This window comes from Wolffia australiana, chromosome 5, assembly GCF_029677425.1.
Source record: "Wolffia australiana isolate 7733 chromosome 5, ASM2967742v1".
Lineage (NCBI taxonomy): Eukaryota > Viridiplantae > Streptophyta > Magnoliopsida > Alismatales > Araceae > Wolffia > Wolffia australiana.
The window spans coordinates 9,876,399-9,946,592 of record NC_135839.1 but is presented as its reverse complement, the minus strand read 5'-3'; the positions used below and the strand labels follow the sequence as shown (position 1 = coordinate 9,946,592).

The 70,194-nt window shown below is 41.5% G+C and overlaps 7 protein-coding genes and 1 non-coding gene across 9 annotated transcripts; 4 read left to right on the top strand and 4 right to left on the bottom strand.

Moving 5' to 3' along the window:
• The first annotated feature begins 9,241 nt into the window (after nt 1-9,241).
• Nucleotides 9,242-10,602, top strand: LOC144703067 (protein VERNALIZATION 3-like). Its single transcript, XM_078575150.1, has 4 exons — nt 9,242-9,599; nt 9,696-9,757; nt 10,132-10,172; nt 10,236-10,602. Exons 1-4 carry the CDS (start codon nt 9,399-9,401, stop codon nt 10,460-10,462), a joined length of 531 nt encoding a protein of 176 aa, XP_078431276.1. The 5' UTR covers nt 9,242-9,398; the 3' UTR covers nt 10,463-10,602.
• Nucleotides 10,603-13,442: 2,840 nt separating this feature from the next.
• LOC144703167 (ABC transporter G family member 48-like) lies at nt 13,443-16,038 on the top strand. 2 transcript variants are annotated; one of them, XM_078575275.1, is made up of 3 exons: nt 13,443-14,199; nt 14,302-14,385; nt 14,492-16,035. In XM_078575275.1, exons 1-3 carry the CDS (start codon nt 13,948-13,950, stop codon nt 14,543-14,545), a joined length of 390 nt encoding a protein of 129 aa, XP_078431401.1. In that variant the 5' UTR covers nt 13,443-13,947; the 3' UTR covers nt 14,546-16,035. The 2 variants fall into 2 exon arrangements, with proteins under 2 accessions (XP_078431401.1, XP_078431400.1); XM_078575274.1 differs by having other exon boundaries at nt 14,302-16,038.
• A 26,031-nt stretch (nt 16,039-42,069) lies between these two features.
• EMB1473 (Ribosomal protein L13 family protein) lies at nt 42,070-43,695 on the bottom strand. Its single transcript, XM_078575106.1, has 4 exons — nt 43,392-43,695; nt 42,830-43,015; nt 42,494-42,664; nt 42,070-42,321 (listed from the first exon to the last, which is right to left on the bottom strand). The coding sequence occupies exons 1-4, from the start codon at nt 43,629-43,631 to the stop codon at nt 42,205-42,207; spliced, it is 714 nt and encodes a 237-aa protein (XP_078431232.1). The 5' UTR covers nt 43,632-43,695; the 3' UTR covers nt 42,070-42,204.
• Nucleotides 42,374-42,473, top strand: LOC144704001 (U6 spliceosomal RNA). The gene has a single exon (XR_013581697.1). It is a non-coding gene; the product is annotated as a U6 spliceosomal RNA (small nuclear RNA).
• Nucleotides 43,696-43,773: 78 nt separating the features above from the next.
• COQ3 (coenzyme Q 3) lies at nt 43,774-46,200 on the bottom strand. The gene is made up of 9 exons (XM_078575105.1): nt 45,813-46,200; nt 45,636-45,725; nt 45,457-45,535; nt 44,871-44,948; nt 44,735-44,783; nt 44,605-44,654; nt 44,379-44,528; nt 44,096-44,176; nt 43,774-43,949 (listed from the first exon to the last, which is right to left on the bottom strand). The coding sequence occupies exons 1-9, from the start codon at nt 46,043-46,045 to the stop codon at nt 43,842-43,844; spliced, it is 918 nt and encodes a 305-aa protein (XP_078431231.1). The 5' UTR covers nt 46,046-46,200; the 3' UTR covers nt 43,774-43,841.
• Nucleotides 46,201-46,227: 27 nt separating this feature from the next.
• RLP29 (receptor like protein 29) lies at nt 46,228-47,725 on the bottom strand. The gene has a single exon (XM_078575103.1). The coding sequence runs from the start codon at nt 47,681-47,683 to the stop codon at nt 46,328-46,330; it is 1,356 nt and encodes a 451-aa protein (XP_078431229.1). The 5' UTR covers nt 47,684-47,725; the 3' UTR covers nt 46,228-46,327.
• A 268-nt stretch (nt 47,726-47,993) lies between these two features.
• Nucleotides 47,994-51,012, bottom strand: LOC144703030 (integral membrane protein (Protein of unknown function DUF92, transmembrane)). The gene is made up of 5 exons (XM_078575104.1): nt 50,568-51,012; nt 49,462-49,715; nt 48,469-48,592; nt 48,262-48,366; nt 47,994-48,183 (listed from the first exon to the last, which is right to left on the bottom strand). The coding sequence occupies exons 1-5, from the start codon at nt 50,952-50,954 to the stop codon at nt 48,097-48,099; spliced, it is 957 nt and encodes a 318-aa protein (XP_078431230.1). The 5' UTR covers nt 50,955-51,012; the 3' UTR covers nt 47,994-48,096.
• A 1,951-nt stretch (nt 51,013-52,963) lies between these two features.
• LOC144703472 (oil body-associated protein 2B-like) lies at nt 52,964-55,447 on the top strand. The gene is made up of 2 exons (XM_078575642.1): nt 52,964-53,293; nt 54,846-55,447. Exons 1-2 carry the CDS (start codon nt 53,005-53,007, stop codon nt 55,298-55,300), a joined length of 744 nt encoding a protein of 247 aa, XP_078431768.1. The 5' UTR covers nt 52,964-53,004; the 3' UTR covers nt 55,301-55,447.
• Nucleotides 55,448-70,194: the final 14,747 nt, after the last annotated feature.

Sequence of the window (70,194 nt, the reverse complement as noted above, 5' to 3'; positions counted from 1 at the left end):
AATAAATATTTATGGGTCAAAATATTTATTACATTATTTTTTTAATAAACATTTAGAATATAAGTAGTAAGTGGTGAAGGAAACATATTTATAAATCTATGATAAAGGAAGAGGTTAAATAGCTAGTAGGAGAATTACTTTTATGCTTTAATTATAAGGCAAGAGAAAATATTTTATTTAATATATTTAGCATAAAGACACTGTACTTAGGAGACAAAATTTTAGGAATTATTATTTCTTTTAAGCGATACATAGGTTGTATGTAGGGCAAGATAGATAGATGTTATAGTGAAGCAATGTTGATTTTGTAGGTAGGTTGTGAACATATAATTTTAGTTTAGTAGGATATAAGATGAAGAAGAAAATAGGATGGATAAGGGGAAGATTAATAAGGCAAATAAACTTAAAAATATGATGAGATTTTTAAGTTTTAGAATATTCTAATTAATTAGATAGAGAGCGAGTAAATAAGAGAAGAGAGATGATGGGTAGGAGTGATTTAGAATTAGTTATTTGTATCAATATATATTTAGGTAATAGCATATAGAAGCATAATATGGTATTTATATTTAATGGATATTTATTTATTTATTCAATAGAAATGGGATAAATATATGAGAAGTTTGTGTACAATACTCGATGCATCGTTGGTGCTTGTAAAAATTCCTCAAAGACCCTGCTAGATTGACTTCTGATTAAATCTGACGCTAACTTCAAATTGAAGCAAAATTTGTGTAAATTAAAATTTTTTCTAAACTATTTTTCGACCAGATTGAATCTGATAGATACCAGATCAGCCCTAATTTGAAAAGTAGGGGATGGGGATGCCAATGGCTGCCCATAACCTCATTCTAGCACTTCTTCTCTTCTCCTTTTTTTCTGGCACAAAAGAGAAGATGGTAGAGATAGGAATTATATACATGTTTTTAAGACCTGGGAAGGACCTCCCATGGCCATAGATAGCGTGCACCAATCCTGGGAGTCCTCCCAGGCAAACCGATTCCATGAGGGGTTCTCCCTCTGCCAGAAACCAGTGTCGGACTAGAAAAGGATGAGGCGCATCTGTCCCTGCCCATTGGATATTGCTATAGGAGGGTTTATGGATGCAATTAACTGACAGCTGCCGACCTCTTTAAACATCTGTTTGGACCACTTTCCACATCATCTCCCTGTCATCTGCTTTGTTAGCCCCTTCTTCCTTTCTGATTCATATTGCATTATAATGAGTTTGCTATTTTATCTAGAACTGCATAAGTTTTGTTATTTGTATAGGCATGTAGTATTATATTTTCATAATATTCATCAGTACGAGTCGTATTTTAAGCAAGTGGGCAGTTTTATTTGAGTTACACATACAAAAATACATCCTATGTATGATTTTTTAAATATTTATTTCTGAATTGTGTGAGTAATTAGGTGTCATGTTGTACATATGTTCTCTGAGGCTGTACATGAAAATTTTATTATTGTAATTGAGAAGGCCGTATGGATTATTCAATCATCTTTCTGAACGAGACCGATAGATTTTGATTCTTCTTTTATTGTTTCTTGTTGGACAAAATTATGTTGTTTATGGGACCTCGCCGGCAGTACTCTCATCCCCTCCAGCTATCCGTGACCACCAAGCAAAGGGATCATTAAACTACAAGTGATATTTGTGGTTTGAACCATCCCCACTCATCCACGCCTACAAATAGGGAACTATTTGAAACCCTGCAATAGTACATGTTAACAAAGCGAGATTTGTAGCATGTTAACGTGAAATAATATGCATTGATATAGTGATACCCATTTCTCGGTTCCACGCCTACTGGTAAGAGGTAGAGAGGGCATCTACATCACATTGAATTATATCCACATTATGGGTATGCGGTGTTGATGATACTTTATGCTAGTGATGCTTTACTTGCCCCTCCATGTTATGCACATGCTTTTTGCCAATATTTGTGGACACCGGGGACGAGGTTTCGAGTACATGGACAGTCATCGCGCCAAGTTTTTCAAGGCCGTGTCAACTAAACAATTCTTTAGAAAGATCATGCAAAGATGTAAAGAGCCGATTAGTTTAAGAACTGCTAGTTGGATCTCAAAAGTGGGCTTACACACATTGTACTGTATTTCCATGGTAATTATTGATGTTGTTTATCCCATTTGATGTGGTTTTATAAAGTTGGGGAATAAGGCATCATTCATATTGATATGGTTGCATATGTGTAGAAACCGGATCAGTTACATGACCATAATGAGTGGTTTTGTTATCTGACATGCCCATGAAGGCCTATAAAAGAATTGATGTGGCCCCTGAATTAAGCAGAATGTGAGACCCTCCAGCCCCCATTTGCATTAGAGGCATCACTCTCCAAAGCTGTGATCCAAAAGACTCACTCCAAGCCATCAAAAAAAATATGGTCTCTAGTACGCTTATCTTGACGATAACTTCTATCACTGCTTACATGGATGGTGAGCAAGATATGTGTTTCTATGTCTCTGAAATTATCCATTAACCCCTATGTTGGTCAGTATATCTCAATCCCTGTGTTGATTTCATGTTATCTGCTAATTGTATATCTTTACCTGTTCCTCGGCCCGCTGTTTTTTCTTCCCTCTATTTCTAGAGGATGGCAGTTTTCAGGTGCCGGTTAAGAGGAATATCTTTGAATACACTGGTTAATGTATTCGACTGCATTGATTTCATGTGCGTTTATTATTAAAAACAAGAGAATCCAGCGCAGTATGAAAAAATTCATTGATACTGTTGAGGATCTTATCTTAATGGAGCCTTAAGTATGTATCCAAGTAACTCAAGCATTCACCAAGAATATAGGGATGAGAGTAAACAAAACCCACACACAGATTTGGAGCAAATAACCTTCTTGAACAGGATGATAAGTGTTCACTACAGTGGTCCAAAATAGCAAGTACAAAAGGAGAAAAGAAAACAAGTTCTCCAAAGGGACTAACCAATAAGAAGATACGCCAATGGTGTCACCTTCTTCCAAAAGCCTCTTTGCAAGATGCTTTGTCCTTAACTCTTCTCCAACTCTCCAATTAGATAAGGTTGAATCCACCAAGGATGATCACAGGATGCTCTCAAGAATTCCTTCAGAATCCCCCCATGATGAGGAAGACACCTCCTTTTATAGAGCTCCTTGGAAGCTTCTAGAAACCTCCCTCTCTAGAAGGTTTCCACATCTTTCTAGAACACCTAGAAAGACCCACAAGCTTCTAGAAAGATCCATTAGCTTCTAGGATGGACTAGAGGACTCGATAAGATTCTAGAAGCATCTAGAAGGTTCTAGAAGGTCTTGATGGTTCTAGAAGCATCTAGAATATTCTATAAGAGTCCAGAGAATTCTAGATCATTCTGAAAGCTTCTTGAACATGAGTGTTGAACAAGTCAACTCTCACGAATCTCCACCTTTGGCTTGGTCAACACAGCTTGAAAAATGCTGAATCTTTGAGCTCCAATAATATCCAAGCATTTCTCAAACTTTGCCGTCGAAAGAGTATTGGTCAACATGTCAGCTGGGTTATCCTCGGTACTGATCTTATTCAACATAATGTCACCTTGTGCCACAATGTCTCTAACAAAGTGATACCAGACATCGATATGCTTAGTCCTCTCATGATGCATAGGATCTTTTGTCAAATGTATGGCACTTTGACTATCACAGTGAACAGTAGTTGTTTCCTGACATGAGTGCAGTTTACCAACCAATCCTCTTAGCCATATTGCTTCCTTGATTGCCTCAGTAAGTGCCATATATTCTGCCTCGGTGGTAGATAATGCAACTGTTGGCTGTAAAGTAGCCTTCCAACTAACAGCCCCACCTCCCATGGTAAACAAGTAGCCGGTAAGAGACCTTCTCTTATCAAGGTCTCCAGCATAATCTGAATCAACATAACCACAAAGAGCATCTCCACATCTCCCAAACTCTAAAAAAGTATCAACGGTACCTCGTAGATATCGAAAGATCTATTTCACTACATGCCAATGAGCCCTCCCTGGTTTTGCCATATATCTGCTCACAACACTAACCGCGTGTGAAATGTCTGGACGAGTGCAAACCATTGCATACATCAAGCTACCGACTGCACTAGAGTATGGGACCTTTTCCATATAGCTCTCTTCTTCGGCTATTTTTGGTGACAATGAGCTTGAAAGCTTAAAATGAGCAGCAAGAGGTGTGGTCACTGGCTTAGAATCCCACATATCATAGCGTTTCAAAACCTTTTAAATGTACTTAGATTGGGATAGATAAAGCTTACGTGCTTCTCTATTCCTTAGAATTTCCATTCCAAGGATCTGCTTTGCTGCTCCCAAATCTTTCATTTCAAATTCCTTGCACAGATTCTCTTTCAGCTTGTTGACTTCAGATATCTCTTTTGCTGAAATAAGTATATCATCAACATAAAGCAGCAGATAAACAAAAGAGTTGCTCGACAACCTCATAATATAAACACAATTGTCAAATATACTCTTTGTAAATCTGGCTCTTGTCATAAAAGCATCAAATCTCTTATACCATTGTCTTGGAGACTGCTTTAGCCCATATAAAGATTTCTTTAGCAAACACACATGGTCCTCCTTACCTTTGACTTCAAAGCCTTCTCGCTGCTTCAAGTAAATTTCTTCATCTAGATCACCATGAAGAAAGGCAGTTTTCACATCCATTTGCTCTAACTCCAAGTCATGAGATGCGACAAGAGACAACAAAACACGAATGGAGGTATGTTTTACCATAGGGGAAAACACATCAGTATAGTCAACCCCCTCCACTTGGCTATAACCTTTTGCAACCAAACTTGCCTTGTATTTTTCTCCTTCAACACTTGAAATTTCACCTTTCTTCTTAAAGACCTATTTGCAACCAACAATTTTCTTATCTCTAGGAGGCTTCACGAGATCCCATGTGTGATTCTTGTGAATAGATTTCATTTCTTCCTTCATGGCCAGCAACCATTTATCAGCTTCACTAGAGGTAATGGCTTCTGCAAAACTTCTTCGCTCCTCATAAATAGTATCCTGAGCAACGGAAAGTACATAAGCAACCATGTTTTCATATCCATACCTCAATGGTGGTCTTACCTCTCTTCTTTCACGATCTTGTGCAAGAGAATAATCATCATTCAACGGACTCCCCTGTGAATCAGGAATAGAAATTCATTCTTGCATTTCCAAGGGTCGATGAATACCAATATCTTCAAACTCCACCTTCTTCAATGTATCTTCTTGAATGTTAACGTTATCCTTTTTATGCAAAAGAGCAGATTCGTTAAAAGTGACATTCCTCTCAATCAAAAGCTTTGGAGATTTTGGATCAAGAGACCACAACCGATACCCCTTAACTCCAGAAGCATAACCAAGGAAGATGCACTTCTTTGCTCTTGGCTCTAGCTTTCCTTGATCAACATGGACATATGCAGGACAACCAAATACTTTTGAGTTAGAATAATCCAGAGGATTACCTGACCATTACCTCCTCTGGAGTTTTGAAGTCGATGGCAGATGCCAGTGACCGATTCACAAGGTAGCAAGCAGTTGAGACGGCTTCAGCCCAAAAATCTTTACTAAGGCCAGCATGAGATAACATGCAACAGGCTCTCTCAAGCAAGGTTCTATTCATTCTTTCAGCCACACCATTCTGTTGTGGCGTGTGACGAACTGTACGATGCCTTGCAATACCCTCATCTTTGCACAATTTATCAAACTCAGATGAACAAAACTCCATACCATTGTCAGTACGCAGCCTCTTGATTTTCTTGCCAGTTTGATTTTCAACGAGTGCCTTCCATTGTTTAAAAACCTTGAATACCTCTCTTTTGTGCTTCAACATATATACCCACACCTTCCGTGAGAAATCATCAATGAAGGTGACAAAGTAATTGGCACCACCTTTAGAAGAAACTCGAGAAGGACCCCACACATCGGAGTGGATATAGTCGAGCGTACCTTGGGTTCTATGAACTGATGTGCTGAAGGTAATTCTCTTTTGCTTCCCAAAAATACAATGTTCACAAAACTCCATCTTGCTAACACCTTGACCACATAGCAAGCCTCTCTTACTCAACACTTCCAATCCTTTTTGGCTCATGTGCCCAAGTCGCATATGCCATAACCTTGTGATGTCCTCCTCTATCATAGGTGTATTTGCTGCTGCAGCTTCACCAATGCTTGTAGTGCCATAAGAGTATATATGCCACGAGATAATTGTCCTTTCAATATAACAATCGTACCTTTGGAGACTTTCAAGACTCCACCTTCACCTGAGTATCGATAGCCCTTCGCATCAAGTGTGCTCAAGGAGATGAGGTTCTTCTTCAAGTCAGGAACATGCCTGACATCAGTCAATGTTCTCACAACACCATCATACATCTTGATTTTTACTGACCCAATACCAACAATCTTGCATGGGGCATCATTCCCCATCAAGAGAATTCCTCCATCAATTGTTTCATAATTGGAGAACAATTCTGTATTGGGTGTCATGTGATACGTACATGCCGAATCCAAAATCTAATCATCTTTGGATCTAATGGTGCTAACAGAAAGAACCATCTCACTTACCTCCTCCATGGCCACATTTGCCTCTGTAACATTTTCAGACTTCTTTGGAGAATTTCTTTCTTGGCTTTGTTGCTTCTTTTGAAGCTTCCAACAATCAGCCTTGATGTGCTCTTTCTTTTTACAATAATTTCAGGATTTATCCTTGTTTCTTGATTTTGATCTTGATCTATCTCCCGCATCATGGCCCCTTCCTTTGGGTCATCCTCTAGACACAAAAGCTTCAGAATCTTGCCCTTCACCACTTCCACCTGTAAGCCCTTTATCCAAGATATCCTTCGACAATAATGCAGCTTTCACATCTTTAAGAGTGACTGAATCTCTTCCATACAGCAAAGTTTCACGAAAATTCTTGTAAGAAAGTGGCAACGAACAAAGTAGTTGAAGAGCTTGATCTTCATCATTTATCTTTACATCAACATTCTCCAAGTCTGTAACAATGGTGTTGAACTCCTCAATATGAGCTTTGATAGAAGCTCCTTCAGCCATTCTCAACATAATAAATTTCTGCTTCAAATATAACTTTCCTGTAAGTGTTTTAGTCATATACAACGGCTCCAACTTGGACCATAATCCTGCTGAAGTTTTCTCCTTGGAGACCTCTCTCAACACTCCATTAGATAGACACAATTGGATGACTGAAAGTGCCTTTTGATCCAAGTCTTGTCTTTCCTCCAAAGATAGTGTTTTGGGCATATTCTCAATCCCTGATAGTCCCTTTTGAAGTCCTTGATGAGTCAAAATAGCCCTCATCTTAATTTACCAAAGGCTAAAATTCATGCTCCCATCAAGCTTCTCAATATCAAACTTAGTAGTCATCTTGGGCTAGATGAATACCTCAGAAATAGACTCCAAGCCTTTGAACAAGCTTCAACCTTGCACTGATACCAGTTTGTTGAGGATCTTATCTTAATGGAGCCTTAAGTATGTATCCAAGTAACTCAAGAATCCAAATCAGTGTGTGGGTTTTGTTTACTCTCATCCCTATATTCTTGGTGGATTCTTGAGTTACTTGGATACATACTTAAGGCTCCATTAAGATAAGATCCTCAACAAACACAAATTTCAGATAAATTATTTTATATTCAACAAATATCATGAGATGGAGAAAATGCCTATACATAGAATATTAACAAGAAATTTACACGTTTGAATGAACTACAGAAAATATTTTTCGTCAGTTTGAGGATTTATGGAATATATATTTGATATTTTTCGTGCACTGATGAATCCATATTTTGTGGACAATGTTTTGAATGAATCAAATTAGTTGGTGTTAAAGTGGGGCATATTTTTTGAGTGAATTTAACATAACTGGGTTTTACAATAAAGAACAGGACTGTGCCTACTTAGTTCCTGGACAAAAAAGCGACAGTAGAATCGTTATCTATGGTCTGTATCGCAGATGAATTCCTCGTAATCATATCTGTAGGTACAATATGAAAATGGACATTGACGCTTGATAAAATGTCAGAAAATCAAACTGAGCTCGAATGATGAAGAAATTATTAAGAGATTACTGGGCATTTTCCACTCAGAAATAAGAAGCATTCTTATACTATTGACAAATAATGCCATCATAAGATCTTGTTTCTTTACTTCAACATAAGGGATATCCCATGCATTCTCTTGCTTGTTGTATTGTCATCCCTTATCGGTTTTCCTTCCAGTTTGCTTCCTTGCGTAGGTAGAATAGTTGACCGGTGCGGCTCACCAAGTAGGTTACTGTCCACTCTGTCCCAATGGAGCATCGCCAAGTAGGTTGCGCATGTAAAAGTCGATATCGCAAGTTTACCACCGGTTTAACAGAATTATCCGACCATATAGAAAAAAAATGGACATAATATTAGTCCATAACGCTCCTCTCCGTTTTACTGAAAATTCAGAGATCGCCCAGACTTCGTATTTATTGGGTTTAACAGATGTCGCGCGTCGAAAACCGAAAGAGAGTTCACGCTAAATGGCCCTTTTTTCGCCGTATGGAACAAACTCGAGCAATGGAATTATTTTTATGAGTATTCCAGATTATCCGATGACTAAGAGTGAGAGGAAACTACATATTTCAATGCGCCGTCCCACAAAAGGCAGCCAGGTGATTCGGATGATCGGATTATTCGGAGAAAACTTTGTCCTCGGTTTCCTCGATAGTATATTCTTCCCCTTCAGCAGAATTGTCGCCAGGACAACATAGGCTTAGTTGTCACACTATTGCAGTCTTATGTGTAGGAGACCAGACCGCTCTTGATGGAGACAGCCATGCAGCTTTCTCCAAGGAGTTGTCGACAGACAATAAAAATATGTGCTTCCATTCCGTTCACTGTGCAGCTAAATCCACTCAATCCGGCAAGAAATCTTTCACCTGGTGAAAGTTGGGGATACGGATCCTGGATTAAGAAATGTGTTGATAGTTATGTCTGGAGTTGATTTGGTGTGGAGATGATTCGCAATCTCCACAGGAACTTGCCTTGTGTTTTATATCGATAATCATGTAAGGATAAATTATTGGGGCACGGGAGAATATTAAGAGGATTTATTTTAAATTTTAATACTTGAGGCAAGTGAGGGAGGAATTCTAAAATAAATACAGGCCGTAGAAAAGCTGCAGGAACTCTTGGAGGATCCATGTGGAATCAAATATTTGAGAAGATCACGGTCTGCAGGCTAGGGATCAGCGAATCCGCACGCCTGTGGGCTCTGTCGATGGTACACATCAAAGAATCACCTGTAATCTCTGCTCACGCAGACAGCCTGAAGAAACCCATTACACCTATTTATAGTCTTGTAAGATCCAAGAACTTGGGAACGGAGTAGAGTAAGGAGACGTTACAAGAAAATGTCGTCGAGAGACCGAGATCCGATGGTTATTGGTCGTGTTGTTGGCGATGTCTTGGACCCTTTCACGAGGAGCGTGCCTCTTAAGATCCAATACAACAATCGTGAGGTCTCCAATGGCTGCGAGCTGAAGCCATCTGCGGTCGTCAACCCACCGCGTGTTGACGTTGGGGGCAGGGACATGAGGAGCTTGTACACTTTGGTAAGTAGACGTCATGGCCATGTTGCTCTCGGCCTCAATGCGCAACGTCTTATTCTCACATCGTACATATTGCTTTTCAACTGGATTTCATTAAAGGTAATGATCGATCCCGACGCACCGAGCCCTAGCGACCCGACCTCCAGAGAATACTTGCATTGGTGAGCTATTGATCTATGAGACAATGACTTCTAGACTTCACTGAAGATAGATCTACTAAACTACTTTAGTTGACTAATTTTGTGGTTATCACTCACACTAGGGAAGTGGGTATATTCTGACTAACAGAGGATGTGAAATGAATATTCATTTAATGTTAATTTCTAGTATCACTTTACCTCTTTATCTTTAATATTTTCGAGACCATCAATATTCGTCAACCTATTTTTCTCGTATGATTTTTTTATAGTTTTTAATGAAACATAAATTATGATAATGAGACAGAATCATCTCTTGATTTATATGGAATATGCGATACTTCTTTATACACCCCATATTCTAACGACGGTCCTTCATAAACTGGTTGGTAATCCAGGTTGGTGACGGATATACCAGCGGCAACCAACGCGACCTATGGTGAGTTCATTACAACGTATTCATCTAAGCCGTTCACCTTGCTAATTGACGGAAATGGCGCAGGCAATGAAGTTGTGGCATACGAGAGTCCACGTCCTACAGTTGGCATCCATCGCTTTGTGTTTGTTCTTTTTCGGCAGTTAGAGCGGCAAGCTGTGTACGCGCCAGGCTGGAGACAGGAATTCAACACAAGAGACTTTGCAGAGGTATACGAGCTTGGGCCACCAGTCGCAGCTCTATACTTCAACTGCCAAAGGGAGACTGGCTCGGGAGGAAGAAGGTTTAGATGACTAGTTATTCTGTCTGCGTCGAAGCACGGTTGCACGAAATATAAAATATTGGTGCACAGCCCTGAACCTCGATGTCTCAATGATGATTAGAAAGAAACTGGATTTGATCTTGGGTAAATTGGATATGTTGGTGTATTAAACTTCCAAATGTTCATACATGTCCATTAAGGTCAAGATATTTATGGATGACATGGTGAAGCACCCTCTGAAAAATAATTGATGTTTTTTCATCTCTGAAAGTAAAAAAACCGCTGTTCGAGAAAAATGAGGAATCTTGTACTGTCCTACAGGAGCGCGAAAGTTCGAAACTTCTGGCTACTGTGCCAGTCAAAAACAAATCACTATTCCATTTTCTAGGAATAGAGACGTAGAAAGATACTCGTCTTGATGTCTAGCGGACAAACTGACCTGGTGGACGCGATATTTGAACAGGTAATACCCGTTCAAATCTTCAAATTTTCTGTCTGTGTCAGCGAGTAAAACGTCGGAGCGCCCCATACAGCTCCCGTAAACCAGACTATGCGTTTGAAGGCACCCTTCTAGTACAAATAGAATTTACCGATAAACGAAGCCGAAGCTGTCCACTAAACATTCAGCTTGCGAAAGATTTTGTATTCCGACGCAGCTATTGAGGAACGCAGTAAAACGCGTAAGCTTTCCCGACGCCCACTTAAGGGAAGTAGAACTTCACCTTGGCCAATATTTGACAGTGGTTGGTTTCGTTTTGCGCAGCCTAAAATTATGTATCTTATAGACTCTACCTTATACGCATGAAGTATCGGGTCAGTAGTACAACCGCTGCGGGTAACCTGCGTCTCCGATTCTAATGACTAAGCGAAAAACTAGAGTTCAGTTTTAAAGAGCACCAACTATAGTGCTGTATGGAGATTTGGCTTAAGGTAAACATTGATGGGTATTCACTTCTGAAGGTGTCGGTATTCCCCACAGTATGGCCCTACAAGGGTTGGAAACATGTCCGCTTTTATCTATGAATGTTCTTCTTCGGGAGGTTCGATTCTATTTGTGTATCACTGATTAGCGGCCCCGTAAGACAAATATTGCCAGCTCTCCCTCTACTTCGAGCAAGTAAGGCGTCATGTCTCTACAGGAAAGCTTATACCCAGTTAACGTGAGTTGCGTCTCTTGTTCTCTCCCTTCCACTCTAGTCTGCAGATACCTCCGTTCACCAAATGGGCCGTAATATTATCTTTATCGGCGGGATCTAGTAGGGAATCAACCTGTACGTAACGCAGCGGTTGGCGTAATCGGAAGTAATTCCCGTGTGCTTTTCTCCCTCTTCCCTGTGACCAACCATTTCTAAATTATAATCATGTCCGTAGGACGTAGTCGTTATAACGGATGTCAATAAGTGGCAGAAGCTCTCGTCCATTATCCGTAGCAAGGCATTATAACCCAGGGACAACGTTGAATTTTTTCATATCTTTATATATATCCGTGTCGCTCTGGCAATAATCTGGTTCCAGCGGCAAAGAGCTTAGTCTGCTTCCCCAAACGCTTGCATTCTTTGGGGTGAAAGGTCGCGTACGGAGGGGGACTTCACCGGTACTACTGCTGGAATGACGAAGTCTCCAGAAGCGTGGGAAAATAGTTGCCCTATGAAGTTCAAGTCCACAGGAAGCTGTTGAGATAGAGACAGTACGAAAGGAAGCTGTTCAAGTCGACAGACGCTGTCGGTCATGCTGGAAGCAATGACGGTAAAGACCGGAGATCGAATCGAATCGAATCGAATCGAATAGATCAAATTTCGATAGAAAGATTCGATCTATGAAAATTTAATTCGATCCGATCTGATTTGATTGATAGAACGATGAGTTGGATCTAGATCGACTCGAACAGCTCCAAAAAAAATCAGTAAATTTACGACAACCGAAAAATCCGACAGCGTGGCGGGTAAGTGAAAGAGGTAGCCATCGAGAGAGGTCTCCGGCTTTTCATATTTCAAAAATGAAAAAGGCAAAATAAAATCAGGGTAGGGGGGTACGTGGACGAAGGCGGTGCAGTGGGTGCCGCCCATGCAGAGGTAATGGTTGCTGAAGGCCAAGATCGCGTAGTGGGTGCGGTGGCCGTTGTCCCCGGCTGAGGAGCGTGTCACCTAGGATGAGAGGTCGAAGTCGCGGACAGGGAAATCTACGAAAGTCTCCAGCTTATCATTGGTTCGGCGGCTGTAAGAGAATCTCGTCAGGTGGATTATCAAAAACTCCCGCCAGCCGCCATAGATCCAGCTTCTTGCTCGCCTGCCTGTGCTCCTTGCACCCCGGTCAGAACCTGCAGGACAAAGCTCGCCCTCTTTAAAAAGGACAGAGGAAAAAACTATGAAACTCAGATTCAACAATTATACCCGCCAGAAGTTGTCGGGCCTGAGGGCCTTACCTCGATCTTGAGCCAACATACCTCGAACGAGCACCAGATCTCAGAAGGTAAAGATCCTACTTCTCCCAGCAATCACGACGCAGAACGCGGGACGCAGAACGCAAGTATACATATTTTGTTGATGAGAATCTGTGCAATTATACATGCGACTTAATTTACTATACTTATTTATTTAGTCCATTTATTCTAACCATTCTAATCGAACAGCCTGTGGCTAATCGATTTGAACATTGGGTAGGGATGGGAAGTTCGTGTTTCGTCGTCGAACGAACACCGTTCGACGACAAATGAACTTATGAAAAACTCGGTTCGTGTTCGTGTTTGGTTCGTTCGTGTTCGAACACTAACGCTACGCTTTTTTAAAATGGTTATGGTTGGGAAGAAAAATTTTGTTCGTTCGCGAACATGCCAACGAACGAACACGAACACGAACATGAAAATTCGGACAGAAACGTGTTCGCGAACGGTTCGCGAACACACGAACCGTTGCTGAACAGGTGGCATTCCCGAGGTAATGTGATATAAATAACTAGGGCAAATACTATGAAAGAGCCCCAACTTTCACTTTTGTAAAGAAAGTAGCCCGAACTTTCAAATTTGTAAAAAAAATAGGCCGGACGAATGAGACGTCGCCACTTGGCGTCCAAATTTTTTTTTCCCCACCGCCGGTCAAAGGGTGATGGCCGCCGTCAACGCCCACACCGCCGCCCGACTCCTTCTCCCGCCGCCGGCCGAATTCGTCCCCCGCCGCCGCCCGCTTCTGGCCGCCGCTGCCCGCATCCGGCCGCCGCCGCCCGCATCCGGCCGCCGCCGCCGCGCGTTTCCGGCCGCCGCCGACGCCGCCCGCCGGCGTTCGCCGTCGACGCCACCCGTCTGCCGCCGTCGATGCCGCCCGTCTGCCGCCGCCGATGCCGCCCCTCTTCCGCCGCCGTCAACGCCGCCTCTTTTCCCCCGCCGTCGACGCCGCCCCTCTCCGTCCGCCGTCGACGCCGCCTCTCTTCCTCCGCCGTTGACGCCGCCCCTCTCCGCATCCTCTCTTCTCTTCTCTTTTATTCTCGTCTTCTCTTCTCTTCTCTTCTCTTCCCCAGCTGGACATGCTGAGGGATGCCCTCGTGGGCCTTCCCGGAGTTAACGGCCTCTCGACTGAGCAAAGGAAGCGGTTCACCGTAGCCGTTAAGCTAGTCGCCAACCCATCCATTATCTTCATGGACGAGCCGACCCCAGGCCTCGATGCTCGATCGGCCGCCATCGTCATGCGGACTGTGAGGAACACCGTGAACACCGGAAGAACCGTCGTCTGCACGATCCATCAGCCCAGCATTGACATATTCGAATCTTTTGACGAGGTTAGCCTCTTCCGCTTCCGTTTATGCCTCTCTTTCCGTCGATACATCAATAATCATCTCTTCCTGTTATGAGCTTTTCACACCGTTCATCAATCTGCACAGCTGCTGTTGATGAAGTTGGGGGGCCAAGTCATCTACGCAGGCCAGCTCGGGCGGAGCTCCCACAACCTTGTAGACTACTTTGAAGTAAGTTCGTTGGCGGAATATCAAAGTTTTACTCCGATAAGACCATCTGCTTATCGATGCACGGTGCGTTCTCGTTGATCTGGTCTAACGGACGGTGGGGTTGCAGGCTCACCAGATGTGGATGAACGGGTATGTGGATCCTCTCTCGTGGCGGGTATAAATAGCATGAGAATATCACATCAAACCCTATTCGCGCCGTTATTCTCTCTCCTCAACGCCGCATCACCTTTCTCTCGTTGGAAGAAGAAGAAGAGGAGAAGAAGAAGAAGAAGAAGAAGAAGAAGCGGAAGAGGAAGAAGAAGAAGAAGAAGAAGAAGAAGAAGAAGAGAAAGAAGAAGAGGAAGAGGAAGAGGAAGAAGAAGAGGAAGAGGAAGCGGAAGAAGCGACTAACATTTTGAATCCATTTTTTGAAATTGAATCTATTTTATCTACTTTCTGCTGAAAATGGATCAACAACAGATTCTGTTGACTTCTGCAGCTATTTTCTGAGATTTTGAATCTACTTTCTGAAAATGTATTTTAATGAAAAATAGATATATTTTATTGAAGAAGATTAAGTGTGAGAGAGATTTTGATAGAAGATAGTATGAGAGAGTTAGAAAGCGAGAGAGAGATTGTGTGAGCTAGAGGTAGAGAGAGAAAGAGAGAAATAAAGATAGAGATAGGTCAAACCAACCTGGGCACCTCCATGGCCGTCGTAAACTCCAAAGAAATGGGCAGGAGAGGGGCCACTCTGCATTTTCGCCACTGACCCGTGAGAAGAATGGGGCGGCAGAGAAAGCGCCTTCCATCTCTGCTCTCCTTCTGCAAACAGAAGCGTAGCCCCATAAAGGTGGCCGAGACAACATCAGATTACAGAGATTCCCTTCTCCTCCCATGCTCGAATCTTATGTAATGGCGTTGATCTTTTCACACTCCATGGAAGAGCAGACCACATTAATCGCCTCTAGCTCCTGCTTTCATCCGTAAAATCCTCTGGCAGGCTGCTACTGCAGTCGCTAACGCCCCTGCTTTTATTTCTGCAACTCATCTCTTTTGTTCTTATGATCTCAGTTTCAAGTACTTGGCTGCTTGAAAACGTATTTGAATCGAGCACTAATCTTTCATTACTTACACAAACATCGACCTCTTCTGTTCTTATGATCTTGCTCTGATGAACCTGGCTGCCGGAAGTTGTGTTTTAATCAAGCATTAATCTTTCATTATTAACACAAACATCGATCTCTTCTGTTCTTATGGTCTTGGTTTGATGAACTTGGCTGCCAGAAGTTGTGTTTGAATCTAGCAGTAATCTTTCATTACTTTCATAAACCTTGATCTTTTCTATTCATATGGTCTTATCATCATGAACTTGGCTGCCGTCCCTGGCAAAAAATTTCCAGCCCAAACTTGAGTTTGAAGCAGGCCGCAATCTTTGATTGCTAACATCAATCGCGATCTCTTCTGTTATTAGGATCTCCGATTTCCCACCTAAACTTGAGTTTGAAGCGGAGAACAATCTTCCTGTATCAGTTATCAGCTTCATCTGAGTGATTTCCAAGGCGTTATCGCAGGGGTTGCTGCCCATCCTGAGCGTCAAAATGACAGCAGCTCGCAAATCTTCCATGAATTCACCAATTCACTTGATTTCTGCAGATGGGGAAGACGAAGATCTTGTTAGTCATGGAGCCTGATTCAAGCAGCCCGACAATCTCATCGCGGATCCAAATCCCCTTTCGCTCTATAGAAAGCCCCTGAAATCACAAGCAAGATGTATTTCTGTTGGAATTCCTCCATTAAAGTGGGCTACAACCGTTGTTTTTAACGGTTGCAACCTTTGGTATACCGGCGGTTGCAAGCCCTTGATGGAGGGGCTTGCAACTGCCACCCTTTCGAATCCCGTTGGGATTCTTTTTAAGGGGTTTCGGGTCCCCATGGTCCACCATCGAGAGGAGTCCCCAAGGTGCCATCGTCCTCGAGGAAGAAGCTCCTCGGTGAAGGATCAAGAAGGACCCTCCATCCTCAGGAGAAAGAAGAAGAGATCCAAATGGAAGGTATGTTTGTTTGTTTTTTGATCTATCAATTTCTTCAAATCAAAACTCTGCTTATGCGTGTCTACCTCTCTCTTGCGTATAATCCGTGAATCCTAACAGATATTCAGCGTACGAAGAGAGGAGAGACATGTATCATAACCAACCGATCTAGGATAACATCTTTCAAAGAAAAAGGGCTAAATTTCACAAAAAGATAAATCTATAAACTTCCATCTTCAAGGAGAGGCCCAAATTTGGGAAATTCATAAAAAATAATCTAGTTAATTGCATCAAGAAAATTTTAAAAATCCAGAGAAGAATGATCTCGCTGAGACGAATTTCACTCACCATGCGGTGAATGATGCGCCATTGCTAATAAGAACTTTTTACGTATCACAAAATCAGGTCGCTGGTGAAGGCGCGTAGTCGTACGTCGTCAACATTCCGCCAGTGGAGACTTGTTTTTTTGCAGACACTATCGTCCGTTGCAATCTCCAGTCTTTGGCTCAGGTCACCACGAACCTTGCCCGGAGAGGAAGATCCTCTTCCCCTCCCTGATGTCGTTCGCTGGATTAGTCATGAGAGAGAGAGAAGTCATGAGAATGCCTCCACTGCCGGGCTCCTTCCAGACTTGGAGTTCCTGCAAAGTGTTATTGTTTCCTTGTTTTGGGCCGACTTTGGGGAAGCACTGTAGGGACTCCGGCCAACTGGCTGAAGAAATGAACGCGGAGAAGTCGCTATGGAATCCCAAGACGTTGAGAATTTTTGACCGCGGCGAGGCGGGCAAGAGTGCAGTTTGGTCTACGCTGGGCGTCAAGCAAGACCCAGTCGAGAACATGAAGAAACACACGATCTTTGAGGGCCTTCATTTAGAGAGAGAACGTGCGCTGCAGTTGAACCCCTCTGCTCTCTCTCCCTCCCAGACTTTCCGAGAAAGCACGTAGTTCCAATTAATGACTGCTTTCTGATGAACGTGCTTTCCAGTTGACCCCGATGCCCTCCGCTTCTGTAACTGTGTAAAACAGTTTTCTATAATCGGCTGCTGCTTCTCTCTCTCTCTCGCCTCTCTCTCATTCTCTCTCTTCTCTCTTACTCTTTTGCCAGACAAACAGAGGCCAGAAGTGCACATGTATTCCTATGATAGTAGTATAGATTATTTTTACACTAAAATAGGGAGAAAGAGAGAAAGAGAACGGGGATCTCCCTCTCTCTCTCCCCCCGCCCTCCTCTCCCTCCCTCTCTCCCTCACTCACTTACTCTCCTCGCTCCCTCTCCCCTGCCCCCCCCCTCCCTCCCTCCCCTAACCCCCTCTTTCCCTGTGGCCTCCCCCCTCTCTCTCCTCCCCCCCCTCTCCCGTGCAGCCATGCCTCCCTCTCTCTCTTCCTGCCTCTCTCTCTCTCTCTCTCTCTCTCCCTCCAACCTCCCCCTCTCTCTCTCTCTCCCTCCGACTTCCACCTCTCTCTCTCTCTCCGACCTCCACCTCTCTGTCTCTCCCCCTCCGACCTCCACCTCTCTCTCTCTCTCTCTCTCTCCGACCTCCACCTCTCTCTCTCCCCCTCCGACCACCTCTCTCTCTCTCTCCACCATCCACCTCTCTCTCTCTCCCTCCCACCCCCCCCTCTCTCTCTCTCCCCCCCTCTAACATCCACCTTTCTCTCTGTTTCTCTCTCTCCCCCTCCAACATCCACCTCTCTCTCTCTCCACTGGCCCCCCTCTGACCTCCACCTCTCTCTCTCTCCCCCTCCAACATCCACCTCTCTCTCTCTCTCCCCCTCCCCCACCCCCCTCTCTCTCTCTCTCTCTCTCCGCTGCCCCCCCTCCGACCTCTCTCCCTCTATATTTCTCTCTCTCTCTCTCTCCGCTGCCCCCCCTCCGCCCTCTCTCTCTCTATTTCTCTCTCTCCCTCTCTCTCTCTCTCTCTCTCTCTCTCTCTCTCTCTCTCTCTCTCCCTCTTTTTCTCTCTCTTTCTCTCTCTCTCCCTCTTTCTCTCTCTCTCTCTCTCTCTCTCTCTCTCTCTCTCTTTCGCTCTCTCTCTCTCTCTCTCTCTCTCCGCTGCCCCCTCCGACCTCTCTCACCGGCTCTCTCTCTATGTCTATATCTTTCCATCATCCTCTGGCTCTCTAATTCTATATCTTTCCCTCTTATTCTCGCTCTTTATCCCCTTCTCGTTTTCACTCTCTCCCTCTCTCAATTGCCATCTCTCTATTTCCCTTTCATTCTTTATCTCAATACATTTGTGTCTCTCTCTCCACCTCTTTATCTTTCCCTCATACTCTTGACCTCTAGCTCCATATTTTTCCCTCAACTCTTTTCCTCTATCCACCTTTCTCATCCACTCACAATCTCTCCCTCCCTCCCATCACAAATCTTATAGCCAGTTGTTTGAAGAAATCCCAATATGCTATGGTAAAATGAATATAACAACCCATACAAGATCAATATGACAATGTATCGAGATAGATAATAATAATCTCTGTATGTCACTAGCATGACCGTGCAAGGCTCTTTGTGTTATGTGTAGGCTTGTTGTATACTGCAGTAGAGGAGTTCCACATTGAACTCCTAAGACAAGGGAGTAATCACCACAGGATAGTGAAGACAATAAACCAAGGGAGAATGAGGGAAGAGACAAGAAGAATGAACAAGAAACCTCTTGGCGGCTGTGAAAGCATATTATTGTTCAGGGGGGTGAAACCCTTTTAATAAGGACCAAATGGGCCCTGAATGGGCCTTTCCTCATAAAATGACTAGAGAGAGAGGTATGCACTTCAATTTTCATGCGCCCCCTCTCATTGAGGGTGGTTTGACCACTTAAGATGCCTTCTCTCAAATTCCCACGGTGGGGGAGCTGACATGCCCTTGACAAAGTCCACATTAGCAGACCACTTAGTCGCTCAAGGTATTCTTGTTACTTCCCTGCGCCGTAAGTGCCCAACCTCCATCAAGATACCTTCAATGTGCAACAAGTCCAATCAATGTTTGAACTTCTCCATCGTGACAACCTTCATCAAGATATCAGTGGCATTCTCCTCTGTGTGCACCTTCTGAAGAATAATCTTAGAATTCAACAACTCCTGGATCTTGAGGTGCTGCACACCAATGTGCTTCGCTCGTGCGTCCTGTTTCTTTGCCGAGCAAGTAGCATTCTGATTTTTTTATAACAGAGGAACTCCGCTTTGAGAAATACTAAGTTCTTTGAATAAATACTTCAACCACCATGCCTCCTTAGCTGCTTTAGTTGCTGCCATGTAGTCCGTCTCTATTGTAGACAATGGAATAGTCAGTTGAAGTGTCGACTTTTAGCTTATAGGTCCACCAGCCACAATAAATACATTACTATTTGTGGATCTTCGATTGTCAATGTTCACTTGTAAAATCACCATGAGCATAACCACATATTGAAAGTGAACATCCTTTGTCAAACAGTAGTCACATGTCAATTGTGCCCTTGAAATATCAAAGAATCCATTTCACATCGCTCTAATGTTATTTCCCTCTGCTTGTAAAGCTACTCATTGGTCAAATTACGTGAGTGATATCTAGTCTTGTGCAAACCATAACATACATGAGAGAACCAACAACACTAGCATACGGAATCAACTTTACTTCCATGATGTTTTCAACAGCTTCGGGTCTCTTAGAAATAGACAACCTGAAATGGATAGGTAGAGGAGTGTTAACTACTTTAGAATTGCTCATACCAAACGGGTCAACAATCTTCTCAGAATAACTCCTTTGAGTCAATCACATATGACCTATCACAGGGTCTCTATAAATCTCCATTCCAAAGATCTTGTTTTCAGAACTAAGATCCTTCATTTTAAACTCCCTTCTCAACAATGCCTTTAATTTTGTGCAATCTCATGTAAATTCTTTGAAGCATGGAGCACGAAACATCAAATAAATAGGAGAGCCATCATCACACATCTTCATGTAGATGCATTAATCAAACTCGTATCTAGAATAGTCAATGTGCGTCATGTATGAATCAAACTTCTTGTACCACTACCTCGAAGAACTGCTTCACCCGATACAAGGACTTCCTCAATCTAAACATAAGGTTCTTTGACCCTAGTGAAACAAAGCCTTTTGGTAGACCAACTCCAAGTCCTCATGTGCAACAATGGCTAACACCATATGAATAGATGTGTGTTTCAGAACAAGTGAGAAGATTTCAACATAATCCACTCCCTCTTTCTAAGGAAAGCTCTTTGCTACAAAATGGACATTCTATGATGGTTGTTGTACATCAGAAAGTGGCACCTTCTTCTTAAATACCTACTTGTATCCAATGCCTTGCTTCCCAATTGTGAGCTCTACCAACTCCAATGTTTGGTTATTGTCCAAGCATGTGTGCTCCTTGGATATTGCCTGTGGCCATTTCTCCTTCTCGAGGCAATTCAATTTCTCCTTGAAAGATAATGGTTTTCCATCTTCTGTAAACAAAACAATAGTCACATAGTCATCAAGACACACATGCGTCCTCATCTCATGCATTGTCCACCTATCAGCAATGCTCTCACAAATCTCTATGGCTTCTTCAATTGATACTCCACCATCAATTGAACTGGGTGGAGTATGCACATTCTCCACCACCACCCGTCCTATTGTGGACATTGACTCCACTAGAATTCTGACCCCATGTTCATCAGAATGATTCACCATGTATTTTCATCAAAAACTATATTTCTGTTGAACACAATCTTTTGTGCCTTATGGATCCCAAAGCCAATAGCCCTTCACTCCATTGCTATACCACAAGAAGATGCACTTCGTAGACTTTGTATCAAGCTCTGATCTCTCATTAGAAAATTTTAGGACATAACCTAGGCATCTAAATACATGTACTATGGAATAGACCACAGGTTTTCCAATCCATACCTCCTCAACCACCTTCACATCAAGAGCGGAAGTTGGTGACCTATTAACCAAATACACCGCCATCAGAAATATGCCTCCGTGGGCATATTTGCATTCAACTGAAAACACCTTGCTCTCTCTTCAATGGTGCGGTTCATGCCTTCTTTAATGCCATTGTGTTGAGGGGTCTTCTTCATGCTCTGCACAAAATCCAATGCTCTACACAGAAATTATCAAATTTAGAAATTTTAAATTTTGTGAGATTTTTAGTTTTCAATGTCTTGATCTTTCTTTCCATTTGGTTTTTGAAATTAAGAAATTTCAAGATCTTGATCTTTCTCTTACGCACCAAGTATTGATTTGTGAGATGACCTCCGACTTGTGCTTTGAGTAATAAACCAAAAAGTTTCTAGAAAATCATTAACAAAGGTCAGAAAATACTTACCTCCTTGGCTCATCACATCAACAGGTCCCCACACATTAGCATGAATATAATCCATAACACCTCTTGCGTCACACTTTGCCACCTTGAATGTCACCATGCATTGTGTCACCATGCATTGTTTGCCCTTGACACAATATATGCAAAAATCCAAGTAGTAAGCTTGCACACCAGGTAGTTCCACAAGAGTGTATCATGTTACTCTAACTCCTATGGCCTAAATACAAGTACCACAAGAGTGTATCATGTTTCATTGGCTCAGTGGTGTAGCAACTTCAACTCTACCTGTCATAGTGCTCCTTATAATCTTGTAAATATTTATCATAGATGTATCCTCTTCATCACCATGAATGGCTTGAAAGTGCATCCATTGGGCCCAAATTTTGCCGTAGCTCTGATACATGCCACACATTTCCTAATATTTTGACTGCTCCATCAAACGTTTGAATCTTCACCGTTCCTATGCCAGTGATCCTACAAGAAGTGGTGTTCCGATTCAAACTACTGTTGAAACACTCAAATAAGAGTAAAACCACTCAGCGTGAGGACATAAATCATATGAGCAACCAGAATCCACAATCTACGAGTCTATTAATATAATGGAGGTCATCAAGAAAGAATAGCCATCTCCATCACTATTCTCCTCAGCCCTCACAACATTAGCAGTGCTCATCTCACCAACAACCACCTTCCCATTTATCAACTTTAGACAATCTCCCATTAGATCTCCTATCTCATAATGCTTGTCACTTGTCACAATCTTCAACAAATTGGTCCTAGACTTCAACCGATGGTTCTTCACTCCTAACTTCCCCTACTCGTTGTGGCTTTTTGATGTTCCTTTCCATTCTTCATGAAATGTGCTCTCAATGAGTATATTTAGCTCATTTTTTTCAATTGATAATTTACTATCAAGGTTGTAATAACATCCTAAAGACTTGGTGCTTTGGTTCCATGCAACAAGATGTCACGAGGTGATCATACAACTCGAGAAGAGAAACAAGCAGAGATATAACTTAGTTCTTGTGATGGAACACCTCCTTTATCTTCATCATATATGTAATCAACTGATTAAAACAATCAATATGAACATGTAAATTAGTACCTTTAGCCATATGTGGCCCAAAAAATATTCTCTTCAATGCCAACTTGTTCAACATCAACTATTGATGCAAAGCATTTTGCCAATTTGTCCCAAATCACTACAAGATCATTACCACCAAGAACAGGGTAAAGAGCACTATCGAACAAATACGACAGAATGGTGCTTGAAGCTTTTTGCTGAAACTTGTGCCAATCAGCTGACATAACATTATCAGGCTACGACCATTCAAGGAGAATGTAAAATCCTTTTGGATCAACAGATCGTACCCCCTGTTGCTACAAGTTAAATTTGAACAAAGAATCTAGAGTCTCAACGTCAAAATGAGATGATGATGATTCCATACCAAGTCTGAATAAAACAATCACCTAGCTTTAATGCCACTTGTTCAAAGAAACCCAAAGATGCTATGGTAAAATGTGGAATATAACTACCCCGACAGGATCAATATGATCGCCTATCGAGATAGATAATCAGAACTTTCATATGTCACTGTCATGACGTCAACGTCCAAGGCTCTTGGTGTTGCGCGTAGGCTTATCGATGTCAGAGTAGAGGAGCTCCATCTTGAACTCTTAAGACAAGGGATAACCACTGCAAAGTAATGGAGACAAAGAACCGAGAGAGAGGTAAGAGAGAATGTGACAATAAGAATGAACAAGGACCCACTTGGCAGTTGTAAAACCACTTTAAATAAGAAGGAAATATGCCCCAAATGCGCCCTTTCCACACAAAATGATAACAGAGAGGGGGCACGCTTTGGTTTCCATGCGCCCCCTTTCTTTGAGGAGGGTTTGCCAACCCCCCTTTCTTGCATTCACGTAGTTGGGGGGTTGACATATCCCAACACTTTCCCGTATACTCTCTCCCACAATCTAACTCTTTCTATTTCCTCTCACTCTGTCCCACTCTCTTACTCTCTCTTTCATTCTCATTCTTTCATCCATTCTAATTGTCTCATTCCCATTCTATGCATCTCTCCAACTCCATCTCTTTCCTTATTACTCTCTCCCTTTCTAGTTAGAACCAAGGGTTCTAACGCTCTTAAAATCCATGACAAGATATTCCTTTCAATACAGCTTTAAAAATTTAATCTTCTTTTAAGGAGACCAAGTTGTAAGTATCCATCAAAATTTGAATACTATGCTTTCCAAATATTGACTTAAATGATACTCTCTTTCATAATGGAAATTCATCTCAACCTTTTCTTACTCATTGTATTGGCACAACAAAAAAAATTACAGACCTATCTTTTAGCTCTTATTTTTCAATTAAATATATGTCTTTGACTTTTTAACTTACACTGATTAGTCAGTCCGATTGGACCAAGATTTTGTTGATCTATATTGCTGAGGATAACTTGAGAGTTGGGGGGGGGGCATTTCACCCCTATCCACAACTCATCAGCTGATTCTTCAACATCAGTCGGTTCGGACCTCCACTTAGTTTCACCCAAGCTTCATCCTGGTCATGGATAGATCACCCAAGTTTGGGTCCATAAGTTCTGACAGTCGCCCTATGAAGACTCACTTTTCACCCCTAACCACAACTCATCCGCTGATTCTTAAACATCAGTCGGTTCGGACCTCCACTTAGTTTCACCCAAGCTTCATCCTGATCATGGATAGATCACCCAGATTTGGGTCCATAAGTTGTGATAGGGGCGCATTTCACCCCTATCCACAACTCATCAGCTGATTCTTCAACATCAGTCGGTTTGGACCTCCACTTAGTTTCACCCAAGCTTCATCCTGGTCATGGATAGAGAGCCCAGGTTTGGATCCATAAGTTCTGACAGTCGCCCTATGAAGACTCACTTTTTACCCCTAACCACAACTCATCATCTGATTCTTCAACATCAGTCGGTTCGGACCTCCACTTAGTTTCACCCAAGCTTCATCCTGATCATGGATAGATCACCCAGATTTGGGTCCATAAGTTGTGATAGGGGCGCATTTCACCCCTATCCACAACTCATCAGCTGATTCTTCAACATCAGTCGGTTCGGACCTCCACTTAGTTTCACCCAAGCTTCATCCTAGTCATGGATAGAGCGCCCAGGTTTGGGTCCATAAGTTGTGACAATCGCCCTATGAAGACTCACTTTTCACCCCTAACCACAACTCATCCGCTGATTCTTAAATATCAGTCGGTTCGGACCTCCACTTAGTTTCACCCAAGCTTCATCCTGATCATGGATAGATCACCCAGGTTTGGGTCCATAAGTTGTGATAGGGGCGCATTTCACCCCTATCCACAACTCATCAGCTGATTCTTCAACATCAGTCGGTTCGGACCTCCACTTAGTTTCACCCAAGCTTCATCCTGATCATGGATAGATCACCTAGGTTTGGGTCCATAAGTTCTGATAGTTGCATAAGTTGTGATAGGGGGGGCGCATTTCACCCCTCTCCACAACTCATCATCTGATTCTTCAACATCAGTCAGTTCGGACCTCCACTTAGTTTCACCCAAGCTTCATCCTGGTCATGGATAGATCACCCAGGTTTGGGTCCATAAGTTGTGATAGTTGCATAAGTTGTGATAGGGGGGGCGTATTTCACCCCTATCCACAACTCATCATCTGATTCTTCAACATCAGTCGTTTCGGACCTCCACTTAGTTTCACCCAAGCTTCATCCTGGTCATGGATAGATCACCCAGGTTTGGGTCCATAAGTTGTGACAGTCGCCCTATGAAGACTCACTTTTCACCCCTAACCACAACTCATCCATTGATTCTTAAACATCAGTCGGTTCGGACCTCCACTTAGTTTCACCCAAGCTTCATCCTGATCATGGATAGATCACCCAGGTTTGGGTCCATAAGTTGTGATAGTTGCATAAGTTATGATAGGGGGGGCGCATTTCACCCCTATCCACAACTCATCATCGGATTCTTCAACATCAGTCGGTTCGGACCTCCACTTAGTTTCACCCAAGCTTCATCCTGGTCATGGATAGATCACCCAGGTTTGGGTCCATAAGTTGTGATAGTTGCATAAGTTGTGATAGGGGGGGCGTATTTCACCCCTATCCACATCTCATCGTCTGATTCTTCAACAACAGCCGCTTCGGACCTCCACTCAGCGCCCCCCAAGCTTCATCCTGGTCATGGATAGATCACCCAGGTTTGGGTCCATAAGTTGTGACAGTCGCCTATGAAGACTCACTTTTCGCCCCTAACCACAACTCATCCATTGATTCTTCAACATCAGTCGGTTCGGACCTTCACTTAGTTTCACCCAAGCTTCATCCTGATCATGGATAGATCACCCAGGTTTGGGTCCATAAGTTGTGATAGTTGCATAAGTTATGATGGGGGGGGCACGTTTCGGGCCTATCCACAACTCATCATGGGATTCTTCAACATCAGTCGGTTCGGACCTCCACTTAGTTTCACCCAAGCTTCATCCTGGTCATGGATAGATCACCCAGGTTTGGGTCCATAAGTTGTGACAGTCGCCCTATGAAGACTCACTTTTCACCCCTAACCACAACTCATCCATTGATTCTTAAACATCAGTCGGTTCGGACCTCCACTTAGTTTCACCCAAGCTTCATCCTGATCATGGATAGATCACCCAGGTTTGGGTCCATAAGTTGTGATAGTTGCATAAGTTATGATAGGGGGGCCGCATTCACCCCCTATCCACAACTCATCATCGGATTCTTCAACATCAGTCGGTTCGGACCTCCACTTAGTTTCACCCAAGCTTCATCCTGGTCATGGATAGATCACCCAGGTTTGGGTCCATAAGTTGTGACAGTCGCCCTATGAAGACTCACTTTTCACCCCTAACCACAACTCATCTGCTGATTCTTAAACATCAGTCGGTTCGGACCTCCACTTAGTTTCACCCAAGCTTCATCCTGATCATGGATAGATCACCTAGGTTTGGGTCCATAAGTTGTGATAGTTGCATAAGTTGTGATAGGGGGGCGCATTTCACCCCTATCCACAACTCATCATCTGATTCTTCAACACCAGTCGGTTCGGACCTCCACTTAGTTTCACCCAAGCTTCATCCTGGTCATGGATAGATCACCCAGGTTTGGGTCCATAAGTTGTGACAGTCGCCCTATGAAGACTCACTTTTCACCCCTAACCACAACTCATCATCTGATTCTTCAACATCAGTCGGTTCGGACCTCCACTTAGTTTCACCCAAGCTTCATCCTGATCATGGATAGATCACCCAGGTTTGGGTCCATAAGTTGTGATAGTTGCACTATGAAGACTCACTTTTGCTACGGCTCTAGTGGATTTGCTTAACCAAGCCACTGCCTATTAGTCGCCAGCTCATTCTTCAACAGGCACACAGCCAGAGATCATGTTCTTCTTCCACTGCTTGAGGAGGGATTCTTCAATTAGGTTTTCCTCTTAATTTTTTTAATGCCTTAAGTGAGATTAAACTATACTCCTAGATTTTGTTTGTCTATGTTTTAGAATGATGAAAAAGGGAAATATGACACTTGATATTTTGTATACATTAGGGCTAGTCCCTTATGAGAAGCACTAAAAGCTAGGTATTGAGCTAGCAAGTTCGGGTTTGGGTGTGAGGCCTTCGCAGATTGAGATCACGAAAACCAATAAACATGAGTCCTGCCCCAGGATATCCAACTGAATTTCATTATCAATCCCTAACCAAGTCTTTATAGCCCCCCCAACATAACCAGCCTGGTAATAGGGATACACAGACATCTCCTATCTCAGAATCGAAATGGCGAGCTATCTTGGGCCCTCTTAGGCTTTGTAGGCACACAAGCCTTCTCGACTCATTTTTGGTTGGACCACCCAGGTCCTCCTGGTTGGTCCTGTTTGCCTTTACCATGGAATACACTTATCTCCTTGCTCAAATTAACCAAAGTTCTGTGTTTATTATCCAAAATACTACACTTAACACTCTCACAAAATTCAAAACAGTAAAACTTGTCAGATAAAATAACAATTATCAACTAATTAATTTTTGAGTCACGTGATCACTCAACTACTGCTTGTAAATCTCAATCCGAAGTATAAATTTTAATTCAATTTTCTAGATCTAAGGTTTTCTTTAATAATCAAATATGACTCTTTCAAAACCCTCAACAACTCACCTAGATCACTGGTTTTTTTGGCGGTTTTTTCTGTATTTTAATAGTATCTCACGTTTACCTGTCTAGAATAAATGTAATGCTCTAAGCACAAATAGTACTAAAAACATGAACTCAACCTGGAAGGATTTGTGTAAATTCTTAAGTTATCTTTCTTGTTCTTTTGTTGGCCAATATGTGTTTACTTTCCTGCACTGTTAGTCTGGCACCAACACACAAAGAAACAATTCTGCATTACTATTACATGCTAAACACCTGGGACTGATCATGGTCAATCCAAGCGCAATTTAATGTAATCCAGTTCAATTCTTAGGCATCAAACTAGATGCAGTGATTAGATGTAGATTTTGATCAAATGGTCTTATTTAAAAAGAGATGCTTTGACCTAATACCAAGAAGAGTGTAATAACTTCCCATTAACAACCAGCAGATATAGAAATTTATTTAGGTGGCACATGTTCTCTTTCAAGCTGTACTTGTAAGATTCACATTGATTTCCAAGATTAATCTCACTCAATTTACCAAATGAAGAACACCCTAGACTAGAGTAAACTTCTAACTATTTCAATACTATAGTTCAGGATTCAATTTAAGCAGCAGATTAATTTTGGTGATTAATTTGAATACAAATAATTTGATAGCACTGAACTTAATGCTCCGAAGAAGTCATCCGACTTGGTAATTTCATTCAAAGTGTGATAATCTAGTTGAAAGATTAGAGCTCACTCTGACGTTTATTGGATTACCAGATTATATATATGTGAATATTTCTATATGTGTATATTTGATTCAACATGAAGAATAATGTACCCTAATTATAATCCAACAATACTCAACAAAGTTTTACCAAAGACTTGATCTTTGACTGTTGAACATTTCTTCACCTCCCAGCACATTATCAAGAGATTCCTCTGCTAACCCTACAATCGAGAAACAAAAACCTAAACCAGGCAGCCAAAGTGATCTTATCGAGTTTCTTCTGAACGATCTAATTCTGAAGAGTTAATCTCAACCGTTTAGCTCAATTTTGGTTCTGGAAAAGTCTTCCTCTTGGACTCAACTCGTACAGAATGATTCTGTTTTCTCTACCAGAGATCGAATATCTTCATATTGCGTGAGAAAATGCACAAGAGTTGAGAGACTAAAGGCAGCCATTTCACGTTCCTTCTTATTTCAAACAGAATAGCCTTATGCCTAAAATGCCCCTGCATTGATTAATGTAACAGCCACTTCTTTGGAGGGTAAAACAATGAAGATAATAAATGAGATTGAAATTTTGTAATATTTATAATTAAGTCTCCAAGCTTACCCTTATAAACATTACTCTAAAAAGTTCAAGAAAATTATTGGTGCACACAAGATATATTTTAGGATGTTGTTTTGTAGACTTCTTCCTTAGAACCATTATGATTATCAGCTGACAAATACGAAATAATTTTAGTCAATTTTGACCTAAAACTCAATTTTTGCCTTTGACTACTTAGCTTACTTGTTGTTTGAGTTTTGAGTCGCATAAATATTTACATATGCATAGACAATAAGTGATTTGGCCTAGTGTTGCACATTAACCGGTGCTATGGTTGACTTCTGATTTGCCTTGATATAGTTGTTTAAAATTCATGAAAATTCACCAAAAATCAAGACTTGACATTACACTTCAGATTTGACCAAAAAATTCCTTGCCTGAACCAAGACTGAGCTAGAATTCATGGCGATGTTTTGATTTTGCCATACATTAAAAAAAACTGGAACTTTACATTCCCTGTCTATACATGTTATTTCTTACATTTTTACGACACTATGTGACCATCACCCTTTTGGTTCTGTATGCTTTTCCATTTGTGAGGCAGATCTCACAAATTATATTATTTTGTGCAGACCCCATATCAAGAGCCATAATCTTCACATACACTTCCACCCTTTTGGGTACAATTTGAGATGTTTATCCACAATTTTTTAAGTAAACCTTTTCCATAGTTTACATCTTTTCTAATACTTCTTCCACCTGATAATTAGCTTCCTATTTCATAGAATATTTCCTTGCTGTCTATAATCCCAATTGCCCCTTCAGCTGAGTAGGTGAAGAATTTATGCCACTATTCGTTGGCTAGAAGTTGATACAATTACTAAAAGCTAGATGTGAGATAATTTTTTTTTTTAATCTGGGTTGCCATCTCCTTAGGATACCATCAATGAAGGATCAATGGGACCAGCTGTTGAATTCTATTGCCCTAGATCTGGATAAAGATAAGGATTCCCCTTAGCCGAAGACACATAACAGAATCCTAGCGACATTGACAAAATCATGAAATAAAGTACCTCGGCATGGATCACATATGTGACTTCTTTGATCCTCGAACAAGTCACATGGAGCTGCTCAAGTGTGAAGCCTCTAGAAGTATCCACATAGTCATCGGCACATGGGATCTCCTCATTCTTGTTGATGAGCCCCCTTCAATCTCGGTCATCGTTGTTACGCCGTCTCAATTGCATCGCTAGTGAAGAGGAAGAGTGCGGAGAAAGTAGACGAAGGGAAAGTCCCCTGAAAAATTCTGTCATGGGGAATTTCATTCAGGGTCTTCCCCTATTTATATTAAGTGGATATTCATGATAAAAACTCCCAAATTATGATATCTTCCGACGTCCAAAATACCTTTTATACGTGTGACCCTCTAGGCCCATGTATCAGTCTTGTTAATGACTCCATCATCCCAATAACCTTTATTAGCCTTCCTAATTAATTAACTATATCATCATATGGATTAATCAATCTCAGATTGATTCAACCCAATCGATAGGTTGAGTCTCGAACACGTGGGGTGCCAAGCTACGCCTCGTGCTCTAGAACATACAAAGGAGTGTGTATCAACTTGGTCATGGAACTTGTTCATCATTAGTTACCATGTACATATATTCTCTCACCCACTTGATGCTCTCAGGATGACTTAGGGTATGGCCAACTGTCAAATCACAATCGGTCATCCGAGTTATTACTTATGCATTTGGAAATCATCGGAGAACTCCTCTCTGATATTTCATTTCCTTAGACAAAGACTTAATCGCATTGTATGTATTCATTGACTTCATTATAAGCACCACACATGCACTAAAATGAGTATGCTCATTTAATGAATATGGAATGAAATGCAGAATGTGTGATTGGCTTGTCGGCCACATATATTTCTATCATCAGGTGCATCTAAAGCACTCTTCAATAAAAATAATGAATTATTTTTTTCTTTTTGATGATGAAATCTATCACTCTTTCCCGAGGTGATGTGAGTGTATTTGCGTACACCTGTGCCTTATAATCTATCGAGGATAACTTAGATGACTATAGGCTTTTTAAGAACCCCAATTAGGATGAATGAGCAAACATGTTGGAAGATTGAGTCATCACAAGTTTATTATCTGACTCAGTTTACAGTTGGTTATAAAAGACAATGCTGTTGAAGAAAGATTAGACTCCCACCTTTGTGCGTGCCTTTAAGATGAGCCTACTTAAGTGTCTAGCTGAGCTGACTAAAGTCTCAACGTATGTAGGGAATGTTAGCCTTAACCGACAAAACAAAGCTGTAATATCTTTTAATTTTGTGGCTTCTCTTCCTCCCTTTTTCTCCCTGATATATTTATGTCAGATTTTATAGATCTAAAGCTTCAAATTTTGTAGATTCCAATGAGCTTGATATCATAAAAAAGGCTAAAGATATGGAAGGTACATTACAATGCACAAATATTATAGGTGTAGTTTTAGTTACAGAGTAAAAATATCATATTTTTAAGGAAATATTTCAAACACATGATGAGGGAAGATGAAACAAGAATTCAAGTATGTTGAAAACTCTTCCTAGTCAGTATCGAGTTGGGAAGCTATGAAGAATTCAATGAAGATAGGCTGCTCATTCTCAAGTTCATTTATGTCATTTTAGCAAACTTTGGTTTAATGATAATGTCTATCATGCATTTTGTTGTTATTGATACAATGATATTGCATCAAGATGTAGGATTTTTTAAGTTCCAAGAGGACAAGATAACGGATCATCAAACTAAAGAATAGGAATAGATCCTCATAGTCAACATGGTGAGAAAGTTCACGAAAGATGAAGGTGAAAACTTCTTGGCGGAGAGCCCACAAGGATGTAAGAGTTCATGGCAGAGGGAAATGAAGAGAATCCAAAATTATGTCCAAAGGAATCCTGGTGACCAGTCCCAATAGAGAGGTTACAATTGAAATTAAACTTGAATGTTATGTTTAGAACTGTCACAGAGATAAGGAAAGTAGCTATTTGTCACATGCTAAGGAGAAGGAGCAGCGAGCACTTACTGCGGACATTGCAGAAGATCAGCTAATTTTTTTTCCATGGCTTTAAAGAGAAGCCATTGGAAGTTTACAAGTGTCAAAAGGACAAAAATCCATGATTTAGATTGTAAGAATGCACCTAACCCTTAAATGTCCCGATACACATGTCAAAATGCGTCCTGGTTTAGTTCTTTGGAATGAACCTTACTTGTTTTATTTGGGATCCGATAATATTTTGTGAAGATGTGTGGCAGAAGAGGAACAATTTGACATCCTCAAAATGTGTCACTCTTCACCGAGCGGAGGGCATTTCTCAGGATGTTAAACAGCAACAAAGGTATTACAATCTGGTTTTTATTGGCCTTCATTGTTTAAGGATGCCCATAAATATTCAAAAGGCTGTTTAGAGTGTCAATCATCCACGAATATATCAGCCAAGGATATGATGCCACTAAATCCAATTATTGTGGTAGAAATCTTTGATGTGTGGGGTGTCGACTTTATAGGCCCATTCCCATCGTCTTATGGGTATGCATATATCCTATTAGCTGTAGATTATGTTTCGAAATAGATTGAAGCTATAGCCACAAAAACTTGTGATCTTAAGGTGGTCTTGAAATTCTTAAAAAGTCATATATTTGCTAGGTTCGGATGCCCTCGCACTATTATTAGTGACAATGGCACACACTTCATTACTGCCCAATTCAAAGCCCTCTTAAAGAAAAATGGTGTTACTCATAAAGTGTCCACACCTTACCACCCTCAAACCAATGGTCAAGTAGAGGTCTCAAATCGTGAAATTAAGCGGATCCTTCAGAAGATTGTAAGGCCTAATAGGAAGGATTGGTCGTTAAACTAGAAGATGCACTTTGGGCCTATAGGACAGCATATAAAGCACCTCTAGGAATGTCTCCTTATAGGCTGATTTTTGGGAAAGCCTGTCATCTGCCCGTAGAAATTGAGCATAAGGCTTACTGGGCCATACGACAACTGAACATGAACATTGATGAGGCGGGTAAACATAGAATCCTTCAGCTTAGTGAGCTTGACGAGTTAAGGAACGAATCATACATGAGCTCCTGCATTTACAAAGAAAAGATGAAACTTTATCATGACAAACACATTAGACGAAAGAATTTTGTTAAAGATCAAAAAGTCTGGTTATTTAATTCCAGATTGAAACTCTTTCCTGGGAAATTGAAATCAAGATGGGATGGACCCTATACTGTGATTCATGTTACCAATCATGGCTCTATAAAGATCTTAGACCCGTAGAATGGAAACACTTTGGTCGTAAATGGACAGAGATTAAAACCTTATGTGGAGCATGAAAGTGTCCTTTTCCAGGAAGCCCTTATGTTAACAGATAATGGATATTGGACAGTCTAGCTAAGGACTCTAAATAAAGCGCTGCTTGGGAGGCAACCCAAGAAAATGTGGCTCATCTTTCTTTTTGTTTTTGTTCTCTTTGTTTGTTCTCTTCTTGGTTTCTCTCTTCTGTCTCAGACAAGTTCCACCAATCAAGAGCAACGTGGAGCTCAAATGCACATAACCGGAGGATATCATCATGTCTGCTCAACTGTCCTTTATATCATCAGGTGACATCTTTCCGGATTTATTTATTTTTCATGACATTGAGGGCAATGCCAAACAATCTGGGGGGAACTAGATGCCATACACATGTAGTTGAGCATTCTCCAATTTTAATTGCATGAAATTAAACTGTTTTAACACTACAAACCCATCTATGTAGAACTTTATCTTGCCTCTCTCTTCCCTAATGAGCCCACCTTGGTGCGGATGATCGTGATATCCTTTTGTGGAGAAACGTCACTGTTAGATTCACATATGTCCTCCTAGAATTAGATTCAACGCGTCCATTAACCTCAAGTATATGTGTCCATTGATAGGGAGGCCTGAGATTTCCGAGGTCCCTAGGTGCTAAAGACCCTCACTTCCTAAAGAAGCCTAGAGGTATATCATCTTGTAAGCCCTGGTAGCTGAAAAAGTATGAAGCTCCAAAAAAAAAAAAGGAGCAAGGATAAAAGAGCGGGGTAGAAATTTCATGAAATTCAAAATTGGAATTTAAAAATATTTATAATATTAAGCATTTTATTTGCTTAATATTTATACCTCCTCCCCTATAAAGTATAGAGGTGCATCTGAAGATGTATTCTAACAAGCTCAATTATTTGGGTTACAAATTGTTGTCGGTGTTAATGAGTACTATCAATAAAAATATGAACCCGTACTCATTGAAGTACATTTAGCTAGTGATTAATATGGATCATCGCAACAGGGAATGACAATTAAAGAATTATTATTCTTGAAAAGGGATTCGTGAGATAAGATGAAATAAGTATAAAGTATGAGGTCAAGTGATGAGAAAAGTAAGGCAAGACATTGAAAAGTAGTAATATAATTAAGATGGTAATAATACATATTGGATAGTGATTGTTAGAATTTTAGAAGAATGAATGGGGACAATGATGGAGTGATGATAACAAGAATACCTGTGAGTGATATTAAGAGAGACCTATAAGGGAGATGACAAGTGGGATGAAGATGATACGATGGCATGGAAGTGGTAAGATATGATTGGAGTATCTAAGGATATAATGCAATGGTTGGACATGATAGTGAAAGGATTTCAAACTAAGGATGATGCGGAAATGAACCAATGTAAGGTGATGATGCTAACCGAAGATTATTAGGTTCACCATGATAATGATAATTTACCAGTGTGGGTAATTCCTTCCCTCTCTGGTGTGTTGGCTCATCTGATACACCTAGGACACCAAGTACAAGCTTGATGGATCTTAGAAACTCATTAGCTTTCAATCAGCCCATGGGTTTACGACACAAGATTAATAATTAACTTGACAAGGATTCACACATCTATTTATAGACCAGAGGGCACAAACGAAAGAAGGGGGGAAGATGCATTGACCCTAGATATTGTGCATCTGTCTCTATTAGCCCATGTACTATTCCATATAATAAATTTAATGTCCCGATAAAATTTATTTATCAACCTTATTAATTTACCAGATTACCATAAAGATTTAACTTCTTAAGGATTGCTTTAACCCAATTGATAGTGAAAATTAAGGTTCAAGGGCACTTTTATCACAATGCTTTAATGTGTATTTTGATGAATGTTCGAAGTGATGCATGCCTCAATAAGGGTTGTGATCAAAGCACAATAGGCGCTGATTTAGTTACTTGACTGGTGGTATGTGAAGATAAAATAAAAGCATTAGATATATTAAAAGGCTACTTAGTTTGACCATACACTAAACAAGTTAAATCATGCATGTAGGACTTAAATTTTTTGTGACATGAAGATAAACACAGTTTTAACGCTATTCGGGTATTTGTGTGATTTGTTGAATAACTTAGCCAAAATCCTATTTACTATCTTCGAGTATGTAAGGCTGAATTTACTGATGATTTAATGAAAATGAATTACATGAATAATGGAATCGAATGGTAGTATCTTTATTTAAATGTAGCGGTAAACATACCTAAAAGTTTAAAATTATTTTAAAACTCAAACCGTTGGCATAACGGCTAGTTTTTTCGCTTACTATTGAAAGGGTGTTTTGAGTCGATGGCAAAATTGTAATTATCAAAAATTGAAATTAAAATTATTATTACTTTATATTTCTTAATCATAATCAATGCGTATGACCGTTGGACTTTTGATAGATTACCATTATGCTCTTTCTGATTTCTAAGTCCATATATACAGTTTTGAGCCCTAATTTCAAACCCCCTTCTCATTCCCTTTTGAAAATCGCAGTCCAAAAGCTAGAGAGATCTCTCAATTCCTGGAGCATTTTCAAGCAGTTTTTTAGCATTCTTTGAAGAGATTGTTTGTTGCTAACATCAATCCAAATCCATAGAACTAAAACTGTGGCTTTTGGTGCAAGGTATTTCAAGATTCAAAGAAAAGAAAGCTGGGATCCAAACTTCTCACATCGTTGGCCCGTGTGATAAGTTTATACTTTTTAGCATATTTTTTATACTGATTTTGAGCTCATTTTATACACATGAATTGTTTTTAACATCCATAAAAAAGCAAAGAAATTTGAATTGCATCATTTGGTTTAGTTTGGAAAGAGTAACAGGGGTTTAACGTTGGACACAGAGGAATTGAGCGGCAAACTAAGGACGCTGAAAGAAAACAATAGTGCGAAATTGTGTTACCAAACCGTTCTAGGTAGAATCATTGCATTTGGTGCAGGATTGAAAAAGATATTTGAGTTTTAAGCGTCAAAGCTCAAATGCAAATCATGAATTATATCCAAACAAAAATGTGGAGGGGAAGAGGACTGAAAAAAGAACAACCACAAACAAGGAGGTACTACTGAAGGGAAGTTATAGTTATATTTATGAATCCACATTTCTGAATCAATAAAAGTTTAACATAAAAGTATTCTTGTTGAAATACCTAAAATTGGTCATTGTCTTGAATACTATTTTAAGTAGCCAATAATACTAAGTTTTACTGAGGAGAATACATTATTCATAAATATAGTGTTATTGCTTGCTTTTTTGTGATCACTCAAGTTAATCTTTTGGGGGCCATAAGAAGAAGGCTTTGGGGGCCAAGTTGAAGTAGATCAAGCAATGTCTTTTCGTGGAAGCCTTCGAGGGTTGAGGATGATAAAGCTTCATCGAATTTTTCTTTTTCACGGCATTCTTGTTCAGCCCTGTTTCCGAGTGATTTGCTTGGGGGAATTCACACAAACTCATTTAGGGCACATCATCACCTCGGGACGGATACCCCCAAACATCATTAAGGATTAGCCTACTCTGTCTTGAAAAAAAATTGTCTCCTGTTTCCCCTACCTCATTTCTTTGGTAGAGAAATCCTATAATAATTAAAGATAAAAATATAATATAAATAGAGAACATAATTCACCCCCCCCCAGGTTATTCCTTGGCCACCGAAACTAACATATAGGTTAAATTTTGAACCCACGAGGGTGCCAAATTATTCCTCATGCTTCTTAAGGACTCTCTAATGGAGCGCGCCCAAGCGTCATCAACAACATATCATCGGAGCCATCTTCGTCCACATCAGCATCATCGTCCGTGTCCAGCCCGAGCAACACACCAAAGCGTCTGTGAAGATGCTCGGTATTAAATACCCCGGGTAGAGCACATCTGCGTTTGTATCTTCGTATTTTCTGTTATCTTTTTCATTGGTCTAATTTCTGTTCCATGTTTGTCACGACGAGTGTCCCTACTCGTCGTGATGCATCCTTATCGTTTTCATTTCGTATCTTTTTTAATCTCTTAGTTTCTTTAATTTAAGATGTAAAATGGGGTCTCTTATTGGGCCCCATAGTTGGACTCCTAGTAAGGGCCCCATCATGGCCCTATATAAGGCCATGATGAGCCCCACGTTCAATCTAGATCTGGAATTTGTGTCGCAGTTATCCCACGTCCAGGTTTCATCTTGAGAGGAGGAAGGAGAAGAGAAGAGGAGATAAAGGAAGAACCAGAAGAAAACAAATGGGAAAGACGTGGTAAATTTGGACGAGGGGAGCCTCTGTGAGAAGTCAGAGGAGAATGTCTCTGTTCTAAGAATTGCCACCCCGAAGCAGTGACCAACGATGTTCGCTTGTTCTTCTCATCCGTCCACTGGCCTAGGGCCGACAAAGGGTCTGCAGCATAGTGATGGGAGGGAACGAAATTCCTTTCCGAGGTCGTCGTTGACGCCGTCTAAGGGGGCGATCATCCCTGGCCATCAGAATTTGGCCTCACATGTTCCACGACGGTCTGTGGCGCCCTCTGGTACCTGGGTGAAGCACCTCGCCTGATGAGATCAGTGCATTGGGAAATTTTGACCACCTTCTTGAGGATGACCGAAGGGGAATGAGATTCCTCTCTAAAGCCGTTGTCCACACCGTCTAAGCAGTGAGCCTTCGTTGGGCATCTGAATCCGATCTCATCGAATCCACGACGATCTATAGCTTTCCCCTTGCACCTGGGCGATGCCCTTCACCGATCAGTTCAGTGCGCCAAGGAATACTGGTCACCCCTTGAGGGCGAACACGGCTGGGCCCCACAAAAGTTTGACTCCCCTTGTGGACGGCGGGCAGTCTGCGACAAACTGTTCTGACCGCGTTGTTGTGAATGAACAGGAGAGTGTTCCTTGGCCTGTTTTGATCTCTCCACCGTTTCCCTTGTGGATGAATGAGGCTGGTACCTTGGGTCAACCTGGTCATCCCCTCAGGCAAACACGGTTGAACCCCCCTTGAGAGCTGACCGTCACGTGGACGATTGAGTTCACCCCTGAGAATTTCTTCACTGTCATTGTGGATGCACAAATGAAGGAAACATTGGTAATCTTCCACACGAACGGCGAGAACCTGTGACGTTGTGAGGATCGTTACATTACTTTCCCTCCTCCTCACATCCGCTCTTCTCGTCCTCGCTCCTGCGCTACATCGCCAGACAAGCCGCCGACCCACTCCGGCACCTCTTCACTGCATCTACCCGCATCGCTCTATGCACCAGCAATGACGTCGACGACGAACGCTGCCATCGATGAGGTGCACCGTTCCCCTTGCTCGTTAGTTATATTACGTCTTCTAGTATATCTTTCGACTGCACTCCACCACGCTCGGGTTAGTTTTAGGTGAGAGAAAATTATCAAGAAGCTACGTGTTGAGGTCTTTCTAGGTATGGGCCGAGCCCGTTCCTTACGTGTGAGCCCCTATGGAATTACTCCTTTCAGCGTCGTAGTTGCCATCGTCGCTCCGATGAGGGTCAGAAGGTCACCGTCACCGTCACCGGACAACAGCTTCGGAGCTTGGAGTTCGGCGAGTCACCACGAGTCGGGCTTGCACATACTTTCTCATAGGTTACATCGCATCATGTAGTTACATTCACTTAATGAATTGTCACGTCGGACGACGCCATCGACGATGTCCGACATCACTCTCTTACCATCATCGCTTGCCTTATGGTGCATTTAAAACTTTTTTATTTATATGGCATTCATAGTAAGAGAAAAATTTTACAAATTGAAATATTAAATTGGGCTACAAGAAAGTCAAGCATGCGAAATAAATAAAATAGATATCAAATTCCATCAAAATTCCCTCACTTAAAATTGGAGAATGTGATCTTAAATAAGAATTTATTTTTGGTTCAGTTTATGAATTAAATTCTTCCATAAGATTTTATTGTCCGGGCTATGTCATGAATTCGAAAGTGCCTTTATTTTGAAGTTAATTATTTGATTGACCTCTAGGGCCATAACTGGGATGAGAGAGAACAAATTTCAACCCAAGGCCAGAGAAAAGGGTTAATAGCACGAAATATCCCAAATTCTTTCAAAAATCTGAGATATAGCCTAAACGTTTATTTGGCACGGTATATCTCAAACTCTCTAAGTCGATGCCGACATATCCCGGTGATGATGTGGAATCCATCGTGGCTGCCAGGTGGATTTCCAGCCAGATTTTGACCTGGCGGAATCCACTTGGCAGCCACAACGGATTCCACGTCATAACGGGGATTCCACCTGCCAGGTGTTTTCCGATAAGAGAGAGAGAGGCATTATAGAGAGAGAGAGAGAGATAAGGAGAGAGAGAGAGGCATTCTAGAGAGAGAAAGAAGAGAAGAAGGGAAAGAGCAGGGAAACGACAGAAAACTCACAGAATCGGACATGAAAGCGCAGTCGGGGTCGTCGACGATGGGCAAGAGCGCGCCGTCGTAGTCAAGGAACAAGGCCACTCTCTCCCTTTCTCTCTCTCTAGAACGCCTCTCTTTCTCTCTCTAAAATGCCTCTCTCTCTAGAATGCCTCTCTCTCCCTTTCTCTCTCTCTAGACTGCCTCTCTCTCTAGAACACCTCTATTTCTCTCTCTAGAATGCCTCTCTCTCGCTCTCCTCTCTCTCTCTAGAATGCCTCTCTCTCTTATCGGAAAACACCTGGCAGGTGGAATCCCCGTTATGACATGGAATCCATCGTGGCTGCCAGGTGGATTCCGCCAGGTCAAAATCTGGCCGTAAATCCATCTGGCAGCCACGATGGATTCCACGTCATCACCGAGATATGTCGGTGTCGACTTAGAGAGTTTCGGATATACCGAGCCCAAAAAAAAGTTTAAGTTATATCTCAGATTTTTGAAAAAAATTGGGATATTTCGTGCTATTATCCCCAGAGAAAATAACTAAAAACAAGACTGATAAAAGAACAATATTTCGTACAATTTACCACCCTCTATTTAAAAATCTAATGCAAATGTGACAGTTTAAAAATGAAATTATATCAGAAGATAAAAATCAGTAAAATCAACATTAACATCAAGTAAAAATGCTACTGCATATTTTTTTTCCTTAAATTATGTTTGGAAGTCATTCAAATTAAAATATTAAACTTTTAGTGGTCTGATGAAAAACAAGGATTAAAGGTAGTGCCTATTCTTTAATATGAAAAACAAGGATCAGTCATACGTTTTTAGCACTACGAATATTTTTTTTCCTGATACATGATTCTTGAAGTAAGATACTAGCTCACTTATTTCAGTCACATAAATAGATCCCAACTGACACTACCAGATTGCGTTAGTAAAAAAAATGAGCGTTCGAATATTTCAATTGTTATGGCAAATAATGCTTATATATTAATAAACATTTAGCAAAACTAGTTTCAGAAGTACTAAAATTTAGCCAGTAGTACAAAAATATGTTTGTTTCCTGATGACAGGACATCTCTCGTAAACTGAGAATCTGCTCATTACTTCCGTTATCAGTAACAAAGTAAAATTAGGGCTTATGCGGTATTTTCTCATTCTGTGTAATTATGTAGAGAAGTGTGAAAAACATTGTCAATACTTTTCAAATTAATATTTTCTAGTGTTCGATAGATTACAGAGGTCATCTTCCGGAGTGAGCAATAAGAACATTGAAGCATAATGATTCTTGAGTTAGTTTATGTATGTAATTTTAGTAAATAAATGTTGAATGGGAAACCCCATATAAACTAATAATATTTTTTCAAACGCATATTTGGTAGAGATATTTGGATTATACGATTGGCTAAAATCCCAAGTAGAAAAATGTTCATCTAGGTATGGTTGTCATTACGATTCGTGATGCATTAAATTCGATATGAAACAATAATATTCCACACAAATATAATCTATGGTCTTTCAAAATCCCCATGCGAATTCCTTAAATGATTCCATCGTTACTGAGCCTTCGCATTTGTTCTTCACATATCCTAACAGTTGAAAAAAATAATCATTATTATGGTGCTTCAACCAGTTATCATACAGAATGATCCAGTTCTCTTCATCCATTATTCCACCGCCACCGATTCTCGGGTTTGGAGCACTGACTTCAGAAACTAAATCAAAGATAGGCATTTCGCACTTAATAAAAACTAATTTTTTGGTCAGTGAGAATGCTGTTCGGGATTGGACATGAAACGTCCTCCAAAATATTTGATCCTTAAACAGCAGGCGTTCAAACAAGGAAAATACTATCCTAGGGAGTCATCTAAAACACAAAGATAGGGAAGCAAGTCATAGGGTTTAGCAATGCCCTTGGGTCGGCTCAACTGACCTGTGGGCTAACTAACCCAACCTGCCCAAAATGGCAAAAGTTGGTTCAGTGGGCTGGGTAAACTTTGAGCATTATCAATTTTTTGATCCCGACCCGACTACTTGACGTGCCTAAGAAGGCAGGTCGGGGACGGGTGGACCAAGGCTAGGGTTGGGTTGGCACAACTGACTCAGCTCAGCAGACAGATCCAAGAGGGCAAGTCAGACCTTAGATCGGACCAACTCTGTGTATGGACCATAGCGAATCACCAACTTTATTCTCAGGACACGGTAACATGATATTGGCAATCAATGTTATTTCTACATTTCAACTAATCACAGATCAAAATGTAATGAGAATCGAAGCAAAAAGAAAGAAACAAAGCAAAAAGGAAAGATTCTTCGGCCAAAGAGACACCTCGAAGATGAAGTCAGTTCTACTTTTCCACTTGAACTCTCTTGTCCCTGATCGGAAGATCAACGGGCTGCTGCGCCTCATGAGGGTGCTCGGGTCCTGCGTAGACCTTTAGGTGGGTAAAGAGCTCCCTGCCGAGCTGCGGGATAAAATAAAGTAAGATTTATACCCCCTCAGTCAGTCTGTAAGATGTTCCTTTTGGAGACATGAATTAAAATTGGAACGATACAGAGAAGATAAACATGGCCCATAATGAATGAAAAGGAAAATTTTAAGAAAAAACAAAATTTGAGAAGGATAGAAAGCCTCACCCTTCCCTTGGGAAGCATCCCACGGACTGCGTGCTCAACAATTCTTTCGGGAATTCTTTTCTGCAACTGATCGAATGTCTCCACTGTCATACCTCCAGGTCTGCCCGAGTGCCTCCTGTAGAGCTTCTGGGTCCTCTTCTTCCCAGAGACTGCCACCTTGTCAGCATTCACCTTGGGTGATAAAGAAAACGGATAGAAAATGCATCAACATGAGATTATAGTATGTAGTTGATAACCAAATCTCGAATAGACCCATGAGTTTATTTTTAATTTCAACTCAAACCCAACAGAATAATGCGCAAGAGGACAATTTAAGAAGGGATAAAGCTAAAGTACCACAATGACATAGGCTCCCATGTCTACACTGGGAGTGTAAGTAGCCAGATTCTTCCCTCGAATATGAACTGCAATTGTGGAGGCCAGCCGGCCAAGGATCTTGTCGGTTGCATCGACAACATACCAAGTTTTCTCCGTGTTGACATGGTCTGCCGCCTTTGGGTACCACGTTTTGTTCCAAATGTCCTGCGCATGAGATGGTTTAAGTTTAACCCAAATTCTGCAGCCAAAACTAGATTCACGAACATTCAATTTCATCAAAAGAAAACAAGAACAATAAAGTATAATTCCTGAGGCCCAGGAGGAAATTATTATCTCCAATTTTGCACAAAAAATTGAATAAGGTCCCGAGTTAAGATATTAATTGCCTCATGAAGAGTATTTCATCTTAACTTTTGCAGAAAAACGCCAACGAAATCCACAAGAACGTACCAGGGACAACAAAAAACTGGGGAAAAAGCAGGATTCATGGAACTCGCAAATTACAGGGGAAAAACAAAAACTAGGTTTGAAAAGCCGGGCGGCAGGCAGATCGATCGAAGAACTGAAAAGTTAACCTTACCGGTCCATTAATCTCAGACTCCTCGAACATCCATCGCTGCTCCCTGGGAATGACAGCCTCCAGATCCTGCTTCTGGGCCTGAGAGCGGACGACGAGGGACGAAGCGGATGACGACTTCGGGGCAATCGGAGTGCGAAAGATTCCCACGAACTGACACCTCGACGCGGAGAGGGAAGACGGAGCCTTCGCCGTGGATGACGCGGGAATGGACGAGGATGACGACGGAAGGATCGCCGCCATGGCTGGTCTTCGATAGAGTGCCTCTGCTCGCGCTGTGAACGAGCGACCTCGAAGAGAAGTACTCATACCCTCGGGAACGGATAAGGCGACCCCAATATGGGCCCAGAATATTTCGGCCCAATAAGCCCAACGGCCCAGCCAATGAAAAAACATTTTTATTTAGCATTTATTATTTTTCAGTCAGCAAAAAAAACGATAAATTCTTCACTCTTAAGGCTTTCTTTTTATGCCATAAGCCAAGAAATTTACACTTGTGTCGTCCGTCAAGGACCATAGCCCTGTCAGTGGGTTGTAACTCATGCCCGCCATCTCCTGCATCTGCAATTTTTTTAAAAAACAGGAGAATGAAATATTATAATCAGAGATGCCCATTTTTGTGCAGAGGATGAATGAATTTTCTTATTATAATCCATCGGCTTTGATAAGGTTTTCAGAAAATAGAACTGGGAGAGAAGAAAATTTACAGAAATTGATGCCCTCTGCATGATGAGTGCAAGCTCTTCCGGGGTGATGAAACTCGACCATTGGTGCGTGCCTTTTGGGAGCTGCAGAGAAAAATATAAGGCGTAATTAGAGTTTTTTTTTTTCAAAATCAGCATCATTTTGGGAATCATGTTTTAAACTCCTCTGAAACATCTTAAATTTCAAGTAAAAGTAGTTGTTTAGGACTCCCAGACTATAGTTGGTTAGTCATCACAATTCAACTATGGACTGAATGCGTATAAACGATATGCTTTGAGGATTTACCCATCCAAGAACGTATTCTGCAGCAATAATGGCGGTGGCGTATGCTCTTACAGAACGATTAATGGTGGATATTGCAACAGCTCCATCCGGCACAGCCAGCTCTCCGAGAGATTTGCAAAATGCAGCAGGATCATGCACATGTTCGATGACCTAGAAAAAATTAAGGATTTTGTTTTTAAAATAATTTATATAATCGAGCTGTGCAGATGCTAGTAAGATGGCCCACCTCCAGCGAAATCACAGCATCAAACGTCCGCCGCTCTTCTACCATTTTCTCTGATCCATATTCAAATAAACCATAAATACCATCCAAGATAAACAAATGCCAACATAAGTTTGTCAGAAAGGGTACGTACCTGCGGTGGCACAACGGTATTCTATTGAAGATGTTTGGGGATCCAGTTTCTGCCAAAATAAAGAATGAGATGTATAAGAAATAAAAGCTGTTTAGTTATACACCGCATTATTGAGTATTTAAGATGAGAAACATACTGAATGAAGGCTTGCAATTTTGATATTCTTATCGACTGCATCAATTCCGGTGACACTTGCTCCCATTCGAGCTAGAGGCTATAAGAAGAAACTGATCCATCAGCAAAGTAATCGTAAATCCTTGTTCGAGTAAAGTTTGGTACGTACAACATAAGATCCGGAATAACAGGTAGTAAATCCATGGATCAACAGAATAATATATAATCGTCGGTAATGTAATGTACATGAGAAAGAACATTCTGAAGTATTTTATCAATTCCCCAGTGATTAAACCAAGGATATTACTCTCAAAATGTGAGATTTGAGCCCAAAGGAAACCGAGTCTGATTAATCACCAATCCCAAACATATCCCGAAGAACAGTTTGTGAATCCATGGATCAAGGGTATAATAAACAATCGATGGTACTGTAATGTACAAGGAAAAAGAACAATCTACAGTATTTTATTAGTTCAGGCGTGATTCTACGAATGATATTTAGATCAAAATGTGATATTTGGGACAGGTGAAAAAACCTTATCGAGCTGATTGATCATCGCCCACAATTAAACTGCGAATCCTAAGACCAAAAATCACAATTCTCGTACCTCGGTGAGGATTCCTCCACCGCAACCAACATCGACGAGCCTTAAACCTTCCAAGGGCCTGGGGTTATCCGGATTTCTCCTGAGAAAATGCCCAGAGAAATTCAGAATATGAAATGGAACGCGATCGGAGAACAAATAAAGGGAGGAATCACTCATGGATACTCAAAGCCGAAACCTACCCAAAATGCCGACAAAGTACAGAACGGATGAAGGATAACCTAGTCGGATTCATGATATGCAAGGGCCTAAATGGTCCCTCGGAATCCCACCTTTCCATACATAGACAAGATCATCCAAAAGAGAACAATGTCAGCATGTCATACAACTTGAAGAAGACTAAACAACTTCATACAGACCAGGTGTCGGCAATGGCGGCAAATTTGGCGACCTCGGACTCGTCAATGGACGAAGATTTCGTGGAGGACGCGCTGTCATGGTTACTATCACCCGGCGGAACAAGAATCGTTCTTCGCCATTGATGACTCCCGAGACGGGAGAGAGCATAGACCAAAGCCTCGTTCCCCGACTGTCGCAGCCATGGCTTCAAAGCTCCTCTCCCCTGACCGCGCAGACCACACCACAACGCCATTCCCGCCCCCCAAAACCAAACAACCGTCCAATAATAACAAAGAAATCGATACACGCGCTCTCCGAGAACTTCAGATCTTCGGCGAAATTCAGATCGAATTCCGATTTCAAACGAAGAATTAGCTAATCAACGATCAAGAGTTAACCCTAGGGTCGATCGTCAATCCGCCATGAACAGGGGTAGAAGCTTTGTCAAGTTCGCTAATAGAACTCTAACTGGGCCCAGTGGGCCTAAACAATCGGCCCATTATAAAGCCGCGGAAATCAACGCATTTCGGAACGGTTAAAATAGAAACGCGCAAGCGGTCAGCGGGAGTAACCAGCGGAGGAGCGTAAGGCTTCGATCACCGCCCCCGGCGATCGCGGCCAGCTCCTGCGGCAGACGATGCTGGTCGGCGGTGGCGTTCCGGGCCAGCTCACCGCAAAGCGGTAGGTCGAGCCGGGCAGTGACGGCACACGGAGCGGGGCCCACGCAGAGGCCGGCGTTCCCTCTCAGGTCGAGGTTTCTGCCGAGCCGGCGGAGGAAGCTCCCGTTAAAGAGAACCTCTCCACGGAGCGAGTTCCCGCTGAGGTTCAGGTGGTAGATCCGGGGGAGTTTCCCCAGCGCCGGGGGGATGGACCCGGATAAGCTGTTGTTCTGCAAGGACAGCGTCGTGAGATTCCCCAGCCCAGAGAAGGAATCGGGAATCTGCCCCCAGAGGCCGGAATTAGCGAGCCTCAGCTCCTGCAGATTCTTCAACCTGCCCAGCTCGGCGGGCAGCTCGGTCCGAATCGGACTATCCTCCAAGATTAAATATTGCAGATTGACCAGCTTCCACAGGCCCGGGGGGAGCGGGCCGGTTAGCCGGTTCCCGCCGAGGGCCGCGAAAGTGAGCGAGCCCAGGCCCACTAAGCCCGCCGGCACGGGCCCGGCCAGCGCGTTACGGCTCAGGTCCAGCTTCTGGAGCGCCGCCATCGCGCCGATTCCCGCCGGGACGGGCCCGGAGAGGGCGTTGTAGCTCAGGTCCAGCCCGACCAGGGCTCGTAGCCGGCTCGCCAGCCCTGCCGGGATCGGCCCGGAGAGGGCGTTGTAGCTCAGGTCCACGTGGACGAGCCCCGCCAGCTCGGACATGGACTCCGGTATCCTCCCCCGCAGGCCGTTCTGGGACAGGGTAAGGACGCGGAGGGAGCGGAGCCCGGATATCCCCGCGGGAATGGGACCGGATAACGCGGGGTTGGACCTTAGGCTCAGCTGCTGCAGCGGGGCGGAGGCGTTATCGGGCACGGCTAAGCGGGTCTCGCGGGTCCGGAAGCAGGCGTAGAAGGAAGCGGACTGGAGGTGGGGGAGGGAGAAGAGGGGAGCCGGGAAGGTGGCGGCGGGCTTACACGTGGGACTGAGCGGGGCGCCGAAGGCCAGGCGGGTGACGTGGAGGCGCCCGTCCGAGCCGGTGGCGCAGTCCACTCCAGGCCAGGACGCGCCGGGGGCGCACGGATCCGCGTCGGGGTCGCGCCAGTCCCGGTCCGAGGAGACGGCCTCCAGCACTGCGAACAGCATCTCCCTCTCCGAAAGCTCCATCCCCCCCGTCCAATCCTCGCCGCCCGCGACGGCGCTGATGAAACCGACGGCGGCGATCCAAACATAAGCGAAGTAGCCCGCCATGGAAGGCGCCGTCCTCGCCGCTTACACAAAGAGAGAGAGAGAGAGAGATTCAGAGAGAGGGAAATGATAGATATAGTAGAGATAGAGACAGAAAGTCATGAAGAGAGAGAGATGAAGAGGGCGAGTGTCGGAACTAACGCCGCAGTCTGATCATTCCCCCGCGCGCGTAATTATTAGATTAAAATATCCATTACTACATTTTTTTAATTACGGCAACGGTAATGAAGATTTCATGCGTGGAGACGGCAAAAGCCACTCATGACCGTCAGCTTTTTCCCACCTGTTGACTTTTGACTTTACATAGACCACGTGCGGGAACAGTATCTACGTGGGGTAAAAACTTTGCAAAGTGATTCCGAATCATTTTTCCGATAATTAATTACATGAGTTGGCTCGGGTTCTGGCTCGACGATCTACTGGCGTAGGATGACTTGTTGCAAAAGAACGGCCAAGATGCTGCCCAGGGAGATGTTGATCACGTTGACCACGTCGTTGTTCAGCTGAGAAATTGGGGGAAAAAAAAATTAATACTCGAGTAATTTTTTTTTACTAAGATTCCTGTTCAAGAGCTAGCTTACCCATTGGAAACCGTCCTTGTCCTGAAGGGAAGCACCGATAACGCTTTCCCCGATGTTTGCCAGCTGTGATGCTGCGATGCAGATGATAGATTCGCGTCCGCCAATCTATAATATAGTGGAATTTTCAGATGTTGGAATATTAACCACTGGAAATATAGTTTTAAATGAGAATATAGTTCTTGTCAAAAACTGAGAAGGTGCGCGTACAGTTCCCAAGAAACTCGCGGCGGCAGCGAGAAGTGCAGAAGCTAGAATCCCCGCGATGGTTCCCTCCAGACTGACTGCTCCTTCGGTGCCTCTCGGAACGATCTTAAAATTGGTAATCAGGTAGCTGTTCATGAACCGGGACAGATAAATTTAATGAAAATAAATGATGAAACTATGTTTCATTTCTAATTAGAACGGATTTTCATCGTAACCAAAAGGCCGTTAAAAGCCTAAAAATAAGATCTCCATGTTTAATAAGAGCGGTGTAGTCTAAAATTCCACTTGATTGGGCCGAAGAGAAATACAGGATAACCTGTCGTTTATTAAAAAGGTGTCGGCCATCACATGAGGACCACCTGATTAAGATTGAATGGCCTCGATTATATCACAATGGTCGAAATGATGGATCGGATTGAGATCTGACCGAGTAAGTTGATCCGATCAAGAAGGCCATTCAGCGATCAATCGGATAGACCCATTAAGTGGAATGTGCTTGTCATAAAAACATAAATCAGTCAAAGTCACACATAGGTTTCGGACAGATGACTTATTGCAAAAACATGAATCATTCAAAGTCACACAATGGTTTTGGGCACAATTTATTGCAAAAACATAGGCAGTCTAAGGTAGAAAGATGGCGGGAAAACTTTTTTAAAAATTATTTACCATCAGTTCCAAGACTGTTTGTATTTTCACTATCCATTAATATGATCGATCGATATCCTGAAAGATAGGTCAGGTCTGATTGATAATAGAAGAAAATTTTAAATCAGAGGAAATGGATCTATCAACATCTAACTAATCGATACTCCTGATGAATCTCGATCAGGTCGATCCCTACCAGAGATATTTATCGTTCTCTGAACGATTCATCGCATCCGTGCGAGGCATTTGCCAACTTGATTAAGACAAGAAATCTTAATTCAATGCATATTTTGAAAGAAAGATTAAGACAAAAAAGGCAAGAATGGTGAATGAGCAGATTTCACTTACGTGGTTTTGCCATAGGCTTTTCCGATTTCGCTGGAAACAGTATCACTCACTTTTGTGCAGAAACTGGAGACAAATCCAAGCTGCCAAAGTGGTATCAAATGGGCTCCCCCAGCACCATAGATAGAGAAAAGAGCACAAACGCAACCCGCTGCACTGGAACCGATCACACTTGCTGGCCCTCTTCTTCCTCTCCTCTTCTCTGCAATGCCCGACGCTTCCTTCTGAGCGATCTTCAACTTCGTCACAGCCGTGCCCTTCAAAACTCACGCAATAAACCCTCAGAACGAAATATCTTTGCAAAAATTGGATAAAATAATGTTGTTTTTTGAAGCTACTGCAGAAGGAAATGATAAACATGCAGGTATTTTATTCTCAATAAGGTAGTGTACTCGTACTGATTCACTTGGCTACATACATTTTATTCGGTGTTGGAGTTTGGAAAGAGAGTTTTGATTGTTCTTTACTCCAACAAAGAAAAATAAAAGAATGTCGGAAAATACAATGTAATCGTGTTCATGAGATGTTGACGAAATGGAGTGGATAAGAGTTCAGGGATCCAATCGGCCGGATCGAGATCGGATTTAAAGAGTCCGTCGATGCAATAAACCATTTATAAATGACCGATAGCAATCCTGATTGATCTGGGGACAATCGAAATCCTGGCCATTTGAATCGATAGGTCATCGGGCATGCTCTTGTCTATATAATAAACCCATTCGAATGAAATCCATCTGATCAATCCATTCAATCGCTCAGATTCTTGCCAAATCTGACGGAGAGTGTGAATGAGAGACTCTGGATTGGGTAATCGATCGATCAACCATATCGAAAGCGGATTAGCAGAGTAGATAGATAAATATCTCAATCAATTCAGGGCCGGACAAAATCCTGACAGGTTGAACCAATCCATCAACGAGAGTCAGCAAAACTGATCAATTTTCGATCAGTCTACATTTTTTCATCAAAATCGTAGCGATCGATCAGGATCTTAATGAACCCTAGTCTAAGTTCTTCCATTATGCCATTCCCGACACACAACCGGAAACAAGTTCACGCTAATCGAACAATTCAAGATAAAAAACTCATCACAAACCCATGACACTCACAATGGTGAAATAGAGGGCGACGATCAAGAACCCAGATGCACCGAAAGCTCTCCAGGTCAGTGTACCGAGAGCAAAAGCCGCCAAGATTCCTGATCCACTCAATCCCGCCAGAAGTAGCGGCGATCCAACCACGAAAATGAGAAGATTGCTTAGCGCCGCGGATTTCCACGTCGGCGGAGAGGTCCGCATTAGATCGATCACAATATCCTGAATCGCCATCGTCGAGTCCGCGAAAGAAGCCCTAACAGAGTGCATTCTCCGCCTTGAGAGGTGTAGAACACGGCAAGGTTTGAAATTTCTGGGAAATCTGGGCAGAAATAACGCGGCAACAGCTTGAAGGGGAACTGAAGAAGGTCGTGCGATGGTAGAGATGGCGACGTTCGCCATTTTCGCCCTCCCGCCGAGCTCGTTCCTTGAAGAAACCCCCCCCCCCCCCCCACCAGACCGCCCTCATCTCCTGACCCGTTCAGACCGATGCCGCCTTGATGGGACGGACGACGCATTGGTAGTACGAGCATCATCGTATGGGTAAGCGCTACGTCATCCGTCCCCCCGAGAGGTGACGGATGACATTTCTGTAGATACGTAAATCTACTCCACAAAATTGGATGGATTTATAAATCAATTGTAAAGCATGTTAAATTGTTTTTATTAATATTTAAAATCCTTATGGGATGATGGTGGCGAGGATTAGATGATGATTCTGGAAATCAGACGACGATATCAAATATTTAAAATATATTTTCAATGGTTTTTATGCGTTGACAAAAAATTAAAAATATGCGATCAAAAGCAATAAATAAGCAGTAGATTTATATTGTGAGAGTTCAATAATTAAATACACCTCGTCATCGACAGGAGTCTGAGTTTTCAATTCCGTCATCGTCATCCTCTCCAGAGGGATAAGGATGTATGGGGGCCTCATGGTCGTCCTAATGAAGAAGAATGGACGGGGGCGAGGACAACGGATAACATGTCCATCTTTATCTTGGACCGGGTAAATGCAGGTATTTGTAGGGTCAGACATTTAGGACCGAGGATAGGTTTTACTGGACCGAACTAGAACCATAGGTCATCCATTTTAGGGTGGACTAGTTGGTCAAACAGGTTTAGGTCCAGGAGACAACACTGTCTTGATCCAGAATTAATTGATGAAATATTATTTAATATTTTTTATAAAATTCTAAGATATCAAATCCAACTGGCCCAAGAGTACTATATTGATCTCAATGTAGGTGCCAAATATTTGACCATCTGTGGGCAGCATTTTCGGTTGAGCTCATCAAAGGTGAAAAATATTTGACCATCTGTGGGCAGCATTTTCGGTTGAGCTCATCAAAGGCGAAAAATATTTGACCATCTGCGAGCAGCATCTTGACATATAGGATATTTAAAATAACCAGGAACATAAACTTTATGCTTTGATTTTGACATTAACTAGTAAACCTGATCAGACTGGAACCGGTACATATAGTTCTGGATCCTCCGGGACATGGATGACGGATGGGTCGAAGATCGTCTCGTCCAGCATCCGGAACCAGTGCAGGGACGTGGACGCGATGGTTTTTTTCATCCAAGACCTTCGGACGGAATGGTTTTTTTGTTTGAACAGACGAAAACCATTCCGTCCATTCATTCGAGGCAAAATTCCAGCCCAGTTTTCATCCAAACTTTAGAACGAAAAAGACCATCCCATCGCGTCCCTGCACTAGTGTAGTTCCGGATCGTTTGGGATGTGGAAGATGGACGGGATGGGACAACGATCGTCCTGTCCGATGTACGGAATCAGTGCAGGGACGCAGACAGGACAATTTTTTCTTCCGAGACCTCCGGATAGGACGGTTTTTTCGTCGTAGACCTCCAGACAGGACGATTTTTTTGTCTGAGTGGACAAAAACCATCCCCTCCGTTCGTCTCGGGACGAATTTCCATCCCGGTTTTCGTCCAACCTTGTAGACAGGACGATTGTTCATCCTGGGACAAAAAAACCGTCTCCTCTGCGTCCCTCCACTAGTATAGTTCCGGATGGTCCGGGACATAGACGATGGACGGGACGGGACAAAGATAGTCCCGTCCAACATCCTGAAACAGTGTGGGGACATGGACGGGACGGTTTTTTCGTTTGAGATCTCCGGACGGTTTTTTCATCTGAGTGGACTAAAACCGGACAAAATCGTCCTGGCACAGAAAAAACTTCCCGTCCGCGTCCCAGCACTATATCGGAACCGAAGCTTAGGTAATAATTACGTCTTTGATAAAACCCCGATTCTTTAATTTATCGTGAAGAAAAAATAAACATGTTTATCGTGGAGACGAGCCGTGTATCACGCGTGTTCGCTGCGTGTTCACGAGACGACACGCGGCGGCGAGATCGACGCTACTTATTTCCGAGTATTTTCTTCTCGGCAGAGTGAGAAGGAAAGGAGAGAATTCAGAGATGGCGTCGAGCGACGAGAGGCCGGGCTTGAGTCCGATGGTGGGCGGAGAAGGGGCGGCACCGCCGGGGAAGGAGACGACGGCGGTGTCGGCGGCGTTGGACGCCGGGGCAGCGATGATACAGTCGATGAAACCCATTGGCGAGTTTCGGCAACACGCTTGCACTTTTGCGCTCTGCGCACACGACCCTGCACAGCAGATTGAAGTCCACCACTTTGTGTCTCGCCTCACCGAGGACGTCCTCCAGAGCGCCGTCTATGACTCTGATCTTCCCTCCGCTCGCCTCATCGGTTCTTCTTCTTCTTCTTCTTCTTCCAGCTTCTTCCTACTTTGTTGCCGGATTTTTCTAGCTTCTTCTTCTTCTTCTTCTTCTTTCAGTTCTTCCATACTTCTCCCAGTTCTTCTTGTTTCTTTTTAGCTTCTTGTAACGGTTTCTAGCTTCTTCCAGCTTCGCCCAGCTTCGTATTGCTTCTTCTAGCTTTTTCTAGCTTTTTTCTAGCTTATTGTTCTAGCTTCTATTAGTTCTTCTTAGCTTCTTCCGGCTTTTTATAGTTTCTTATTTTTCTTTTTCTAGATTCTTCTTCTAGCTTTTCCCAGTCCTTCCTAGCTTCTTCCAGCTTTTTATAGTTTCTTCTAGTTCTGTTTCTAGATTCTTCTTCTAGCTTCTCCCAGTCTTTCCTAGCTTTTTCCTAGCTCCTCCAGCTTTTTATAGTTTCTTCTAGTTCTGTTTCTTGATTCTTCTTCTAGCTTCTCCCAGTCCTTCCTTGCTTTTTCCTAGCTCTTCCAGCTTTTATAGTTTCTTTGCTTCTGTTTCTAGATTCTTCTTCTAGTTTCTCCCAGTCCTTCCTTGCTTTTTCCTAGCTCTTCCAGCTTTTTATAGTTTCTTCTACTTCTGTTTCTAGCTTCTTCCATATTTTTCTAGGTTCTTCTAGCTCGGTTTCTGGCTTCTTCCAGATTTTTCTAGTTTTTCTGGTTCTTTTACTAGCTTCTTCCAGATTTTTCTAGTTTTTTCTTGTTCTTTTACTGGCTTCTTCCAGCTTTTTCTAGCTTCTTTTCATTATATCATATTCTAAGTTATTATTCTAGCTTCTCCCATTTCTTCCAGATTTTTCTTGATTTTCTAGCTTCTTCTTGGTTTTCATAGCTTTTTCTAACTTCTTTTCCTTATATACTCTTCTTGGTTCTTCTTCTATCTTCTTTCAGGTTCTTCGAACTTTTTCAGGCATATTATTTCAATGTTATAGCTTGTTCTATCTTCTTCTATTTTATTATTCTTATTCTTATTATTATAGCTTCTTGGCACTTGTTCTTCCTTCTTCTAGACTTTGAAAGCTTATTATCATTATAATTACCGCTATTATTATAACCCTTGCTTGATCTACGCTTTCGTAGCTTATTATCGTTATAATTACTATTTCTACTCTTCCTTGGTCCACTTTCGCCTAGCTTCTTGTTCTTCTTCCTCGTCATTTTCTGGGCTCCTCGTGCTTCTAAGGTCACTCAGTTTATCATTATTATTCCAGCTTCTTCTAGCCTCCTTATCTTCTCGCGGTCATCTTATTCCATCATCCTCTGGAGTATTATTATTATTATTATTATTATGGTTCGTACTACTTGTTCCTATTCTATGTTCTTCAAGCTCCTCTTTCTTCCTCTTTATTTTATGGGCTCTTCCAGCTTGTAGCTTCATTTAGTTTACTATTCTTACTAATCCAGCTTCTTCTAGTTTCCTCCACCTCTTCAATTCTTTATCATTTCATTCCATCCTCTTCTGGAGTTTTATTCCAGCATCGAGCTTCATAAATCTTCCTCAAACCGCTAAGTTCAGGGTGGGGATTTCAGGAGTGGAGTACATAGTCTCGGAGAGGGTATTCGAGGGGCTGGAGGAGGAGGAGAAGAAGCTATGGCACTCGCACGCGTACGAGGTGAAGGCCGGGCTGTGGGTCTGTCCAAGAGTGCCCGAGGCGCTGGCGAAGCCGGAGCTGCGGCAGATGGCTAAAAGCTACGGCAAGTTCTGGTGCACTTGGCAAGTTCACCGCGGGGACCGGCTGCCCATGGGCGCGCCGGCGCTGATGGTCTCCCCCCAGGCCGTGCCGCACTTAACGGTGAAGCCCGACCGCGTTAAGAAGCGCGACGACGCGTATCGGATCGCCAGCGACGAGCTCAAGCAGGCGAGAGTGGAGATGGAGGAGGCCAAGTGGATCGACCCCAGTTCTGACCATTGGGTTCACCGCGGTAAAGGCTTGGCCCTTGACGTCGTCGAAGTTGATATGAACCGCGGCGCACCCTTCCCCTGAAGTGGGTCCTGCTTCTTGTGCTTCGAAGGTCCGTGCAGAGTTCTTCCTAGTTCTTGATGTTTTTCAGCGTTGTTTTGTGGGATTGTTTGTATAACATACGATATTATCGTCGAGGTGGACATGAATATACAGCGAGAGTTTCTGACATTTATCGATGAAATAGCTTGAGTCCTAACAAATGAGGTGATGACTCGCAAGGTCACGAGCATCCATATACCATGATGATAAAGTTACGCAGATGTAAAGTAATATTAAAAATTCCCCTGAACTGGGTCTGGTTCTTGTGCTTAGAAAGTCCGTGCAGAGTTCTTCCTAGTTCTTGATGTTTTTCAGCGTAGTTCTGTGGAATAGTTTGTATAATTTACGATATTATCGTCGAGGTGGACATGAATATACAGCGAGTTTCTGACATTTATCGATGAAATAGCTAAAGTGTAACAAACGAGATGATTAAAGAGGAGTCAGCAAACTCGCTAAGACGGAACTGACATGGACCAATAGCAGCTTTAATAAAGAATAGATAGTAAAACATTGACACGTACCCCTTATACTCGCTATGAGAATGGATGATAGGATTAAATATAGGATTAAACATAGTTTGGATTAAACATAGATAGGTTACACGTAGATAGGATCTAACTGTCACTGTTGATTTCATTGTCGCCATTTTAACTTGTTATAACGGCTACGATTACAACAGAACAGTGTTACATTATATAACAATAAATATATACTATAAATACGAACCAATGTAGTTCACAAGATTTCATGGAAAATCAACAATCTCAGTCTTACGATTGTGTTCTCTCTCTCTCTCTTTCTTCCCTTTCTTCTCATCTCTTCTTGTTCTTGAATGAGAACGATCGTTTGCATGGTATCAGAGCAGGGGATGGAGACCGAGATGGCTTGAACAAGCTCCGCGTACCGCTGTTCCTGAAAGGTCGACCAAAGAAGTCAGCACAACAACTGGAGGACAAGTCCCGGTTGTGATTCCGACAGGAATGATAATCAACCCAAAATTGAGCAGCGACAATTACCAGATGTGGAAAGGCGCCATGCTCTAAGTGCTGAATGGGTATGATTTAATGAAGTTTATCGAAGGTGTTTCACCCTCAATTTCAGTTGCAGATTCTCAAGGCAATGTAGTTGAAAATCAGCAGATTTTGGGATCAGCAGATTTTGGGATTTCTACATCAAACTATTTCAGAGTCCGTCCTACCCTACATCAGCAAAGCGAGATCATCAAGAGAAGCATGGGAAAGACTTGAAAATACATTCATTGGGTGGAACCAAGTAAGAGTGATGGAACTTCAGAGACTTTCACAATATAAAGAAAGGTACATTGACTATCGAAGAATACATAAATCAGTTCAAAACTATGGTAGACTCACAAGAACAGATGGGATATCAAGTCAACGAGTCATCTGCCATTTTTACTTTCTAAAGAGGTCTCGGGTCTGCATATTCTCAATTTGTTGTTAGTATTAACGCAAATCTTTATCATCTAAAGTTTGATGAGATTAATGCCAATCTGAAATCGCGTGAAGCTTTATTGATGTTTGAACAAGAGGAGGAAAGAAATACTTTCCCTCCCAAACGAAATCGCAGGAAGCTTTATTGAAATCGCAAACGGTTGAATTATAAAACAGAGGTCGGGAATGAAGGAAAAATTACAGAGGAAGCTCTTCCCAACTTGTTTTGGCTAGGAAGGACACAAAAGCTGCTTCTGAAGTCGAGATTTCTTGATTCCAAAGTTGATTTTGAAGTTTCTTCTTCACCTTTGAACACTTTCTGGAACGTTTTCAAAACGCATTGGCATGGGCGGGATACACATGCCCTTGGGCGAGATATATAACTTTCGCTTATTGCCTCTCCAATGACTGGCGCATCCAATCATTCGCCATAGGATAACTATGGCATCATTATTCTCGATGCCATAATTATCCAATCAGCACTTTTCTTTTACACGTGGTGCGGAGCTTGAGATTGACTTTGTTTTTTTTATTTTCTTTAAGAGAAAATGCAATGATAAGTTACATGGCACGATGATAATTCTTTTCTTTTTCTCGTGCGCGGCGAGTTGATATGTGTGTATACATTAAAGAGTTTGAAGTACTTTTTGCATTAATTAAAACAGAGCGCCTACGCAGATCGGGGGACGTGGCATGCTCTCAGTCGTCCAAAAGGTATACTCTCTTTTTCGTTTGACGAGCACTGATTGCCTCATCTTTAGTGCACAGGACAAGTTGTGGCACGTGAGCTGATGTCAGAGACACCAAGGAAGCCTTCTAGCTAATCAGAATGCACATTTTTTTCTGGTTGGTGCCCGCGTGGAGGAGAGATAAAATCCAGTCTAAGGGGTTAGATTAACCCAAACAAAAATGGCAATATCTTGAGATCTAACCTTCCTACTGCTCCTAAATTTTGGGGCTATGTTTATCTTTTCACCATTTGCAATCCAGATGGTTGGATTATAAAACAGAGGTTGGGAATGAAGGGAAAATTACCAAGGAAGCTCTTCCCAACTTGTTTTGGCTAGGAAGGACACAAGAGCTGCTTCTGAAATATAGATTTCTCGATTCCAAAGTTTATTTTGTAAGTTTCTTCTTCACCTTTGAACACTTTCTTGAACATTTACAAAATGCCTAGGCATGGGCGAGATACACATGCCCTTAGAACTTGTTTAAGTTGATGACGAGCATTAGATTTTGATTCTGCTTCAAGATCTTAGTGTAATTATTATTTCTAACCTGTTTCGATCTCATATCATATCTTAGATCTCTAGATCAACCTCAAATTATCCTAAAACTCATTTTTCCCTAATTTTTCCACTTTCTTGCTCTACTTTCTCATACTCTACTTTCTCTCTCTAGATTCGGACATTGATTATTGAATAATTCAATTCCATATTCACTCTATCTAATCCGTGTGTTTCACACAAAAATTCATCAATCTTGAAGTCCATATTTAAATTCAATTGTTTTGCTAACTGATTCTCAATTAAATACATAAGAGAATCCATGATATGATACTTGTTGCTGCATCATGTGGTATCTTTTTTACTAAAACTATAGGCCAGTAATTTCATTTATGAGATGCTCTTACTGAATATTTAACCTCAAATACAAAGAATATAAATGTATTTTAGTGACTGCACAAACACATTAGTCATAAGGAGGACGCTCACTAAGTACCTACTTGGTTTATTCTCAAACCTAATTCAGAACAAGAGCATGAAAATTTATTAGAAAAGTGCCTCCCTGTGGTTCAACCCCTTTCTCATCCTACTCTTGTCAAATTCTGATAAAGGGAAACATGAGCAATTTTATTGCATGAGTCTAATTGTAACGACATAATTAATCGAATCTGATTAACCAATTTTTAGGCCTATCAGCAACGAGATCAAAATGGTGAAATGATAACAATTGATTGAAATTGAGGACCTTCAAGAGAGAGGAAATTCGATGTGCAGGGAATGTTTTGGGTACATTTCAAGGTTGTACACATTAAAAGATCAACACATCTTACTTGAAAAACCAAGAAATCATCACTTCAATCCATGTGTAGGTGAGTGAGTGATCAATAGATTTTAATTTTCATTTTGATTATTTTTAAGGTTTTCTGCTATGTGAATCAATAATGTTTCAAATCAATCATGGATGTAGTACCCAAAACTATGTTTTTATGTCTTTGCCCCAGCCAAAACCATGGTCACAACTTATCGCCATATTGCTTAACTACACAACTACCTTTCCATTCTATCAGCTATTAGGCTAGTTGTCATCCTTTTATCTTCCACTCCTAGCCCTAATTAATATCTCACAATACAAATTAAATGTATAAATAGTTATTTTTACCACATAATTCTATCATAGTACGCATTAAAATCTTTCTATCCTCACACTAACTTCCATATATAAGTATGAAATAAAGTTCCATATATGAGTATGAAGATTAAGCTTTAAGGGCATTTTGAGCACAATGCTTTAATGTGTGTTTTGATGAGTGTTCAAAGTGATTCATGCCTCAATATGGGTTGTGATCAAAGCATAATAGGCCCTTAGTCAAGTAGTTGACTGATTGTATGTGAAGATAAAATAAGAACCTTAGATATATTAAAAGGCTACTTAGTTTGACCACACATTAAACAAGTAAAATCATGTATTTAGGATTTGTATTTTTATGAAATGAAGATGAAAATATTTTACAACTGTTCAGATATTTGTGTGAATTTGTCTTCATTTGATTTGTTGAATAACTTGTTCAAAATCTTAATTACTACCTTCGAGTATTTAAGGCTTAATTACATGAAGATTTTATTATCCAATGGTGATATCTTTATTTAAATGAAATGGTAAACATATCTAAAATTTTAATATTATTTTAAATCTCACGTCCTTTGGCATAACGGCTAGTTTTTGCTCTTAACTCTTGCAAGGTATTTTGAATTGATGGCAAAATTGTAAATATAAAAAAATTGGAATTAAAATGATTATTATTTTATATTTATTAATCATAATCAATTAATATGACTGTTGGACTTTTGACAGATTATCATTATGACCCTTCAGATTTCTAGGTCCATATATGTAGTTTGAGCCCTAATTTCAAACTCCCTTCTCCTTGCCCTTTGAAAATTGCAGTCCAAAAGCTACAGAGATCTCTCAATTCCTGGAGCAATTTTCGAGCAGTTTTTGAGCATTCTTTGAAGAAATCATTTGTTATTAACATCAATCCAAGTCTAAGTAACTTAGAATCGTGGTTTTTGGTGTATTTCAAGATTCAAAGAAACGAGGGCTGGGATCTGAACTTCGCACATCCTCGATCTTGTGATAATTTTATAAATTTTAGCATATTTTTTATACTAATTTGGAGCTTTTGACCGACATATGTATTCTTGCTAACATCCATACAAAACCAAAGAAATTTGAATCTCATCATTTGGTGGAGTTTAGAAAGAGTCACCGGGGTTTAAAGTTGGACAAGGAGGAATCGAGCGGTAAACAAAGGACATTGAAAGCGTGGTCTCTACAGATTTCACTGATTTGTTTTTAAATACTTTGTATGAGATAAAAGTTGTGCAAAATTGTGTTAACAAACCTTTCCAGGTAGAATCATTGCAAGCCGTGCAAGATTGAAAATGATATTTGAATTTTAAGCATCAAAGGTCAAACACAAATTGAGAATTTTATCCAAAGAAAAACGTGGGGAGAAAAGGACTGAAGAAAGAATGACCACAAACAAGAAGGTATTATTGAAGGGAAGTCATAGTTATATTTATGAATCTTTATCTCTGAATTAATAAAAAAAATTGCATAAAAGGTTTCTTGTTGAAATACTTAAAATTGATCATTGTCTTTAATACTATTTTGAGTAGCCATCAATACTAAGTGCTGTCGAGGAGAATACATTATTAAGAAATATAAGGTCATTGCTATATCTTTGTGATTCTGTGGAAGTCTTTGAGAATTGAGGACGACAAAGCTTCATCGACTTTTCCTTTTTCTTGGTACCCTTGTTCAGCCCTATTTCCAACTGATTTGCTTGGGGGGCATTCACACAAACTTGGTTAGGGCACATCATCACCTCGGGACGAATACCCCCAAACAAGATTAAGGATTAGCCTAAGTTGTCTAAAAAAATAACTGTATCCCATTTCCCCTGCCTCATTTCTTAAGTAGAAAAATCCTAGGCTAATTAAAATTAAAATATAATATAAATAGAGAACCTAATTCACCCCCCCCCCAGGTTATTCCTTTGGCCACCTAAACTAATAGAGTATATATATAATGTAAGTTATTTAATTACTTACCTTATTAATCTATATACGTTATCTAACTTCTCATAAATAAATATGTTAAGTGCTCATTAAATTCTAAAATTGTTCTAAGCTAATTGATAACACACATTTTAGTAGGTTAATACGACCATATATACATGTTTTTTTGCATTAAATTGATGATTTTTAGAATTTATATTTTTAGTATATAAATTTGAAATATATTTTTAGAATATTGTTTTCAGCTTTATGAGTTTTTAAGAATTTTAAAAGGTTTTTCATGACATCAAATTCTGAAAGAACACATTTTTTAATTGAAGTATATTTTTCCCTGAAGTTTTAAGTATTATATTCAAAGGGAAATAAATTTTCAAATTCAATATTTAAATTTATCTTATATTTTTATGAAATAATATCTATTTTTAGGAATTATTTAGCAGATATTTGAATTTCGGATTGCCAAAGACTGAGGAGAGATAAAATTTGAGGGAGAGAAAATCAGAGGGCTGAGAATGATCGAAATTAAAATTGGGACGTCTAACAATCCCAAATATGTTTCAGGCTGAAATTTTGAGCAAAGCTTCCTTTTTTTTCTGCCTATTTTCCACCCATACAGTTGGATCTATAAAATTCTTAAAACTATCTTTAATCTAACATTCTCCAAGAGAGGCAAATTAAAACAAAGTGAGGTTTTGAATGTCCATCAAGGTCTTCTTGGTGTTTTGATTGATTGGGGAAGATCAACAAACAAAATGGAGAGGCTGAACTGCATCAGAAAAGTGTCTAGACCCGAGACGAACATAGGGATCTCAGGTTAGTCTCTTGCCTTATATAAGTTTATCTCCTTGTTATCCCTTTAGTTAGATCAACAACCCTATTTTCGTAATCTCCTTCTCATCACCATCTTCCATCATCTCACCCTCCGACAATCATTTAGGATATCAATCTCAATCTCAAAATCACCTTCATCTCATATAAAAACCCTAAATGATCTAGTCCATCATCCTCTTCTCCATTTTACAACCACCTCTCCATTCTTCCATCACATGCATTAACTAGAACATTATCATTTCTTCCTCAACCATTTTATGTCACCATCATCCACTCAGAATCATTCACCCATTTTATCATCCTATCTTCTTATTAATCTTCTACATCCGTCATCACTTCACATATTATTCTGTCTCACTCTATGTCATTCTCATTTGATATATCCACTTGGTCTTACCTATTCCTCGTATTATTATTCATATCATCCTTGTTAAATAATTATTAACACCATCTCACCACCTCGTATGTATGATAACAGAATATATAAAGGTTTTCAAATTATTATTAATTAACTTGAATATCATCTACAAATTAACACCCTAAATTTGAGTTCATCACCAATCCTTCTGCCTAGTGATCGACACAAATGTCTTTATTCAATACCTTTAGTTCATGTGGATTTGGCCATAACTTATGTTAATACTTAAGGAAATATTATTATCTTTGCATAAATGGGACATCCTAAATGACACATATATTATCTAGATTTGGTTTTCAATGAGGTTGTAGGTTGGCTTCTTTGGTCACCCATAAAATAGCTTGAATAATTATGCCATCTGGTAAAGAATTCTATAAACTGGAAGGTATCTTATAGGGGTCCATAAATAAATATAACATCATTTAACTGTGCTGGCCATGTCCATTGCCTTGAGAGCTTTTCCCTTATCAGGCCATAGAGAAGTAGAGAATGGACCCAATGCCCCTTGGGGGAACAGTTATACGACTCCTAAATTTTTATGTTTACTGTTAGTTGAATACATTTCATACTATATCAAGCATTATAATGATAAGAGTATCAGGTCATTATTAATAGTTTTTTTAAATTTTACTTGATTCTATGAAATATAACCTTACGTGCAGTATTGATAATGATTATATGTCTAAGAAAATACCAAATCCATTGGATCTATTTCAATATACAACTCATTTCCACATTAATATTTATTTTGATGTTAAAAGTAACATTTCTACACCATATAAATATAGTAACTCTACCTCTAATCAACTTCCTTGTTAATAGTAACCTTTCCTTGTATCACATGTGAAATAATCATGATAATAAATGAATGGCTATTTAGCCCTTGGGGGACCTCCTAAATGAATGGTTTATATTTGGCTTACAAGACAATTTACACCTTTCACATATTTTTACCCATTAATTGATATAAATAATTTTTGTTACTATGCCCATGCGATGATGATAAGGGAGTCCAATGATAGATGCCATTATAATTGGAATATGATGATATCATGCTTTGGTGATTACTTATATTTAAATGTGTGTCCGAAAATCATAAAAAGATGTTCGATGAATAATATTGTCTACTCACCTATATTGATAAAGATAGCCTCTAATATGATTTTAAGTATTTATCTGATTTTTAGATATTTTTATACATTGTTTATACATTTTTGTGACTTTATATTGAATTAAAAATTATTTTTACAGGTCATAAAATATCTATTTTTATTAAATACCTCGATTAATTTTTGTGGATTTTCCCCATATTTTTAGAGGATTTTATGGCTATTAAGTCATGAAGAAATTAATATTAAAGCCATAGATGTGTATCCTAAAAAGTCAAATTGATAGGATATCTGAGAATATTAAGAAATATCTAAGAGGAATAGCATTGCTCATATTTGTAGGATATATTTTATGCTTATTAGATACCTTTAATAAATATTAAATGTCTTTAAATATCAGCCACAACGGGTCCCCTCGTACCTTTGCCAATATTCGACAAATGATTCTCTCAGCCAATAATTATAAAGGATAATTACAACATTGCAATTTTAAGAATCCTAGAGGGCACATCATGATTTTATTTTTTAATAAAATGTAATAATGACATAGCAATGTGAGGGGACGAAAATGAATCAGCCCCTTTTCACAATTAATGTAGCACAGGTTGCTATAAAATTATGAAATTCAATGCTAAAAAAGTCTTTTTCATTTTAATGTACATGACTACATGACACACTCTTAGCAGTCCTACAATGTTTTTTTAATAGTAATAACAAAATTGAATGCTCTTTATTTTAGCACCCAGGACAGGTGGAGAAAATGAGGAAAGCTTCATTGACAAATGAGATCACACTTATGTGAAGGAGAGAGAGAAGGATACAATAGCTCAAATGAACCAAACTTCAAATGGTGCTGTCTCATGATCGAGCCAAAAGTGTGAGGAAAATCTCATATTTTATTGCTCTATCCATCCATACAATTAGAAAATGGGGAGGCTCACCCCAGCCTAGCTAGCAAGAACAGACACAACTGTTGCTTACGAAGTCAAACTTGCTTAGTTCTTGATCCAAACTATAAGTTCACTCCTGAGACATTGATAACATGCATATTCAGTACTTCAATTTGAGCATATTTACATGTCTATTTGCATTAAACCACTCATATTTGCATGTTATCAAGCATAAAATGATTAAATATATTGTTAGAATGATTTTCTCTATTGTCTGCATTTTTATGCTTTTTTTGGAGATTTTTCTAACAACAGATTCTAAAAGAATATAATTTTGAGACAGAATATGATTTGTATGGAATTTTTGACACCAAATTGGGAAAGATATGAATTTTCTATGTCGAAATATACATTTATTTGTATTTTTTGGGCTTTTATTTTTTTAATATGAATTTTAGAGATTTTCTAGCCTTTATTTTATCTCGCGCCACCACGTGTCGCAGCTACCGCTGATGATTGGCGAGAACCAATAATTTAGGCAGGAAATCATCACTTTGTGTTTTGTGAAGCAATGATTGCATTAAATACTGACACGTCAAATTTGAAATTTTCTGACACAGGGACGATGTGGACCAATAGAAAAAAGGAGGCCTTTTTTGCATTAAATGTGCACGTGGGCCAAGGCACAAAATGACAAAAGTTTACTTTTTCTTGTTTTTTCTTTGGTATAGCGGTGGGCTACGTGGCCACACCACACGACGCCACATGTACATGTGTCCCGTGCAACTTCAAGTGGCGTGCTCGTCGCAGCCATTGAATTGATTAAAAAAGAAAAAAAGCTGATGTAGCATCCTGATGTGCCGCCACATCAGCTATGAGAAGGAATAAGAATTTTTTTTAATAATATAAATATACTAAAATACTTTTTTGTCTTTTTCTCTAGGTACACATGGCGACTTCAGAAAATGTGAGCACAGAGGACGAAGCGGCACGGACTTTTAAACAATGTGATAGTTCAACGAAAAAAATGGAAAAAGTGGAAGCTTTAGAGAAAATGACGAGGAGGGAGAACAAATCAAGGGCTAGGATTAAGCTGAAATTTTCAGCACCGCTTTGTCTCCCCCTCCTCTTTCCATCCCTGCCTATTGATCTCTAAATAGAGGCTTGAGTCACTATGAAATTCATCTTGAACTTGCTTCCTACTTGTGTAGGCTAATTGAAAGATAGTGAGTTTTGAGATCCATCAAGTGTGTTCTTGGTGTCTTGGGTGTGTGGGGAGAAACATTAGAGAAGAGGGGGGCTTACCGGCACGCTCAAATCACCGTGATCTTGGCAAAAGATAAGGATCTAAGGTAAGCATCTTTGCCTTACGTTGGTCTTTTCCTGACATCATAGTTTGCTGAATTAGGGGATTACTATCTTATTTTTACTATCATATCACCTCCTTACTTTCATCTTATCTCATTACTATCCTTTCCATCATACCGTTCTACATTCAACCACTATCATATCATTCACATTCTATATCTCATTGGCATATCGTTATGCAAAATTCTATGTTCACTTATTCTTTTCTTTGGTAAATTACATTAAAACATAACTATTACGCCCTTTTACTCGTTAGCTCCCACATTCTACTCTCATATTCATCTCTTCTCGCATTGATCATCACTATATAAGAAAAGGAATTGATGTCGGATGTCGTCAGGGAGGTCGTCTGATCGGTACCGAGTATGATGGCTCGGTACCGATAAAGGGTAGTGGTATCAAATGTCGACGATGTCGTCGTCTGACCGGTAAACCTTAACGGGTCGAAGTAACTACGATGCAAAATGAATGTCCTACGTGTCGTACATGCAGGCTCCGACTCAAGGGAGACGCCGAGCTCCGAGCTTGGATGGGGTCACCAGGTGATGGCGATGGAGGCCTCTCGAATCTTGTCGGAGCGACGAAGGTGTCTACAGCTGAACAAAATCATTCCGTAGGGCTCGCATGTAACAGACAAACTCATCCGTATCGGTAAGACACTCAAATAATTCATAGTTTTCTCTCAAATACCTCTCTCACCTACCTAGGCTGAGCGTGGTGGAGTCAATAGGAAAATATACTGCAACAGATAATTAAATGAGCGACGGGAGAGGACGGCGTATCTCATCAACGCGTGGCTCGTGGTGCAGAGTTTGTCGACAGTTAGCAGTATTTAGAGCGGGTGTGGTGATGCGGCGCTGGAGAGCTGATGGCGGCTCAGCTGGCGACGGATGCCAGAGCGCAATTAAAGGGAGTCGGGGGAGAGAGGGAGGAGCGTGATGCCGAAGAGCGGCGGTGGGCTGCTCAAGCATCTGGTCAAATGTGGTTAGCTCGTCCAATGTGAGTGTCGCGGCTCAACGTGATGACAGAAGCGAGCAGCGGTTGCGTGACCCCGGGCTGTGGCGCGGGGAGTCCATGGCACAACGAGTGCAGGGGGGGCTCAATGCGGCAATCGACTGAACAGGCGGTGTGCGGGGCGGCCTTCTCTCCTTTCACCGATCAGGCTGATGCGGAATTGCACCAGACAAGCCGACGAGGGTGGGTGTGACCACGAATGTGGCTGGGAAAGACATCGTCTGGAGCCATACTCGATGAGGAGGCGTCAGCAGTGTTGTCTGGTTGTTCCCCCCCTTTTTAGTTGTCGTGGGCAGGAGGGTCAGCTGACGGCTCCTCTCGAAGCAGTAGGGTGATCCACCGACCTTCCTGGAGGGCAGATCTGACGAGTCACCCCGTAGGGGGATCGAAGGTCATTGTCGGGCGGTAGTTTTGTGTGCTTTGAGCGGGCTCGAGATCTCTGTGGTGAGGTGCGCGGTCAACCCGCGCTTTTGCGTTCTCGCCTGCCAATCAGTTGTTATAGGATAGCCCCTTTGTGATGCGATTGCACCGGTCATCACGTCCGTGATGACTGAGGGGGGGGGGATCTTTCACAACACAAGGGAGAAAGTGGGGCCCATTTGTAGCACCTCCAGCATGTGCTGGCGAGGTCGCCTGTCCTTGCGTGGGCATGGATGGGCGAGATTGGCAGCGTTGATGGAGAGTAGTAGTCCCCTCTCTTCTTCAGCCTTCAAGCTCCTCTCCCTTCTCTCTCGACCTCCCCTTTCTTTCTATCAAAGGGTTGAGAACAAGAAAAACAACTCACAATTCTATTAAGATTCTTCCTGGTCTAACAATTTAGGGCGCCCCCCTCTTCCCTTATAAAGGGGGAAGAAGGTCAATTGGGCCCCTAAGGTGGTCAACAAGGGGGGGGGGGAGGGTCCATTAAAGGGGCCCTTGTATAATGGGCCCGCTCATTACAAAATAAAGGGGAGGGAAAATAAAAATAAGAAGAAGAAAGATAAAGACAAAGGGACAAGGAAGGGGATCAAAAAGACTAGGGTCCCCTCCCCTTGCCAACGACGAAGGATGTACGGGACATGTTGCAAATATGAAGAAAACACAACGACAAGAATTGGAAAAACACAAAACACGAGAAAAGAACAATGGAAAACAAAACGCGATAATTGAGCAATTTCACTCAGGTTTTGATGGCGCGCGAACAACGTCATTGGTGATCCTTGATGGCGTGCGCCATCAGGAATTTTTTAAACATCATTCCCTCATGGAGACGATCCGTACTCATCACTAGCTAAATATTCCCAAGTACGGTTAAATATATTTTTAAGTGAACAATCTCAATTACCAACGATGAATTAAAACCCCTAAATTTGGGATTAGCAGGTGGCCCTGTTGCTGGGGAATGGTAGCCTTGAAGAATTTTATTTCTTTTATTTGGTGATTTTCTCTATATTACAAATCATGATTAAAGTAGTGCAATCAGCTCCACAAGAACGATGAAGACATGGAGGAAAGGTACAAGTCTCATCTTGAAAACTCTTTAATATTTCACAATGTTAAGGACATATCTCATCATAAACGGTAAATGATTACTAAAACGAAATGAGAATGAATGTGAAGGAGATAGAGGACAGGCTTGGAATAATCAAAATGATCACCCTAAGAATTTTTTCATAAATGAAGGAAATAGACGACGTAGATTAAATGAATATTCTGCTCCTCTAGGGTATGAGCAACTTACTAAGGTTATTGCACCAATAGATGAGGGCTCAAATTTTAAAATTGATCCTCATATGATTCAATCGCTTCCACACTTTCATGGTTTATCTCAGGAAGAGCCATATAAACATTTGGAAGAATTTGCTTTGATTTGTCAAACATTTCACTTCCATAATGTTACAAATGAGGTTACTAAAATGCGATTATTTCCTTCCAGTCTTTCAGATAAAGTTGCAAGTTGGTTTACATCTCTATCTCTGAACTTTGATTTGTGGAAGGAAATTGTAAATCACATTTTTACAAAAAGTGTACTCATTTGGAAAAAAAATCATGTCGATGAGTGATAAGAGAATTTTGTCAAGGGCCCAATGAATCCTTTGGTGAAGCATGGGAAAGGTTAAAAGAGTTGACCTGAAAATGTCCGCACCATGGGATAGAAGTGATGCAGGACAACTAGAGAAAAAGACGACTGTGCAGATAGGTACGACAACAATGGGTGGAGGATGCAGGACGGGTTTGGATGGAGGGGTAAAACAGACCGCAGAATCCACACGATCGAATTTGAAACTTAAAACCGACGAAATAATGGTGGTGCATCCCTGTTCCTCGTCGAGGGCTGGAGTACTGTCTTCAACCACCGCGATGATGCCGAAGCACCAAATCCAATATTACGAATTCATTCCGCGGGAAATCTCACGAAAGAAAGAATTTGTGGAAGTTCAAAGAAAATCAAATCTGACGGTGGTGGAAGAATCCTCGCGGAACGCTGGACGAAGAACACTCGACACCAAAGAGTTCAGGCGTACTTCAGCACCATAGTGCGTGATGAGGCTGCAGGAAATTCAGGTCGTGACATGACTAGGCAATCCGAGCATTGTATGGCCCACTAGACGAAAATATCTAGGCGTTCCAGGCGTTGAATGGCCCTGGTATTGAGTTGACCAGGCTAAGCCGGACTGATGTCGTTGTCAGAGATTCAGGCGTAGGCGAATACCCGTGTACACGAAGCGCGCGTAGGGTGTGCGGAGTGCACGGAGCGCGCAGAGCAGCGCGTGTGGGAGCTGAGTGCGCAGAGCGCCAACGCACCCGCGGTGAGCGCAGAGGGCATGCAGTGCACTCGGAGCGCACGGAGCGCACGGAGCGCGTGCGGCTCGACGCTTCGGATGGCGTCGACGATGACCGGCGTTAGTGGCACTAGCATGCACGGGCGCCGGCGGGCACTGGCAGCCACGTGCGCGGTGAATGTGGGCGACAAGCGTGCGGCGAGTGCGGGCGACCGTATGCGTGGCGGTCGCTGTCGGCTGGCGTGCGGCGTGGTGAGGGGTGGCGGCCGGCGCGCGGCATGCGCGGGCAACCGCGTGCGCGGTGAGGGCTGGCGGCCAGCGCACGGCGTCCTGGTGCTGGCGGGAGAGAGAAAAGGAAAGAAAAAGAGAAGGAAAGGGAGAGAGAACGGAGGGTGGGTGGTAACCGGCGGTAGTGACGAGGGCAGCGACAAGGGCGGCGATGGCGGCGGCGATCGGAGGAGAAGGGGAGGCTAGGGCAAGTCCTCCAATAAGAGTTAACAAAAACTTAATTCCTGAATTATGACTTGCCTAACTGTTTCTTGAAACAATGGCCTATACATATAGGCCGTGGAGGAAAGAGAAAATACAGTTAAAAGAAATAAAAATAAAGATGAGCGACGTGATGAGCGGTGTGGTTTTGTGGCACGTCAAGGGGCAGTTCTGGATCTGCCTTTGGCGACGTGTCAGGACACGCGAAGATGTGTGCGTGGGTGGAGACGTGCC

What these genes read in the sequence shown, in the direction of transcription:
- LOC144703067 (XM_078575150.1), top strand. Translation starts at nt 9,399, where the DNA reads ATGTCGTCGAGAGACCGAGATCCGATGGTTATTGGTCGTGTTGTTGGC. An exon ending in TGAGGAGCTTGTACACTTTG is followed by an intron (nt 9,600 to 9,695) that starts GTAAGTAGACGT and finishes ATTTCATTAAAG; the next exon opens with GTAATGATCGATCCCGACGC. An exon ending in GGCAACCAACGCGACCTATG is followed by an intron (nt 10,173 to 10,235) that starts GTGAGTTCATTA and finishes GAAATGGCGCAG; the next exon opens with GCAATGAAGTTGTGGCATAC.
- LOC144703167 (XM_078575274.1), top strand. Translation starts at nt 13,948, where the DNA reads ATGCTGAGGGATGCCCTCGTGGGCCTTCCCGGAGTTAACGGCCTCTCG. An exon ending in TATTCGAATCTTTTGACGAG is followed by an intron (nt 14,200 to 14,301) that starts GTTAGCCTCTTC and finishes CAATCTGCACAG; the next exon opens with CTGCTGTTGATGAAGTTGGG.
- EMB1473 (XM_078575106.1), bottom strand. Translation starts at nt 43,631, where the DNA reads ATGGCGGCGATCCTTCCGTCGTCATCCTCGTCCATTCCCGCGTCATCC. An exon ending in AGTCTGAGATTAATGGACCG is followed by an intron (nt 43,016 to 43,391) that starts GTAAGGTTAACT and finishes TCTCATGCGCAG; the next exon opens with GACATTTGGAACAAAACGTG. An exon ending in GGATGCTTCCCAAGGGAAGG is followed by an intron (nt 42,322 to 42,493) that starts GTGAGGCTTTCT and finishes TTTATCCCGCAG; the next exon opens with CTCGGCAGGGAGCTCTTTAC.
- COQ3 (XM_078575105.1), bottom strand. Translation starts at nt 46,045, where the DNA reads ATGGCGTTGTGGTGTGGTCTGCGCGGTCAGGGGAGAGGAGCTTTGAAG. An exon ending in GTACTTTGTCGGCATTTTGG is followed by an intron (nt 45,536 to 45,635) that starts GTAGGTTTCGGC and finishes GCATTTTCTCAG; the next exon opens with GAGAAATCCGGATAACCCCA. An exon ending in AAATTGCAAGCCTTCATTCA is followed by an intron (nt 44,784 to 44,870) that starts GTATGTTTCTCA and finishes TTATTTTGGCAG; the next exon opens with AAACTGGATCCCCAAACATC.
- RLP29 (XM_078575103.1), bottom strand. Translation starts at nt 47,683, where the DNA reads ATGGCGGGCTACTTCGCTTATGTTTGGATCGCCGCCGTCGGTTTCATC.
- LOC144703030 (XM_078575104.1), bottom strand. Translation starts at nt 50,954, where the DNA reads ATGGCGAACGTCGCCATCTCTACCATCGCACGACCTTCTTCAGTTCCC. An exon ending in TCGCCCTCTATTTCACCATT is followed by an intron (nt 49,716 to 50,567) that starts GTGAGTGTCATG and finishes TGAGTTTTGAAG; the next exon opens with GGCACGGCTGTGACGAAGTT. An exon ending in AAAGCCTATGGCAAAACCAC is followed by an intron (nt 48,593 to 49,461) that starts GTAAGTGAAATC and finishes GTTCATGAACAG; the next exon opens with CTACCTGATTACCAATTTTA.
- LOC144703472 (XM_078575642.1), top strand. Translation starts at nt 53,005, where the DNA reads ATGGCGTCGAGCGACGAGAGGCCGGGCTTGAGTCCGATGGTGGGCGGA. An exon ending in TCCCTCCGCTCGCCTCATCG is followed by an intron (nt 53,294 to 54,845) that starts GTTCTTCTTCTT and finishes TGGGGATTTCAG; the next exon opens with GAGTGGAGTACATAGTCTCG.